Source organism: Plectropomus leopardus, chromosome 14 (genome assembly GCF_008729295.1).
Source record: "Plectropomus leopardus isolate mb chromosome 14, YSFRI_Pleo_2.0, whole genome shotgun sequence".
NCBI classification, from domain to species: domain Eukaryota; kingdom Metazoa; phylum Chordata; class Actinopteri; order Perciformes; family Serranidae; genus Plectropomus; species Plectropomus leopardus.
In genome coordinates, this window is record NC_056476.1 from 648097 (window position 1) to 720185 (window position 72089).

The following is a 72089-nucleotide window of genomic DNA, read 5'->3' on the forward strand; positions in this document are numbered from 1 at the left end:
GGCTGGTTTTGGTATGCGAGGCTGCTTGCAGCCCCCCCCCCCCCGGAGCCAGACCGGGAGGGGGGATGGAGCTTGTAGGCGAGTGTCTCTAGGGCGGGACTTTGACCGTAGGGCACCGAATAAGTAACATGCTGTCACCACCTAGTGGGTCCATGGCCCGCAAGGTCGGAATCAGGGCTGGGCAACCGGGCAGCATGAAGGGGAGGGTGCCCTGGGAGTGCTGACCTCTGGCATCATCGATTCCTCCTGAGGGGCTATATCCCGTGCATCCCGGGGGAGGATGTGAACATGGAATCCAAGTGGTCCATGTTCAGTACCTCCACTGTGGAAGCGGCTGCTAAAAGCTGTAGTCCGAAGGTTGCCGGTGCCTGTCTTTGCAAGCAGCCTCGCATACCAAAACAAATACTACTTTGTTTTAGGTACTGCGGGTAGACACCAGTGGGGTGCGGGAAGCTGTCAGGCGTCAGACAGCAACCTACACACCTGCTGGTGGAAAAACCCAACAGAGAGGTGTTTTCCTAGACTGCAGTGGTTGGCTTGAAAGGCTGCAGCTGAGGCAGTTGCCAAAGCAAAAACTCGGGTGTTTGGGAGGCCATGAAGGAGGAAAGTGTTGCTGGGGAGGGGACGTCTGGAGTGCTCTGCTCTGCCTGTCGTCCCCGTGACCCGGCCTTGAATAAAAGGCAGCAAATGGCACAGGTTATGCTCTAGGTTAGACTCTGTAGACTTTTACTACCTTTGTTTCATTTGATCTGCATTAAAATGCAGATATGTTTAGGGATTAGCTGAAATACCATCAGAGCGATGGATGGTAAACAGTGCCTAGACTTTTGAGACCATCTTTCTAGTTTCAGTTTGTAGTTGGAGCCGTATCGATCCGTCACGGCTCCAACGGTACGGGGACACTGGGTCCCCCCCCCGGAGCCAGACGGGGAGGGGGGTGGAGCTTGTAGGCGAGTGTCTCTAGGGCGGGACTTTGGCCGTAGGGCACCGAATAAGTAACATGCTGTCACCACCTAGTGGGTCCATGGCCCGCAAGGTCGGAATCAGGGCTGGGCAACCGGGCAGCATGAAGGGGAGGGTTCCCTGGGAGTGCTGACCTCTGGCATCATCGATTTCTCCTGAGGGGCTATATCCCGTGCATCCCGGGGGAGAATGTGATCATGGAATCCAAGTGGTCCATGTTCAGTACCTCCATTGTGGAAGCGGCTGCTAAAAGCTGTTAGTCCGAAGGTTGCCGGTGCCTGTCTTTGCAAGCAGCCTCGCATACCAAAACAAATACTTTGTTTTAGGTACTGCGGGTAGACACCAGTGGGGTGCGGGAAGCTGTCAGGCGTCAGACAGCAACCTACACACCTGCTGGTGGAAACCCAACAGAGAGGTGTTTTCCTAGACTGCAGCGGTTGGCCTGAAGGGCTGCAGCTGAGGCAGTCGCCAAAGCAAAAACTCGGGTGTTCGGGAGGCCACAAAGGAGGAAAGTGTTGCTGGGGAGAGGGACGTCTGGAATGCTCTGCTCTGCCTGTTGTCCCCATGACCTGGCCTTGAATAAAAGGCAGCAAATGGCACAGGTTAGGCTCTAGGGTAGAGTCTGTAGACTTTTACTACTATCAGAGCGACAGACGGTAAACAGTCAGACACCTGGTCCCCCCCCCCCCGGAGCCAGACCGGGAGGGGGATGGAGCTTGTAGGCGAGTGTCTCTAGGGCGGGACTTTGGCCGTAGGGCACCGAATAAGTAACATGCTGTCACCACCTAGTGGGTCCATGGCCCGCAAGGTCGGAATCAGGGCTGGGCAACCGGGCAGCATGAAGGGGAGGGTGCCCTGGGAGTGCTGACCTCTGGCATCATCGATTCCTCCTGAGGGGCTATATCCCGTGCATCCCGGGGGAGGATGTGAACATGGAATCCAAGTGGTCCATGTTCAGTACCTCCATTGTGGAAGCGGCTGCTAAAAGCTGTAGTCCGAAGGTTGCCGGTGCCTGTCTTTGCAAGCAGCCTCGCATACCAAAACAAATACTTTGTTTTAGGTACTGCGGGTAGACACCAGTGGGGTGCGGGAAGCTGTCAGGCGTCAGACAGCAACCTACACACCTGCTGGTGGAAACCCAACAGAGAGGTGTTTTCCTAGACTGCAGCGGTTGGCCTGAAGGGCTGCAGCTGAGGCAGTCGCCAAAGCAAAAACTCGGGTGTTCGGGAGGCCACAAAGGAGGAAAGTGTTGCTGGGGAGAGGGACGTCTGGAATGCTCTGCTCTGCCTGTTGTCCCCATGACCTGGCCTTGAATAAAAGGCAGCAAATGGCACAGGTTAGGCTCTAGGGTAGAGTCTGTAGACTTTTACTACTATCAGAGCGACAGACGGTAAACAGTCAGACACCTGGTCTCCCCCCCCCCCCGGGGCCAGACCGGGGGGGGGATGGAGCTTGTAGGCGAGTGTCTCTAGGGCGGGACTTTGGCCGTAGGGCACCGAATAAGTAACATGCTGTCACCACCTAGTGGGTCCATGGCCTGCAAGGTCGGAATCAGGGCTGGGCAACCGGGCAGCATGAAGGGGAGGGTGCCCTGGGTGTGCTGACCTCTGGCATCATCGATTCCTCCTGAGGGGCTATATCTCGTGCATCCCGGGGGAGGATGTGAACATGGAATCCAAGTGGTCCATGTTCAGTACCTCCATTGTGGAAGCGGCTGCTAAAAGCTGTAGTCCGAAGGTTGCCGGTGCCTGTCTTTGCAAGCAGCCTCGCATACCAAAACAAATACTTTGTTGTAGGTACTGCGGGTAGACACCAGTGGGGTGCGGGAAGCTGTCAGGCGTCAGACAGCAACCTACACACCTGCTGGTAGAAACCCAACAGAGAGGTGTTTTCCTAGACTGCAGTGGTTGGCCTGAAAGGCTGCAGCTGAGGCAGTCGCCAAAGCAAAAACTCAGGTGTTCGGGAGGCCATGAAGGAGGAAAGTGTTGCTGGGGAGAGGGACGTCTGGAGTGCTCTGCTCTGCCTGTCGTCCCCATGACCCGGCCTTGAATAAAAGGCAGTAAATGACACAGGTTACAGAAATTCATTTGTTTTAATGATGACTTTCTGTTTTTACTCGTGACAGACAATAAAGAATCAATCTATCAATCTATCTATCTATCCTCTAGGGGAGAGTCTCTAGACTTTTACTAGCTTTTGTTTCATTTGATCAGGATCTAATAAGACCATGATGACTCAGCCAGTTAGTGTTGAGAGTACCTCCCCCGGGACACAACATTTTTACATATTTACGACATCTATTGCACGTCTGTCCGTCCTGGAAGAGGGATCCCTCATCATCCTCTGCTGCTCTTCCTGAGGTTTCTTCCTTTTTCTTCCCCCGTTAAAGGGGTTCTTTTTGGGAGTTTTTCCTTAGGTGATGTGAGGGTCTAAGGGCAGAGGGATGTTGTATGCTGTAAAGCCCTCTGAGGCAAACCAGGTTTTGTCTTCATGAGCTGTAAAAATAAAATTGACTTGATTGCCCAGTAGGGACCGCAAACGCTCTCTATTTAGAGTGGAGAGTGTTCGGCTGCGGTCAAAAACTTCAAATAATCTTTCTTCTCCACAGAAAACATCACGAGGTCAAGGAAAGATGTGAGGGAGACTTCATCAGGACGTAGGAAAAGACGACTCCACCTGTCCTCGGGTCTGTGATGATGGGATGGCTGGTGTTATTGATGAGGGTCTGCTGTGATCAAACTACAATGTTCAGATGGACGACAAGACCACATCCTCACGGTACTGGCTTTTATGCAGAAGGTTGTTTTTTTTCTCGGCCGGCGATCAAAGGCCCTCTTGAAATTGCTAAAATGATTAGCGCAGAGCACCCCTATTAAAATTGAAGGAATGATAAGACAGCCCGCGCACCAACCCAAGGGCAGATTTATTTTCATAAAAAAATAAAATCTCCAAAATGTTTTCCTTAAACATTACCAAAAATGAACCCAAAAAAAGAAAAAAATTGCGTTTGCGTTAATTTAGGACTCATTTGGGCCAAGGAGCTGTCAACTGAGCTCCTGCAAAGACTCAAGGAGACATGAGGAGATCTCCACATCATAGAAACCGCCAATTAATGTTTTTGTTGCACAACCAACACGTGACATACCTGCACATCTCCAGACTGTAAGAGAGGACCACATTAGCTGATTTTCATATTCAAAGTAAAACTTACTTCGAAATGTTGTGTGGAGGTCTCATACCTACAGAACAGGAACTTTGCTTACCTGCCGATTTTGATGCCAAACTCACAAACACAAGCTGTGCTGTGTGTGTGTGTGTGTGTGTGTGTGTGTGTGTGTGTGTGTGTGTGTGTGTGTGTGTGTGTGTGTGTGTGTGTGTGTGTGTGTGTGTGTAGGGGTGCGACCTTTCGTAACCTCCTGCCAGCAGTGTGCTACACACTGAATGGAAAGACTCTTAGTACGGACTTGCATTTTGATATGCATCTCCTCTATCTGCACCTTAATTATCCTTCCTTTACACTGTTGTGTGCAGATGCTGTATTGTTTTGTAATCATGCAATTTGTGATTTTTTAATGGATAGACCTTTGATCATATTAGGGAACTTTCATACTTAGTTATATTTTGATGAAGTACTTTTATACCTTTACTCAAATAGCATCTTTAACAACCTTTAATTATATCAGTGTTTTGACACTGTAGTATTACACTTAATTATTTTCACACATATTTGTTGTTTGTTAAACGTGGTTAATACTGTTTTACTTAGTTAATGATCTGCCAAATAATTACTTGGTTTTCTCATAAGTGTTTGGTATCAATCAGCAGAGGAGAGTGTCATGGTTTCACGTATTGAAGATTTGAGGGTCTGTAGTGAACTTTATCAATACTTACGAAAAAATTAGATCTAGACAGTTAAAACAGTAGAAGTGATAGAAGGGAGGAGTGTATTTTTCCTGCTTTGACGGCCAAGCATGACACCCCTTTTTTCACAGTAGTTTTAACCCCTGTGAAGTCGAAGGACTTGGGTCTTTTGGGGTCTTTTGGCTCTTTTGGCTTTTCGGGTTTTGAGCCTTTGGACTTTTGGCTTTTGCCTGCTTGTGCTGCAGCCCTGCTGTTTATCTACCTTGAAAGAGATAACTTTGGAAACAGCCGTGCTACACATGTTCTAAATGACGATTTAGAACCAGAGGACTTTGACGAGAGAGACTGTGAGACAAAGAGAGACTTTGGGAATGCGGATCTGTCTGGTGCTGAGTCTCTTTTTGTTAATCATCTCATGCACTTTTGTTCTGATGGTGGCTCAGTCCTCTCCAGTCAGGTGCTCATGTTGGCAGTACAGTGCGGCGAGCTCTCCTCCGCAACGCAGGGTTTTCACTCAGGGACCATCAACAAATTGCTTTGACACAAGGTCAATGTTATTATTTTGACAACTTCCAGGTCATGTGACCAAGAGAATCAAAATCAGTGCTGGATCATACAACTACACTGGCTGGTCAGGACACATCTCTTTTCATATACTATATGAATATTTTTATGGAAAAAATAGCGTTTTTGATCAATGATTTTTCAGCCACTGAAGTTAAATCATCTGCGTGCCGTCACCTTTTACAGTGGCGGTTCTGGGGTTTGACGCTGCGACCGACAGCACGGAGAGGCGACAGTCTCAGAGATGATTAAATAAAGACTGTTTGGTAATTTATTCCAAAGTGTTACAGTGGAACATATGTTGTGAGAAAAGTGCCGTTTCTCCTGAGGAGGCCTTTTGTTACCGACTCGTTAATGCACTTTAAAAATAACAAGTGAGGATGAATGTGCACCAACAAACTGCCTGCATGTAAGAGTAAGACCTTTCTGTAGGGAATCAAATGAAGATTTCTGCCTTTAAAACTGAGTTTTGATCTTTTATGAGTAAAATATAATTTGGTCAGGTCAGAACATTTTCCCATATGGATGTTTCATATTATGAGACTTGATTTTTCTGCTCTTGATTAGTGAGATAATTGAACTACTCTGAACTCTAAATGTCTTTAAAATGATTTCATGTTACATTTCTGCAATTTTAGCATTATTCTTTCAGCTTCTGTATAACGGTGACATCCGTGCGTGCAGATTCACATGAAGAGTGTAAACACGTCAATATTAACACAACAGAGCAGTTTCCTACCGTCAGAGCGGCGCCATGTGAACCCAGAGGCTTCAAAGACAGTGTGAAATGTGCAGATCCTGTATGATTCATATACGTTTACATCCTGCTGTGTGTGCTGCACACTGCGATCCATCCTGCTGTGAATCATTTATTCATTTACAAACAACCACACAAATTTCATATCACATTAATAAACAAAACCCGGCAGCTCAAACAGGCGACAACACTGAGATAAAAGGCTGGATTTCAAAATAAAATGAACCTTTGTACGACTTCATGGCAAAATAAAAGACAAACTGCAGACTATATGTTTCCTGCTGGGATTAAAGAGATGTTGAATTGTGCTTTTTTATGTCTATAATGAATATTTAACATTTTCACTCAACAACAACATTAAAGAACAAACAGCAGCAGAGTGGAGGTGATGCTTTAATCAGCCGGTTCTCAGTGTTGGAGTGATTGTGTTGTGCTTAAGACGCAGACCTCCTACTGGAAACACACAAACACACACACACACACACACACACACACACACAGAGTCAGAGTAGAGCACACACACACACACACACACACACACACACACACACACTCAGAGCAGAGCACCTCTTGTTTAAAGACACATTTGAGGCAAACATGATGTAAAGTAATCAACTGGAGAAAAACAACATTTGTTTTCCATCAAAACAATTCACAAACACATGATTTATGAATTTGTTTTGAAAGTGTGTGTGTGTGTGTGTGCGTGTGAGAAAGACATGAAGGAAAAAAGTTATGAATACATATTGATTAAATATAAACTATTACAGCTCAAGGACAAAGATGAGCACTACTTTATGATATATTTGTAAATGCCACCGTTCAGTTTTACTTTTGTTTTGTTAGACTGAACCCCAAATTGCTCTTAATGCTGCATCAACATCATGAAGCTACTGAGTATTTATGGTATATCTGGTAGCCTTGGCCACCAGCATGTGAAAGTGTGCGTGATTGGGTGAATGAGACATGTAGTGTGAAAGCGCTTTGAGCGGTCGAAAAGATGTTGATATTTGATGACTTCGGAAAGAGAGCAGGCTGGATTATGAGCTGCTGTCCTGTGCCTGCTGCATGTCATTGCTGTAAGCCGCTCAGAGTCTGCTGCAGAGCAGCGGTCTGAGTTTGTGATTTTTACACTTAATGTTAGTACTAACGTTTACATTAAAGCATCTGGAAATGTGGCTTGAAATAGTAACAATGCACATATTATATCAAAGCTGAGTGTCTCATAAAGTCTGAGTGAAAATAAATGTTCCCAACTATCAGAAAACAGATGAAAACGGCTCTTTTCGATGATAGAAGCATTTCCGCAGACTGTGGGCGTGGCAGATCACGCTTTGATTGACGCCTCCTTGGATCCCACCTTTATCAACCCTCTCTCGTCTCCATGACGACAGCCATGGAGCAAAGTAGAGTCGGCGTGGTGCAGACACGTGATAAAAAATTAACTCCGCAAAACCAGAAAATAATACTAATGTTTATTATTTTGAAAAATTGCATTTTGTGCGCAGAGCGATACGAGTCTGTGTGATATTAAAGCGGGTTTTAAAGGTTAAATGTCCCACACAGACACAAACAAAACACACAGACATACACACACACACACACACACACACACACACACACACACACTCACATACAGTTTCCCTAAACAGACAGTGACGTCACCAGCAGCTACAAGGCTTCTTTAATTATTTTTCCTCTCTGACAAACAGTTTTAATTGGCTGTGTGTGTGTGTGTGTGTGTGTGTGTGTGTGTGTGTGTCACAGTAATCATTATCCACCTGGAATCAAGTTGCATCTGTCTGGCTGCAGCGTGCACGGCGTTGATTGATAACAGATTGAATATTTCTCTCAGTGACTGACAGTCTGATCACCTGTGAGTTCACTCTGAAAACATGATGTCACCCTGAGCTCCAGCATCAGCCCGCCCCTCCTCTAAGCTCATTGGTTGATTCTGATGCCCCTCAGAGCAGCTCTGGTCTTTAATGACCTGCTCACACACACCTGCCCTCCTCTCTGCTCTGCTGCAGCTCGGCGCTCCTCTTCTGTTTTCTTTGTCAGCCGACCGTTTTCTGAAATATTTTCTGATCAAAACTCACCTTTATCTCACCTGTTCTGTCTGAGTCTTCTGACTTTGTCTTCACCACAGTGATGATAAAACAGCCACGACTCTTATTCGTATACCAACAAACTTTTAACATTTTCTTTGTGAATTAACTTTTTTTGTGACTAAGCTCATTATAAATTACATTTGCTACTGTTTACCACAGAAATGTAATTTATATTTCATTTCTTTTTTTAACTTCTGCTTTTATGTCTTTGATACTGTTTATATTAAATAAATACATTATATATTTGAATTTACACACTAAAATCACAGAGACAATAGTTTAACAGTTTCATTTAGATTTACTCTGAGTGAAGTAGACTCTTCAGATGACAGAGGTCAAACAAATATTTGCTTTTCTTTCAAATGTCTTTTTATTCATTGACACTATTGAATAAAACAGTGACAAGAAATATTTGTTTCCCCAAACAACATTTACCTGGATCACATCTATCCCATCAAAACACAACCAAACAAACACACACACACACACACACAGAAAACAGATCCCAAATTATCTGAGAATAAACTAAAAATGAATAAATACATGTTTAATTTTTATTTATTTAATTTAATTTAATTTGTCTTTCCAGTGTTTAGGTGTTTTTGTGGTCCCTTTGTTTGTGTTTTATTTTATTGCTGTTTTCTTTTTTCTTCCCGTAAAGCACTTTATAATTTATAATTTTTAATTTATTGCAGATAAATAAAGTTTATGCGTCAGGCTGCCTTTGTGGCTGGAGAAACTCCTGCACATAATCTGGAGGAATAAAACGAATTAATCTATTATTGGTTTACAGATGAGAGTGTGCAACTTTATCATAAAATAGTATCATTAGATAGCAATTAACAGCTTTAGTGATTTAATTAATTTGAGAAGTTTTTCTGACGTTCTGAATTATTACGCTGACAATGTAAACGTAACTAAATTGCTGATGTTTTTGTGGTTCGTGGCAGTGAGGCTGATGTGACATATTAATATATTTGTTTCATATGATTATGAAAAAAAAACATGCGAGACACAAACAGGCAGTTAGAGGAGGGGGGGTGGGGGGTGGAGGGGCAGTAATTGGTGTGAGGCTGTTTGGGAGGCAGATTAGAGCAGAGTTAACGAGCTGAGCCTCCAGCACCAATTAACCAACAACCTGCAGACGTGGACAGAACAGAGCTGCTGCAATTAAACACACACACACACACACACACACACACACACACACACACACGGTTTAAGGAGGCCTGTCAGGAGGAGGGAGTTGTGTCTCAGCTGGTCAGATAACTTATGAAAATCAAAATCATTTAAAGTGTCTGAGAGTAAACGAGTAAAAGGAGGGTTCAGTGAGCTTTTTATTGCACAAAACCTAGATAGCAGATTAAGGCAGGATTTTCCAGGTATCCGGACTAAATTTTTAATAGCGTTTTTAATTCTACCCTCATGTGAACTATTGCAGTCTGTGGCGAAATGGCATCTTGAAACATTGTTTTTTTCACTAATGGAGCAGATCAATCTTTGTTAAAACAAACTGTCAGCATGTCTCTGCTGTCTACATGAAGTCTGCAGATTCTCAGAGTTTAGTCTTGAGTGAATTTTTGGCAGCAGTTTGAAATCTGCCTTTCCATGCACAGACCGCTGATATCCTGCCCCCTGCTGGTCGGCTCAGTCACAGTGTGAAGCTTCTGGTCTCTCTCTTGGAGCTCACTGGGATAGTGATTTGGTGTCTGAGGTTGTGAGTTCAATCAATCAATCAATCAATCAATCAATCAGTCAATCAGTCAATCAGTCTTTATTTGTATAGCACCTTTCATACAGATGAATTGTAACACAAAGTGTTTCATGTGATGCAGAATGCACATTGTAATGTGTAGTTGTTCATTGTCTTCCAATTTGTCTGATGTATGCGGCTAAAAATCTATAATTATTTATAATCTTACTGATTTCCAGTTTGTTTTAACTTGTGCATGCGGTTTTCATTTAAAACGTAATGTTTTTATAAGCTTTCTGTCTTTTGCTCTTGTGTTTACTTGACTGAAAATATCAGAATATATAGAAATGAATCTCTTTATTTTCATTTGTAAAAACAGCAGCTGGTCCTTTTTATTCTTCAGATCTAATCTGACATTTCAGATTTTGATTTGATTATCTGTCTGCTTCAGTGACCCTCCGACCTGAGGACGCTTTACAGCTCTAATTATCACTGCTGCTGTCTTACTCTGGATGAAGGTGTGTGTGTGTGTGTGTGTGTGTGTGTGTGTGTGTGTGTGTGTGTGTGTGTGTGTGTGTGTGTGTGTGTGTGTGTGTGTGTGTGTGTGTGTGTAGTAGGGAGTGTCCACAGAGAGCCATAATAACTGTTATCTGTCCCACAGGCCCTTATCATTACATACACACACACACACACACACACACACACACACATAGGTCAATTTACAGCTAGCAACTGTAGACTTGCTCGTGTCTCAGTGGACTCTATTACTGTGTGTGTTGGGCCGTGGACTGATTGCACGCACACACATGTGCACACATGTGCACACACACACACGCACACACACACACACACACACACACACACACACAGGACAACATGGGCATTGTGACCACAGAGGTGGATAGCGAGCGTGCAAACACACATGCACGCATGCTGGCAAGTAAGAAAACATGCAGAACCTCTTGCAAACATGCTGTAATATGCCAGCATAGTGTGTGTGTGTGTGTGCGTGTGCGTGTGTGTGTGTGTGTGTGCGTGGTGCAGAGGTGAGTAAACAATCATAAAACACACACATGTAAACCAGCACAATGAAAACACTGTCGCTGTTCTCTCTTCACTTTATAAACATGTTTTTATTCCCAAAACAGCGTGAGGAGTCGAGGCCGTCACTTTGCTCTCAGAGCTACACGGATTTAATCCCCAGTGTGTGATCTCATACATTTCAAAAATGCACATCGGAAAGTCTTAATTCAGTGTTTTTATTGGTTTAACCCTTAGGGACTGTTTGGCACATTTTATCCAGATTGTGTATTTTTGTTTAATCTGTGAATTTCCAGCTCAGCTCCTACAATATTAGTCTGCTCCCCAGCAAAGTCAACTGGGAAATGTTGAGTACCCCAAAGTTTTTTGTTATAAATGCATTGTATTAGAGATAGAACTATAGCACTTTTCTAGGTACTCAAAGACACTTTCTAATTCTTTTTTTTTTTTTTAATTTTTCTTTTTTATGGGTAGACTGGCAAATATAACTATGTGCAGCCTAATCCCACCACGTGCTTTTGTTTACATCACGGTAGGGGCATCCCAGAATGTCAGCAGCAGACAAAGAAGGATACGTCGGCCAGTAGGCCATTTTGACCAGAACAGCCCGACTAAAAACAGAAGTCTTTCCTTTGCGGTTTGAAAAAATCCGGGTTCATGTGATATATTTGCGAGAACGATCCTCGTGTACACGGATCCGAAAACAGTGTGCGCGTCAGGCTGGTAGTTGTCGGTGTAACTTTGTAATGACACAAAGAAAAACACTAAAACCATGTGTGAAATGCAGCTGGACGTCACCGTTCTCACAGGATTTGTGCGTTGTCAGTTTACACGGCGAGAGAAGAGGTGGCGTTTTCCAAAACATTTTAAAAATGTACATTTTCAGGCCCCCAAAATGATGTTTTAAACTAAGGCCAAACCCCAACAACAGTGCCACATTGATGCAAAAACTGTTCATTACTTCTAGAGCGCAACATGCAGACTGACAAAGCAGCGACAACTTGGGATGAGAATATTTTGGAAAGTTTTGAGGGAGTCCCGTATTCACTCGGTCGTCGATATCTGCTGCTTCCTGCCGAAGACTAAAAGGACTCAGTGCATGACGATGGAAGCAGTCGCTGTGTGGGCCGTCCAGCCTTACAAATACCTTAAAGTCTGTTCCCAGAACAATGTGGACTCAACAAAGAGGCAATTACAGAATGTAAATAATGTTGCTGACAAAATGCAGCCAAAGACAGAAAAACAGGATAATAGGGACCTAAATGTGCCATCTATCTGTCTGTCAGTACTCTGTCAGTACAGTTCTCCTACACTCCCTCTATTTTCTCTTATACTCCTTATTTTCCATTTCTCTACATGTTTTTATTTCATATTTCAGTATTTAGTTAAAATGCGTCCCCTCTCTCTCCGTCTGTCTTATTCTCCTGCTGGCTGAGAGTGTGTGGGCAGATTACAGCCTTTTCAATGAAACCCTCCTCTCAATAGGAAGGTACAGCTGTGAGAGGGTGTGTGTTATTGAGTGTTTGCACGTGTCTCACTGTGTGTGTGTGTGTGTGTGTCATGTGTGTCCTCTCCTGTGTGTTCTCTCCTGTGTGTGTGTGTGTGTGTGTGTGTGTGTGTGTGTGTGTAGAGGCCCATTAGTGAGCTCTTGATTGACAGACTCAAGGACGGCGTGTGCTGCAGCTCGGCTTCATTAGCACAGGTGTCGGAGTGTGCGTATGCGGGGAGGACGGTGTGTTTGTGTGTGCAAGGAGCATCAGAAATAACATATGATCATGTAACAGCGTCCTCTAGTGGCCACAGGAAATACTGCTTTTGTTTGTTGGCAGGAAACAGATCTTGGTGGACAAAAGAAGGATGAAAATCGATGCAGCAGGAACAGCGATTCAGTGATTTTTTTGTCCACATATTTGTATTTCTACAGAAAACCTGTATCCTGTAGAACTAATTCAAGATTACCAAATAACTGAAATATGATTATTTAGGGAATTAAGTATTTCTTTGAGTGTTTGGACAGCCCTTGGTGTTTTGGTGCTTATTTTGAATTCAAACACATGCTGCATTTTTATTCCTTCACACCAGCAACAGCAGTGGCTGGAGGCATTATGTTTTTGGGTAGTCCATCCATCAGAAATTTGACACAAACATCCACTCGAACTCAAAAATGAAATGATCAGAATTTTGTGGTCAAAGGTTACTTTGATCTTGCATCTGTCTCATTTTCGTGAATTCAATATCTAAAGAGCACCGTGAGGGACTTATCTGCTCAAATTTGGCACAAACGTCCACTAAAGGATGAACTGATTAGATTTTATTTGTTACAGGTCAAGGTCACTGTGACCTTGTGTCCCTCAAAAATGCCTTGAGGGGATTTCTTCAAATTTAGCACAAATGTCCACCTGAACTCAAGAATTAAAGGTTTAGAATGTGGTGGACAAAGGTCACTGTGACCTTGCGTCCATCTCATTCTTGTGAAAGTGATATCTCAGGAGCACCTTAAGGGGATGTCCCTTAAATTTGGCACAACTTTCCATATAAACTCAAGAATTAAACGTTTAGAATTTGATGGACAAAGCTTACACTAACCTTGCATTAGTTTCATTCTTGTGAAAGCAATATCTCAAGGACACCTTGAGGGAATTGCTTTAAATTTGGCACAAATGTCCACTTGGACGCCATGATGAAGTGATTACAATTTAGTGGTCATAGGTCAAGGTCACTGTGACCTTATGTCTGTCTCATTCTTGTGAAAGTGAAATCTCACGAACACCTTGAGGGAATTTCTTCTTTCTTCTTTGTGGCACGTCCAATTGGTTTCACTGTTAAACTGATTCAATTTAAAACATGTTTTTGGCCATAACTTAAGAATTATTATGCTAATTATGACAATATTTCACACAAATGTCTAATAGGATAAAATGATGAAGTGATGACATTTTATGTCCAAAATGTCAAAGGTCAACGTCACTCTAACATCATAATGTTTTCTCGCCATTACTCGATGTCATAACTTAATCTTAAAACTGTGCTTATTGTGGAGATCGTCTGTGTGTGAAGCGTCCATGTTTTAGAATTTGATGCTTCTTTGCAGCAAAATCCACATTTCTAGTTCTAGTTCAGTTCTAGTTTGGAGTGTAAGACCTGGACAGGTCCTCACAGAGCCATGACCTCAACCCCGTCCAACACCTGAACTGGAACTGGGATGAACTGGAACACCAACTGTGCGTCAGACCCGATCACAAACAGAGGTGTTTGATCTCAGTGATGCTCGAATCCCTGCAGCTGTTTCAACATCTTCTCAAGTACGGTTGCTATGTGTGGGTGTCTGCATACTTTTGGCCATGGAGCATAGTTTTGTTTTTATTTCTCTGGGTTTTGAGATATCGTGCTCCTCCCAGCTTCCTCACAATCATTGCAGAAATGTAAAATCCGAACCCCAGACGTTAAAAACTCCCCTTCAGGAACCTGTGCGTGACATCACAGACAGGTGACCTCTCAGGTGTGCTCTGTCCTCCAATAAACAGGCTGTGTTTTATATTAACAGCAACATATAATAAGCCAAACTCACGTGTACGTTCATATAAACATAATTAGTGAGGGCTTCAGGAGTTTGAGGCATCACAGAAAGAAAACAAAAGAGAATTTTAAAAAAGTGTTTGTGTGCACGCTGGGTGTCACGAGTTTCCAAACACACACACACACACACACACCGACGCACTCTAATTGTTTTCTTCTCTGTTGTGTGTTTTTGTTGGGTGTGTATTTTTAGCTGCCCTGTGAGAGAAGGTGTTCACAGCCGCTCCCAGCGGACTGCACACATACAGCTACTGAAGCCTTGTTAGAGCTTATAATGAGCCATAAAAGTGCTCAACTGTACCTAACATGCATGTGAATATCACCTGTCTGCACGCGCGCGCACACACACACACACACACACACACACACACACACACACACACACACACACACACACACACACACACACACACACACACACACACACACACACACACACCTCTCCCGCAGGAACAAATAAAGCCATATTGTCCCCGGTCTGATTGCTGTGATAATTAATGTAGCATACGAGCAGAAAAACACACTGAGACCAATTACACCCGAGAGAGTGAAAGAGTGAGGACGAGACAGAAAGAAGACAGGAGACAGGAGGGAGGACAGAGGGGTGGAAGAAGTACTACAGTTTATTTATTTTAGCAAAAGTAGTGATACCACAGTGTAGAAATACTCTACTAAAAGTTCAGCACTCAAGTTAAAATAATGATAATATGACAAAAATATAACTTTGTCTTAAAAAAGTATTGCCTTCAAAATATACTTAATACTAAAACAAGAAAGTTAAAAAAGTAAAAGTGCTCATTATGCAGAATAATATATTATTGTATAATAATTATATTAATGAATTCATGTGATCATCTCTTTCATGTAGCATATATTAATGTAAAATATGTTTTGCATTAATAATCCTAATCTGAAATGTAATTAATAAATCAAGTAAAGTACAAGTACCTAAATAATTTGACTTACATGAATACTTCACTCACCAAATGTCTATTCGTATACCGGTTACCTTTTTTATGATAAATTTGTGAAGTTGTTTTTGTCTCATGCCTCCGCGGTGAGCGAAGAATCAAAAAACATGAAAAAAATGAATAAAAGAGTAAAAGTAGTCCGTGTTGAACATAATCTCCCGTGCCGGCATGTGCATTTGTTGACGTCTCGGCGTCGGTTGCCGTGTGCTTTTGTCGCCTAAACGTAACCACGTTCAGCATCATCCCATCATGTCCTGATGCAGCGTCCTCACAGAAAATTAACAGCAGATGCAGAAGTTTACCTAAAGCGTAACGCGTCTCTGACGAAGCGGCAAAATGTGACGATGAGATGGGATGAGAACGCAGGTCATGCACGAGTTACTCATGATAACGTGGCGTTTGTGTGAATTTTTGGGTGTAGGAAAAGAAACAACATATTTGGAAAACAGTTTCAGATATTAACATTTCCTTTGCATTTCCTCCAAACTATAATTCCAGCAGGATTACCTGTCCAATTCTATACTTTTATTGCAGATTAATTCTATTGAAACACTTTATTATTTCTTTCCGTTTCATCAGTCAGTCCTTCAGTCATTAATTTAACAGATCCCTGAGAGAAAGAAGGGATCTCGCTCTCTCTCTTTCACACCATTGGTTACTTTAAGACTTTGGGAGTGACGTCCAGGTGTAATTAAAAGCAGCAGAGCCGCTTTCACCTCACAGCCTGGAAACATGTGGCAACTTGTTAATTTACCTCCTCCCCCGTCCTCCCCGTCCTCCCCGTCCTCCCCGTCCTCCCCCGCTCCTCAGAGTCCCTGTGGAGAGGAGACAGATGGGCTGGGAGGCACCTGAGGCAGCAGGAGGAGGAGGGAGGCAGGAGACCTTTTATTAAGACAAACTTCAGTTTCCACGCATGAACAGGTACAATATCACTTTATCTAGAGTAAACCAAATCAGTGCAGTTTGGTGAAGACATCATTTTGAAATGTTTGGGGAAATGGGACAATGAATTTCTGATATGATGCTGTTATTAGTTCATCTGAAACTAGTTGACAGTCAGACATCTCAACACTTGAAATTTTCAACACATTTTCACTCCAAACCTAATCAAGTGGACCTACTCGTCAAAATATGATGCACTGGGTATCCTCCAGGTGCACATAATGTTTGCATTTTTATTGAAAATAAATTATGATATTTTTAAACATTGTGGACTTGCATTCACAAGTATTTGTGGAACAATTGAGGATTAAAAGAAAATGTTGGTATAAAAAAATAGAAATCTTAAATATTGTCTTCCTCGTCTGGTTATAGTTATTTAATGTCTACAAGTTTCTTCAGGTCTAGTTTTCATTTGGTTTCAGGAATTTCTAAAATGGTAAAATGCTGATGTGCATAACTGCGTGTTATCTGCATAATATGGGAGGGAACGTTGTGTTTTTGCATGATGTGCATGAGAGGGAGCGTAAGAGGAGAGTAAAAGAAGTGGGGAAACAAAGGTAGAAGTGGATTAAAGTCTATAAAGTATTAAACAATAACTTTACACCTCCGCAAGCAACACCGCTGAAGAGGTCGCAGCAGCCGAACAGACGCCCCTGCGAGTCACCGGTAATCATACATGAAGAAATGTTACCGTTTTTAAAAACACTTACATTATGTGAATTAGTCTATTAAAATGTTCATTATCCGCCTCCTTGTACCATCACATCTTTACTGTGTGTCTCCCAGAGGTTAACACACAGGTTAAACACATTTCACTGAGCCTATTAACAACCACAGCGTTACCCAGAATCCCCTTCACCAGCTAAGCATTAGATATCACTCAGGTAGTTATTAACTTCAAGTTTAATTTGCCCTTTATTTAAAACAAGTCCAGTTTTTGATAAAAATACGACCCGTGACAGTTAAATGTTGGAGTAAACAACATTGCAGTTGACCTAATGCCATTTTTACTTGACAGAAAATTTGACATCTCACCGCAAACGGCAAAATTGGGATAATTGTATTTAACATGAGCGACAGAAAGTTACATGTAAACTTCCCTCTGTGATCTCCACTTTGAATGAAAAGAATAATTAGTGATAAAAGTGTTTTGTAAAAGTGTCTTTTTCTTGTGCTCCCTTCCATACAGTTGCTTAAGTGTCGAAAATGCAGCGGGTGTAGCACTCAGAGGTAAAAAAGTGTTAGAAGGCGATTTTTTTGCAGCTTTGAGACATCGGGCTACGTTGGTTTAGCCGCTTTTGGATTAGCGTTGATGAATTTGGCGCTTTGGCTGCTGTCCGTGGTGCTGATCACGGGCTGGTTTGCAGGATGCGAAGACGCCCTTCAGTTCATGTTTTGATGCGCGCCACGCAGCTGGTGATGGTTGGCGCTACTGTGATGTCAGCACGAGCGCATGTTGGGATTGTCCTGCGAGTGGTCGAATGTTTAGGCAATAAAAGCACATGAGAGCCAACGCCGGGCGTCAACAAAAGCACATGCTGGCAACGATGGTTCGGTGAAGGCGGCAGACGGTGAGGTGTAGAAAAAACCAACACATTCAGACGGTAAACAAACACCGCATTTCCAAATGAAACTCTGGGGTTTGTTGGATTCATCCACCCCCTGCTCCCTGCAGTGGTGTACTATAAAGCGAGATCCGTGCCTCAGCGAGGTCTGTTGAGTCTAAAGCCGGCGTTTCCTGTACTGTAGGTGGCTGTTTTTTAACCTGGCTGGATCACCATGGTAACTTCTGTGGCAAACGCAACCGGGTCAGAGCAGGTTATGTTCTGAGTTTCAGCTTAAAATCAGCTGAAAAGCGTCTTTCACAGCTTCTCTGAGGAGCGTCTCTCTGTAATCAGAAAAACATTAATAATACACCTCATACGACTTATTGAGCGTAAAGTTACATAAATGCCTCCTAACGAAGTTGTGCATGTACAGTATCGCTGTATGCATCGCAAAGCTTTATTTTCCCCACAGGAGCCTGCAGTTTATCAGTGATGCAGAAAATCTGAGACAGAATATTTTTTACTTTATTCATGTGTTTGTGGCTCTCAGCAAACTACTGACTGTGTCTGTGGTGTTTTCTGCTCAGTCAGTGGCTCTAAAAGAAGTTTCTATAAAACCACCAATCACATTATACATGAACAGGTCGTTGTGTTTTTAATCAGAATGATGTTAATTTCACAGTAAATGTGATATAATTCCCTCAGATCATATCCTGTTACCACTTTTTATGTTTATTGCAGATATTATTTAATCTGTAAAATTCACTTTACTTTGATTTGTCCAAAACTAAAGTGATTTATACGTCTCCTTCATTATGTGACAGTGTCGCACTTAAATACAGTTTTGATGATAATATTTAAATCTGCTGCATTAAGTTTAACGCTGCAGAGCTGCAGAACGAGCAGCTGTTAGTTAGAAACAACAGAGCGATATAACAGCCTTGTGCATTCACCATACGCCATTTTCGGTCAGTTCTTGCCTTGCATGAAGCAGCAGTGTTACTTTGTGCTGTTTAATATTCGTCAAAGGCGGAAGTAGGTGGCACGCGATCCATTATTTATTTTTTATAAGTGTCAAATGACGCGTTCAGCTCAGTTACAAACTGGGACTTATTTATTGATCTAAAAGTATTCAGTTGTGGTTGTTGTGTTGTTTGTATTGGTGGTTATTGCTGATGTTGTTATTTGTGTCCCAGTTATTTTTTTTGTGTTTGTGTTTTTATATGTTTGTTGTTTATGCTTTTTTTTGTTTAATTGTCTTCAAATTCTTATTGTTTGTTGTTATTTTTTGGCAGGAAATAAGGGAAGTGAGCTGTTAAAGCTCCCAATCCCAATTACCAAGAATTTTTCTTTAACCTTTTGAAACCTTAAATTGGTTTGATTTCTTTTAAAAACTCGGGGAGGAGGCAACACACAACTTAAGTTGGCTAATAAAAAATGAGTAAAAGAAAATTTCCTGAAAAAAGCAAACAAAAGAAAAACCTACCTAAAGAAAGACCTAAAAATGTGCTGAAAAAAAATTTATGTTTTATATTTAGTTTTTTTTTCTGCTGTAAAATAATATTAAATCTAAAATGATTATTTTCTGGGCATTTTCCCCCTTTTTGGATATTTTTTTTAATGATCCTCCCTTCTTCTAGTTAGTCATTGTCTTTTTCCCCTCTGTTTTTGAGGTTTCGGAGGGTTAACTGCATCAAATACACGAGCAATACGGAAAACCCTCACTGCTTTGTGTTTGTCTGAAGTGTGTTTTTGTTTGTTTAGGCGAAGGTGTACGTGAACGCTGCATGTTGGGGATTTTTCGTGTTTATTGACATAAACTGTATATCTATTTACACGTGTGTACTCACTTTTTTAATTGACACGCAACATGAAGCGATGATTCACCAACCTTGAGTGTATGTGTGTGTGTGAATGAGTGTGTTAGCTAAACTGTCAAAACCCGCTCTAATATTCTCTGACCTCCACACACACACATGCACACGCACACGCACACACAGACACACTCATCCTTTCAGCTTTGTTAACAGGAGTGTGCGTATCCTTTCTCTTGTTACCGTGACAACAGCACTGTGTGTGCATGCTTGTAGAACATGTAAAAGCGTCGTGATTTTTTTAAATGTCTTACATGTGTGACTTTTAGTCACTAACGGTGAGTAGAGGCTCACTTCTCATACTTGAATTGAGACTTTTTTTCTGAAAAGCTAAAACATATTTTTCTATTTTTCATATTTTTGGATTAACCCCTTAAATCCCTTTTCTTGCATTCACAAGTATTTAAAGAAAAAGTTTGGCTCCATCAAAAGCATCGAGACAAAGTTCAAAAGAAACACATAACGAAGGCAGATTTAAATGCAAGTAAAGACTTAATAAAAGAGCAAGAGAATACAAAATAAAAGCGAGCTAAAAATCTAATAAAAGGCAGCGGCCAAGAAAAATCTTCAGCCTTGATTTAAAAGAGCAGAGTTGCAGGGAAAGAACAGGAACATATCTGAACAAATAAAGGTGAAGAAGAACGTTCAGCTCAGTTTAGTTCATCTTTATTTTCAGACTCAGAGTCCATCAGGTCAACATACAACACGGACAATGTACGATACAGACATCTGGACTGTTACGCCCACGAGGAAAAATAGATGTTTAGACGGAAGTCAAGTGTTTCTGTTAGCTGTAGACCAAATGAATCGTGCAAAGAAAAAATATTGCATAGGTGGATATTTACTGTATGCCTACAGACAGTTTATCCAGCATAAGGCGTGGGTGACATATTGAATATAATCGATGTATCACAGCTTGTTCCATGAGAGATAAAACTAGTATATCCTTAATATTGAGTATAAATTGTCTCGTCTTTATTTCGGGTCACCGGCACGAGACTTGGTTCGGTGTCTTGGCTCTCTCATAGCACTCTCTCTTTCTTAGACACACACACATAAAGCAGGGCTTTTGCAGAGCTCCAGACTGTGACTGTTTAGTCACATTTTGTGACCATGGAGCACTACTGCGATCTGCAATACTATACATATCCGAAGTGGAGATCTGTTAGTTTGTTTCCAGCTTACAGAGAATAAATCATCATGTTTAACGTTTAACAGTCTAACTTAATGAGTGGTGGTAGTGTGAGCAGGTGAGATGTGTGTTTTTTTAATCTGCAGAGCTCCGATCGGGACTATTTAGTCACATTTTGCAACCACGGCGCAGCAGATATTTGCAGTCTCTGTACTGCAGAGCTGTTAGTTTGTTTCCAGCTCGCAGTGGATGAATCCTCACAGCTAAAGGCAGTAAAAGTGTAAATGTCTGCTAACATCCAACACTTGACCTTAAGCTTCAAGTCCACAGCAAAAACATCGCCTGTGCTTTTGTCCTTCAAAACAAAAGCACAGTGGGTTCCGCTTCAATTTATTTAATTATAACAATACTTTAACTTTACAATGACGACAGTTTTAACTTCATTATAACAGTATTTTACTCAACTTTAATGTAAGCACAGTTAATTTAACTTCATTTTATGGCATGTAGTCAATTTCCTTTTTTAAATTATATGTTAGTAGTTTATAGTAGTTTAGAGGAGATTTAAAAAAATGTAGATATACATTGTGTATCAAGATATAACCTACGAATATTGCAATCTTATTCTTCAGTCATATCGGCCAGCGTGTAGTATTTGTGTAGACGGTGACAGTAATCCGATCTAAATGCTGACAGATGTGAAGTTTGATTGTGTTTTAACTCAAAAAACTATAACTAAAACTTGTGCAGATTAGTTTTTTGTTTTCATTGTATTTTGATTCATGCTTTACAGTGTGTGTGTGTGTGTGTGTGTGTGTGTGTGTGTGTGTGTGCGTGTTGGAGTTGTTGAATCTCTCTCTGTGTCAGTAGTTATTATAAATACACTGACATGTTGGCTGGTTAATTAAGGTGTATAATTCTTGTTGTTCAGTGCCGTCACATAAAGAGAGATGATAATAGACTGTGTGTGTGTGTGTGTGTTTGTGTGTGTGTGTGTGTATGTGTGTGTGTGTGTTGGATAATAATTGGATGAAGGTTGGTGCTGTGTAATAATTGGACGTCTGAACTACAAACACGGTGACAGCAGCAGCAGCCTGCAGGCTTCGTCGTCATGTTTGTTGTAAACGTAAAGGGAACAAACAGCAGCGATGTTTACTCCGACTGACTGTAAACACACTAAATAAACCCGAGAGGAGGACGAGCACATCACACACTGTTTCCCTCCTCTGTGTGTGTCTCGGCCACCACGTCTCCGCCTGTCTGCTGCACCACACACCAGAAATCACACAGCACGTCCTCCTGCTGCAACACTGATGTAGTGCATGTTCTGCAAGAACACGCCCGTAAATATGTCATAATATTACCCCGAAGCATGCATCCATACATGTACACACGAGTATTGGGTACTGTAAAAATATATCAGATGAAAATAGGCTGCATATATAAATGTATAAATGTATGTGTTTACAAACATTAGTCCGTCTTTTTATTATTTCTACAAGAAACAAAAACTATTATTATTCCAAAAACAAACAATAAATAAATGTTCTTGATATATTTAAATTCATAAATATGTATTCTGTTCCAAAATATTCATTATTGTCAATGTAGAGCTTTACTTTTTGAACTTAATGTTAATATTATATTTCTATTTATAGAACTATCAACTATCATTGTACAAAATCAATTATGTGTCAACATTAATGATACAATAATAATTAATAATCAAATAAACGGTGCACAGTAGGAAAGCAAATAAGAAGAATAATGAGTGCATGTACATTTAAGAATCCTTTTATATATTTTGTTTTTTATTTCTGTATGAAATCTTCCAATTTTGCAGCAGTATCAGTAATTATAAATGTTTACTAAATATAATTGCATAGATGGTTTTATTTGGCTCAAAACAAACAAACGCAATATGTTGAAATGTTTTATTTCACATAATTTGACCTTTGTTTTTAAGGCTTAATTTATATAGTGTTTATTTAATCTATTCTTCAGTTTTATATATAATAATATTTATAATGTAGTTATTTTTATATAATATATCCTTCAAATTCATGCATGTAATTTGACCTGAATATTTACAGTCTTCATGCCGTGGTTCATTCTCTGTTCTCTGCTGCCATCTACAGGCTGCTGCTGCTACTGCACACACACACACACACACACACACACACACACACACACACACACACACACACACACACACACACACACACACACACACACACACACACTGTGTTACTGCCTTTTGAGGCTGACCCTTTGTTATAATCTAAAACTCTCCCACAGAATCAACATTTGATTTTTTCACCTGAAACTGTCGTTTCTCTGCAGAAAACAAAAACAGTCTGTGACGACGCTGTGCTCAAACTTATTCCTCCCGTGTTCTGATTTTTTTCAACACAGTGAACAAAATAAATGACTAAAAATGACTAATTAAATGTAAAATAAACATTAAAAAAAACTTTAAATAAAAACACATATTTGTATTTAGTTAAATATTTGTCTTCATTTCAGCTATCTTCCTTCATTTTTTATTTTAAAGGATTATTTTTGGATCTCTTCAAATTTTGAGATTTCTGCCTTAAATGCAATAGGGATCAATGTTTTAATTGTGCCACTCTGATGACAAATTTCACAGACATTCAACATCAGGATCTCTCCTTAGAAACAGAAACACAGATTATTTTCTCTGTAAAAGCAAACATTAAAAACACTCAGAGGTCGTCTGATTGTCCCGAGCGTTGCTTCAGAAACTCTCTGAGCTCGTGTTGTTCATATGATTTAACCCTTTATCGTCATTGCATCAAAAATACAAATAAAAAAAATTATCAGGAGAGCTGCAGATGCACCTGATGAACGCTGCGACGGTCGGTCAGAAAAGTTACTCCACATTTAACAAACAAGAAACACGCAAGAAACAAACAGTTTCATGAATTCTCTTTTTTCCTGCTACATCGGCGTGTCTGCTGTGTAGATCATCTCTTCACCTTAAAGAAAAAATCAAGACAAAAGATTAAATTTATAATTTATATATTTTCCCTTTTTGCATAACGGTTAAGTGTCGGCTCAGACATCTTTGCCTCCGCTGATTCAATTCAGTCGTGACAAAACTGGGTGTTTTTTAACAACACATCGAGACATTTCCAGCTGTTTTTGTGGCAAAAAAAAAAAAATGAAACCAGTGGTTCTTATAAAAAAAGTGTAGTTGTGTCTCCACATTGAGTCTCATAGCTCCATCAGAGAGGGATTCCCCCTTTAAGCTGCTCAGATATTTCCACTGAAGAAAAAGTACAAGTAGAAGAGAAATAGTAACAGTACTGCTTCAGAGAGAGGTGCTGACATGATGTTTGATTTAAAAACTGTGTGTGTGTGTGTGTGTGTGTGTGTGTGTGTGTGTGTGTGTGTGTGTGTGTGTGTGTGTGTGTGTGTGTGACTGTGTGGTTTTGACTCTCTGGTTTTGACTCTGTCTGGTCTGCAGATTGATTTGAACTCACGCCCATGTGGAAATATTCTTTACCATCACTGAACACGTCAGGCAGCCAATCAAACCGTGACAGCATTAATCCCGCCGTCTATACGTCGGGCGTCTTGGGTATGATGTCAGCAGGGAGATGGCGTGTTTATTGAAGCTGTTCCCTCCACATTAATGCCAAAGCTTGACAACATTAGCAGCCCTGTCAGCCTCCAACACGCTTATTACTCCACAGAAACAATTTATTTTTTCTGCAAAATAATCACCTTAGCATGTTCTTTTCTTTATTTCAGCTGTTTTTAGTTTCAGTTCATGTTTTCGTGAGATTCACCGTGTTCTCTTCCCCCTCCCTGACAAGCTTTTGTTGCAGAAGTGTGGTTTCCACCTGCCACTAAGTGTGTCATCCATATGATTATGCACCTTATTCTATACGGTCAGAGGTGGGAATTGAACTGGCGTCTCTGGGAGGGGGCGGAGGGCGCCTCTCCTACAATCATTTATTGAAAAAAAAGGAACTTTGTCTCCCTTTCTGTTGCAGCTCTGATTAAAGGCACCATCACTGTGTCATACCTATGATTATGTCTGCTGTCACCGAGTGTGTGTGTGTGTGTGTGTGTGTGTGTGTGTGTGTGTGTGTGTGTGTGTGTGTGTGTGTGTGTGTGTGTGTGTGTGAGACAGGTCAGTGAATACCAGAGGGAACCTGCTCAGTAATGTGACTAATAATATTGTGCATCAGAGTGCAGTGAAGCTTGACAACAGTAATAATAGCTTCATCAGCCTGCAGACAAATTAGCTGTGGCAGCCCTCTGCAGGCTCATCGCTTCACGCAGAAAAACCTCGTATGTCCACATGAGAATCAAAAAAAATATCAAACTTTAAGCACCAGGACATCACACTCACACAAAGAGAAAGTAACATAATATGTGTGATATGTGTCTGTCTGAAAGCACTCAGGTTTAAGTTGTTGTTCCCGTATTTAAATACCTGCCAATCAATCAGTCAGTCAATCAGTCAATAAGGGATCAATGTTGTAAATTAGACACATGAGCTCCCCTGAAAGACTAAGAGGAGCTCTAAAATATCCTCACTTTTCGCGCCACTTCTTTCAGTTTTATTTAGGTTCCTAAAATAAATACCAAACCAACAGTAAAGCATTTGCCATCATGCATGTTTCATACTTAACAATTTCAGATTTTTTTGTGTCTAATAAACATAAAGCAGCCTCGGTCGGATCAGTTTAAAAAAGTTTTTAAAAAACAGAGACCTGTCTGCTGTACGATAACATTTTTATTATTTTTCTGCATAAAATGATTAAATAAAAAATACTGCAAACAGCCATTCAATGGCTCTTTTATTTATTCTTGGGGTTTTATTTGTGCATATGTACATATTTTGTGTGTGTATATATGTATATATATATATTAAAGTGTTGTAATTATGAACACGTGTTTTTAAGTTGATTACCAGTAAAAAAAGCTAAATTGGTCCGACAATTTTTTCCACATCATTTAAAAGCAATTTTAAAGTGTTTTTTCTGCTATAATTATCAGCACAGTTGATTCCTCATAAAATTATGTTATTGCAACTTATTTTTTCACCTTATTTAAAAGGAATTTTCTGGTCTGCGGTTAATTATCTGCACATACAAAGTTTCTCCCTGATGATGAGATCTTCCTCCACACTGCCCTCTGTGACCTCTGACCTTTTCCCTCTCACCACTTTATTAAGAAGCTGTCATGTCGTGGTGACGACCGCTCGCCGCCTCCCGCCACACCATCAACAGTTCGTTATTACCCAGCAGCCCCAGAGTCGCTCCCTGTGACAGTTAACGTGTTGAGATCCACATGTGGACATCAGGGACGGAGGAGGTTAACGGGCTGACGGGTGAATCCAGCGTTCACATACGGAGACGTGATCACAGACAGAGACAAAGAGCTGACCGAACAATGGACATCAGTTTGGAGGATGTGGCCAAAAGTATGTGGACACTAACATTATTATAGCTATGTGTGAGTGTGTAATCCTATTAAGGCACAAAAGTAGTTACGGAAGAAGTATTCAAATCTTCTACTGCAGTAAACTTTCAGGACATTGTGAAAATACTCCACTACAGGTAAAAGTCTGATTCCAAATTTTACTTAAGCATTTATCGGTAAAATGAACTTTAACCCTGTTCAGACACCTTATACAAGCACTAAAACTATCGAAACCTGAGAAAATTTGTTTGGTTTCTTTTTAAATTTGGTGAAAAGGCAGCAGCTTAGAAAGAGATGCATCAGAAACTGCAAGATTCCGAAAAGGTGACAAGAAAATGACCTGAAAATTAATTGTTTTTGTAAAAGAGAAAGAAATAAAGTTGTTTTTTTTAAGGGGAAATGTAAAAAATAAAAAAATAAATATATATATTTGTTTAATTATTATTCAAAATTATGTTACACAAATATGTATATGTGTGTGTGTATTAGCATTTTTCAGGTAATTTTTGTTTTTATTATTTTATTTAATATTTTCCTTATTTTTTTGTGTGTTAATTTTCAGGTTACTTACTGGATTCGTCTGCTCTGCTTCCTGCCTGCCTGACGTCAACTCCGCTGCCCCTCTCTGGAGCCCCTGCTGTAAGTGTTTCTGCAACTTACCTGATACATTCACCTGCCAGTCCGCTCCACATTCACAATTTCCCCACCCGAACTCTGAACTATCCCCTGTGAACGTGAGCTTACCCAAGTCTCTCTACGAGCTCTGCTCCGCCCCAGAACTGATAACTGTCCCGACTTCCCTGCAGCCTGATTATACTCACCTATGCTCCATTCAATGTGCCAAAAGATTAAATAAAGGTCATTACCAACTACTCACCTGCTCTGTTATGCTGCAGTTGGGTCCTACCACACCCCGTTACAGGTCTGAGGACAGAGGGATGTCGTATGCTGTAAAGTCCTCTGAGGCAAACTGTGATTTGTTATAATGGGCTTTATAAATACAATTGACTTGATTTGACCGAAAACATTAAATTTACTGTTTAATCACTAATTTTCTCGCTCCTGCCTCAGTGTTTGTGTGCCATCGGTTCTGGTAAATTATAATAATATCTTCACGATACACCGCTGGACGGCGTCAGGTTGAAACGCTGCCGGTGAAGACGTAACATGAGGAGGGTCCATATGGGGCGGGCAGGAGGGGGAGTGGATGAGTCCAACAAACCCTGGACTCTCATGTGGGAGTCAGGAGTTTGCTTCCTGTCTGAATGGGGTCTGTTCTACACCGTACCGTGTACTCGTTCCCCTAATCCTAACCAGCGGTGCCAGCAAGTGCATTTGATATCCTGCTGTTGGTTGCCGTGTGTTTGTTGTTCAAACCACACGCAGCGTCAACCCACCACGTGCTTATGTTCACATCACAGAAAAACATAACGAAAACATAACGTTGAGACACCGAAGTCCACTTCAAAGTGGCAGCATGTGACGGCTTTGAATGAGCATGTGTCGGAAAGGCAGAGGATTGTTCTTCCTGCTGCAGCTGAAGAAATTCAACCTGCCAAAGACAATGATGGTGCACTTCTACACCGCCATCATCGAGTCCATCCTCACCTCCTCCATCACTGCGTGGTACGCTGCAGCCAGCGTATCATCTGCGTTGTAGAGAGGGTGACTGGCTGCCACCTGCCATCTCTCCACGACCTGAACACCTGCAGGGCCCTGAGGCGTGCAGGCAGAATTGTGGCTGACCCCTCTCACCCTGGACAGGGACTTTCGAGACCCTCCCCGTCTGGGAAGAGGCTGCGGTCCATCAGGACCAAAACCTCACGACTCAAACAGTTTCTTCCCCTCTGCTGTCACCATCATGGACAATACTGCGGCCCTCCCCCACCGCCCACATGACACCGGCTCTAATCCAGCCCCAGAGTCTGAAAACATTACCTTTGTGTTAAGCTAAATCAGTTTTCACGCGTTACATTAATGCACGCTGGACTGGATTTCTGTACACTGCACACTTCAGGTCAACTTAATTATTTAAACTTAAGATATTTGCTCTGTAACTATACTTCTGAGAACTGTACAGTCCCTCCATTGCACCTGTTGTACATACATTTGTGTCCTTTATATTCTATTTTGTCATTTTAGATATTTAAATTGCTTCTATATTTTTTATCTTATGTCCTATTTAAATTCACTATTTTTAATCACAAAGAAGAAAAAGTACAACAATGACAATCTACAAAACATGGCTCGCTATATGTGAATGAAGGAAGAGACCGAGATCTTAACTCTGATATGAGATCACGAAATTACGATGATATTCGATCAGCTTTATTCAGAGGCTGCAATAAAAATAAGCCTGCCGATGTTTTGGACATCCATTGGCGTGCTCCTTAAAATGTGATCACAAGAGGAAAGTCGCTTAATATCACTCAGTGGAAACGCAGTCATCGCGCAATTTTTTCGAAATTTCTAAAATATCGCTTAAGTTTTGTGCAAATCTGTAACAGAAGCCGAGCTATGTAGGCGAAGAAGTTCTCTGCAAAGCGACAACATGTGACGACTTGAGTTGAGAACGTGTTGGATTTACAGATGTTTTAATTTCACGTTTTGCCGCCACAAACATTGGCTTGGAAGCAAAGCGCGCTTCTTGGGGGTCTGGTTCGTTCTTTCACTTCATGATCAAAATGTGACAGGATGAATGTTCTGTTATGGCACGGCGTTTCAGCTTTTCTAACTTGCATAAGTCATTTATACATAATAGCGAGTACAAAAGTTTATTTTTGCAGCTGAATCTGCTTTTATTTACGGATTGTAAGTTACTAAATTAAAGCTCATTTTTTCATGTGCAACATTTGATAATTCTGGGTACAAACGTTTCTCCTGCTGCTTAAATCGACACAAATGTTGACACATTGAGAGTCCATGAATGGATGAATGCCGTCTATTAAAACCTTTTATTTTTGGTGTTTTTAAAGGAGGAATAATGCAGCTGTGATATTTTTAAAAAGTTCCTGCCGTCTGTTTGAGGCAGAGATTCCTGTTTTGAACGGAAAAAAATGTGTCGGTAACAGTAAAAAGAGACAAAAAGCCCCCAAATAAATACCAATGGATGGAGAGACGGATGAATGGATGGAGAGATGGATGGATGGGTGGATGGATGGATGCAGCTTGACTTGCCACCGCGCCCCGCTCTGAACCCTCTTTTGTACCAAATTAGGGAGAGCATGAAAAGACAGAAAGAGAGAAAGTGGCTGCTCTCTCCTTCTGCTTCTTGTTGTGCGCTTTAATTTCCCCCAGCGCCGGTGCTTCAGCCGAAATCTAATTTGAGTGAAAAATGGCAATCCAGCTGTTCGGTTGACAGAGCCCAACCAAAACATGGTTTTCTTTCAGCGCAAAAACATGCGGCGGCCATCTTCATCTGCACATCAATGGCTGCTGAGCGGAGGCTGAGCGCCGCGTAGGGTAGTAATTACAGCATTTTTTGCAAGGCGTGCACGTGCATGTGTGTGTGTGTGTTGTATTTTTAGTGTGTGTGTGTGTGTGTGTGTGTTGCAGTCGAGGTAATTTGCAGCTCTGCTCCTCCTCTCTGCTCTCTATGACGAGTGAACGAATACAGAAAGAATGAAGGTATTGAGGCTGCAATGATTGCGATGAGAGGGAGTGGAAATTATTTGGTTGCCTCTCTCTCTCTCTCTCTCCCTCTCTCCCTCTCTCCCTCTCTCCCTCTCGCTCTCTCTCTCTCTCGCCCCTCGTTTGCTTTGTGTCGTCAGGCAGGATGAGATGAACTGGGAGTTAAATACCCCCCCACCTCCTCCCTCCCAAATCTATTATGCAAACAGAAGTGGTTAATTGTCCACATATTTGCATGCAGCGGGTAAATGAATTATACAAGGGCCTCGTCGCTTAGCAACTGCCCGGGGTGAGAGAGAGAGAGGAGGTGAGGGGGTGAGGGGGTGAGGTTTGCGATTGGAGGGTCTGGGGTGACATCAAGGTGTCACGCTCAGAGGACAAAAGGTGCGATCTCATTTTAAGAAGCAGAGGAAGAAGACGTCGCAGTTTCCCCGAAATGTCTGTCGCAGCTGAAGATTGACACTCGAGCTGCCGGCTGATCAGAAGTAAAAAGAGGAAACAAGCTGGTTTTCTGAGTAAATATCAACAACAACAAAAATGATGTGTGACATCTTGGATGCAGATTCTCTATTTTAAACTCCACAGCGCTTTCTCGTCTTTTAGGAGCAGATTTCAAACTTTCCTCTTTGACAAAGCTTATAGTTAGGGCTGGCTCAGGCCTGCTTGGTCCAGCCCCTAGTTAGGCTGACAGGTTTGGTCTGCCGGGGGACTTTCCATGATACACTGAGCTCCTTTCTCGTTCTCTCACTCTCTTCATCTGTAAACACGCACGTCCTTTTACTGCAGAACATGTTTACAATTATGTTACAGAATTTATTTTTTTTTAAGTCATTTTCTTGTTTTGTTTTTCTTTTGTTTGTTTAGTTTTTACTTTACTTTATTTTTATTTATTTATTTCATTTTTCTTTATTTTCCATGGTGGACTGCAGCATAAGCTGCAGGATGCCGCTGCTGAAAAAGGTTTCGTATGAAAGGTTAAAAGATGATATTTTATGCCTCTACACAAACGGCTAAAAGGGCTCAGACGTCTTTCACGCACATTTATTCCTCTGAAACCCAAGAAAGTTGGTTTGATTTTTTCCAAAACTCAGAAAAAAAAAATTATGAGACACTTTGCAAAAAAAAGTCCTGCAAACTGAAAAAAAGAATAAGGACACAAAATGATCTAAATGATTAGATATGACCAAAAACCAAGGAAAAATGCCAAGAAAACTATATTTATATTCCTCTTAACTGCATGTTTAAAATTATATTACAGATTTTTTTCTTATTATTTTCATCTGTTTAATTTTTTTTTTTTTTTGCTCATTTTCAGGTCATTTTTTTGTCTTTTATTCCCATGTTTTTCACAAGTTGTTCAGGTCTCAAAGGCCGAACAATCCGAAAGAAATTGTTTATTTGACTGGTCAGCTTCCAGTCTGCATTGGTGTCGCTGCTGAAAAAGGTTTCATATCATTTATTCCTCTATTTATTTATTTAACCTTTATTTAACCAGGTTGGTCCCACTGAGATCATGAATCAGACAGTCAGACGGCGATGAACACAAAATCACAGACAGCGACACAAAAGGACAAAATACATTTCACAAGCACTAAAATAAGCATTAAAAGAGAACTATCAGTGAGAAACAGGTTTAAAGGTTAAAAGGTTGAAAGTTGATATTTTCTGCTTCCACACAAACAGCTGACAGGTACGAAGCCGCTGTTTCTCAGGAAGTCTTGGCGTCTCCGTCTGAATGTGCAGATGAGCGGCTCAAACTGTGTCTCTGCAGGTCTGCCAGCTTTATGAGCCTCATCACCGTTAATGCCGTCAGTCTTCTCCTGCCTCTAATTGGCTCTGCACCCCAATTAGCTCCGGCTGTTAGCACCTGCAGCTCCCCCGAAAGATTAACGGCGCCGAGTTTTAAGACCCGACAATTAATCATTATTAGGGAGGAGTGACGCCAGGCATTGTGGGACTTTAGTTTGAGGTGTAAAATTTTTTTATTTTTTTGTCATTGTCGGGAGCGTTTCAGGTGTCAAACAGTGTTGAAATGTGAGTCATTTAGCAGTGTGAAATATGAATTATGGAGAAAGAGTTGTAATCATTTCGCTGGTGACAAAAAGGCACTTAGTGATAAATTTGACAGAGAATCAGCAGCCGTGTGAACGGCGCTGCAGCGGTTTGAGAGGTGAACGCAGCTGATCCTCTCACAGCTTTTACAGTCGCTCTGGACAGACTGACTGATTAACCTCGCACAATCAAAGCCGTAAAACATCAAATTCTCAAGGTTTTCTTCAGCATTTTTATGTAGCAGTTGAAAAGTTTGTTGTAATTGACCCTTTAAGCAAAACAGCTTGATTTTTTCTTTTTTTCAAAAGCTTGGGATGGAGGCAACAAACAGCTTAACAAGACAAGGCCCAAAAATTTGCCAGAAATCAGTAAAAAGTTACAATAAAATTATTTTACTTATTTATTTATTATTTGATAGTTTTTTGGTAATCTATCATAAAGTGTCCTACATTGCCTGACTTCACTTTAAAAAAATATTGTAAAAGTGTTTGTTTATGCATGATTGTGGTCTGTGTGATAGACTTGTATGATTCCCCTCCAGGTGTGATGGCGGATGATGTGTCACCAAAGCTGCAGACCACCATCACCATTACATAACCAAACATTAACCAGAGTGTTGCTGAAATGTAAAGTTTCAAAGTATCAACTAATAGTGTGCTAATGTGTGGAAGTGTGGGGAAATACATATAAAACAATCACACATCCAATCTTTATCTTTCAAAAAAAGACGAAAGAATTGTAACAAAATCACTAACAGAGAATCAGCAAAGCAAAAAAACACGTAAATTCAAAGAGTTCAAATCAGAACAAAACAAAAGCAAAAAAAATCATCTACTACCTGATAATATCAATTAAAGTTGTTTCAAATGAAAAAAAAACAGGATTTGAGAGGAATTTGTTTTGTTTTTTTCAGGAAGCAAGTATAAAATACTTACATTTGTCTACTGAATATGTCCGATGGGCATTCTGGTTGTTTTTCTTGCTCATGTTTCATTTCTCTTATGTTTTTTTTTTTATGACATGTTCAAAATAAAGATCTAACTCCAAATGTAACAGAAATGGATAATGCCGACAGTCACATTTTTCTCAGAAAAATAGTGAAACGCAGCATCACGGCGTGTTTCTGTTGGTTATATTTTGTGTGCCGTGTTCTGGTGAACATGATGTCGCGTCGGCAAACATTTTGCTTTTTTTTGCACGAGTCTCTGATTCATCTGAATGATTTATAAAGTGGTGGAGACGAGCGAGCATCAGAGAGGTCAGCTTAGCCTCCCTTCAGTGGCTTCACACACACACGCATGCACGCACACGCACGCACACGCACACACACACACACACACACACACACACACACACACACACACACACGCGTGTGTGTAAGTCATGCTCAGACAGACATGAACACACATGTTAGAGAGAGTTGTAGCTGTATAAACAGTGAACGCTGCATCACATCTCATTTTGTTCTCTCAGGAGGAAACTTCCTGTTGTAGCTTTGAAAAAAATAATTCACAATCACAAGAAAACACTTTTTGATATAAATTATATTTCCATAATTTTATGGCCACGCTGCTCCTTTAACTCAATGTTTTCAAGCAGCTCATTTCATAGTATATATATAATATAAATATATAGATATCTCATACAGATGTGATTTGTTTGTTCTGACTTACATATTTTAAAAGCTATAAAAAAACATAATGACTTTATATAATGGGTATCTTAACCCTTTGAATACTGGGAAAATTGGGGAAAAAAGCAATGATCCACCCGGCAAGAAATCCATTTCCCACAGATTTCAAGAAATTAGTAGAAAAAATAACAATAAAATGAACTGAGAAATAAAAAACAGTGTAGGAGAGGTATTAGAAAATGATCAAAACCTATATTATATATAATATATTATTTAGAATTATTTCAATTTTATATATTTAAAATTATGTTACAAAAAATGTAAACTTTACTTCTTTTATTTTCAGTACTTTTAGGGTTTACTTTTTCTTTTATTTAGCCTATTTTCAGGTCATTTTCTTGTAACTCTTTTACTCATTTCTTGCCAATTTTGGGCCGTGTTTTGTTATATTGCTTAATAATTGCTTTCCATGTTTTTGAAAGAAATTACACCAAGTTGCTTTTAAATGGTTAACCAATAAAATAAATAAATAGATAAATAAACACTTTTATTATCATTATTATTATTATTATTATTATTTTGTATCATTGTTTTATATGATTCTGCAAAATAACTAAAGTTATAAAATAAATGTAGTGCAGTAAAAAGTGAGATATTTATCTCTAAAATGTTGCTGAATGGAAGTAAAAATAGATTCCAGAAAAGTACAAGTACCTTGTTGGACAGTTTAGGGAACAACAATAACAAAAATGACATAAAGAAGGTTATAATATGTTGCAGTGAGCCTGAACTAATGATCATGACATTACACATTTATGTTTATCACTTAGTTAAAAAAAGAAAAAGAAAAATATCTGCCCTTCTTGGCAGTAAGAATAAAACTGCATATTTGACATTATCAGCATAAACATATGTAGTTTTGATTTAGAGAAATCAGTGAAACAAAAGATCGCGTGCTTTTCTGTTAAAGTTTTGTTGTTCTTTTAAATGACATTTAACCTCTCGGCTCCCGAGTGTGTTTGTTTTCCGGCTGATTGGCTCTGATCGGAAACACCTTCTGCTCCTCGCGTCCTTCCTCCTGATTGGCTGAAGCTGTTTCACCTGCAGACTATTTAACTCTCCACCGTGACGCAGTCTGTAAGTTTGATTCACAGAAATCTCGAGCTGAAACATCCACGCTTTCACACTCGCTGCTTTTTTTAAGTAACATAAAATGATGTCTGTGTTTGGACTCAGCACCTGATGCAGCGGGTAAACGTCCTCTGCTAATATCATTTCCGTGTGTCTTTATTCTGTTACCATTTAACCCTTAGAAATCCAACGAATTTCCGTAGGTTTCATTCAAAAACATGAGGAAAATGCAACAAGCAAATTAACCAGACATGACCCAAAAATCTAAGAGAAATTAGTTTAAAAAGTTACCAAAAAATAAGCGCACAAGTAAATAAGAATAATAAAAAAAAAACATTATAAAATGGCCAAAAAAGTGCAGAAAATTTTAAGAAAAATCATTTTAAATACTGTTTTTGTGAGATAATTTTAAATATAAAAATTTGGGCTGTCAAGTGATAAAAAAAAAAAAAAAAGATCTAATTAATTAAATGCTCTGTGATTAATGCATCTAATTTTATCATACACATCAATTTTTGCTGTGAAAGAAATATTTCAGAAATCTTAATCAAGTTAAAAATGTAAACTTTTAAATGTATTAAGCCACCCGGTGTTACACATCGTATGAGCTGTGAAAGCTAAAAAACTGTTTCCATTTCAGTTTTGTGAAATATGGCTTTTTTTCACCTGAAATACCACCTCATGTGAGCATGTAAACTTTTTGCGATAAATAGGAGTTTTTTCGAAACTGACCTGTTTCCATTAGGCGGATTCTGCATTCACAATTTCGATTTTTTGACATTTGGAACGATTAATTTTTCACCATTCTTTCCCCATGCTATAGTACGACTTTTAGGGCTGTTTCTTCCAAATTCTATATGATAATGTTCTTCAAAATGCTGTACTGACTTTTTTTGACATTTGGAGCGATGAATCTGTCGACAGTTTTTCCACATGCTTTAGTTTGGCATTTTGCAACATGCTGTAGACTTTTTTTCACCATTTTAAATGTTGACTTTTTGGATCGTTCTTTTGAGATTCTACACTACAAACCTCTTCAAAATGCCAATAGATAGATGGGGGAAGTTTTATTATCAAAATAATAAATTTAAAAAATGCTGTACATAAGTTTTTATCGGCATCTGGAATGATGACTTTTTTGACCGTTTTTAAGCGAGCAGGCACCCGCCAAAATTTCTTCTGAAATTTTCTAGTTTTATTTATTAATCTTTTTATTTAAATTTTCACTTAATTTGATCAAATAAAAAATGCTGCTGAGAACATTTGCTAAAAGCATTTAAACAAAGTTTTTGTTGCAAATATTCCAAATTATAAATATTGACAGGAAGATTTTCATTAAAAAAATGTTGGTTATTGGTCTCATTAACGACTAATAATCGATATCAGCCCTCATGTTTGCCTGAACATTTGTTACATCATGAGTGCTCGACTTTACACACACACACGCACACACACACACACACACACACACACACACACACACACACACACACACACAGTTAACTGAAACATTTCCTGTTTCAGTGTTGAACAACAAGCTGCTGCAGAGTCGACACACAGAGAGACTTTCTCTTTTCTGCCTCCTTCACCCAGAACGTCAAACAACATCTCCATCACTGAGGTGTGTGTGTGTGTGTGTGTGTGTGTGTGTGTGTGTGTGTGTGTGTGTGTGTGTGTGTGTGTGTGTGTGTGTGTGTGTGTGTGTGTGTGTGTGTGTGTGTGTGTTGGCTGCATACATGAACGGTATGAAATGAAACCCCAGCAGGAAAATCTGACCCAGAAAACAGGTTGTATTATTGTCATTATTATGATCACATGAGAACATGAGTATTTTTTTCTAAGAGACAGGATGTTTTTATTTTCATGTGATGCAAATTTAAACCCAAAAAAAAAAAAAAAAAGTTATAAACAGCTCGTGTGACGTAAAAATGTCAGATTTGTGTCTCTTAGTGATGATCTCAAGGCTGTTAAGGAGCCTGTAATCATTCCACATCTTCATCAGATAGATAGATAGATAGATAGATAGATAGATAGATAGATAGATAGATCGTCTCATCAGCTGCTGACACAACCAAAAGCCTCACACCATGTGCTGCTGGCTGAGTTGCATTGTGGGTAATGTAGGCGCCTCATTTAAGAGGAATGTGTGGAATGATAAAATACGATATCCGTGTTTCGGCTCCATCGATTCTGATCATGAGTCCAGTAATTAAGAGGAGAGTTCACACGATGGGTGGGCTAACACCGTGAGACTGACCACACACACACGCACACACACGCACGCACACACACACACACACGGTCATGTGACAGTGTGTTAATCCATCTGTGTTGTTTTTCTCTCGGCAGTTGAACCAGCCGTGACCTCTGACCTTTGACCCGCTTACACTGTTTCGGCAGGTTAAACACTGGTGAGTAAAGTCTGTACTGTAGTCTGTGTGTGTGTGTGTGTGTGTGTGTGTGTGTGTGTGTGTGTGTGTGTGTGAGTGAGAGTGTAGCTACACTAACTACACACTTTTTGTACAAACAAACACTGTGATCCCCTCAGGCTTTAATTCAATCTGTAAACTCTGAATGTTTGTGTGTCAGCAAACGCACACACACACACACACACACACACACACACACATGCACACTCACACTCACACACACACTCACACACACACACGCACACTCACACACACACACACACACACACACACACACACACACACACACACACACACACACACACACACACACACACACACACACACACACACACACACACACACACACACACACACACACACACACACACACACACACTCACACACACACTCACACACACACACACACACACACACACACACACACACACACACACACACACACACACACACACACACCACACACACCCCACCTTTCCTTTCTAATTTTGTTTCCATCCACCTTTTTCTTCATCTCTTATTCACACACTCCTTCACACACACACCTCACCTCCTCTTCACACCTCACTTTCACTCGTTTACACACCTCCTTTCCTCACACACACACCTCCCTCACGCACACCCCCCTGTTTCCTTTTAACCCCTTTTCTTTCCATCTCTACCTTTTTCAACTCTTTTCTTCCTTCTCTCCTCCCCCACTTACTTACATCTTCTCCTCCTTCCTCAATCTTCCTTCTTTCCTTTCCTCCTCCCTTCCTTTATCCACCCCTTTTCTTTCCTTCCTTATCCTCTTACACCTCCTTTTCTTCACCTTTCCCATCTTTTCTTCCACTTTTTTCTCACATTTAATTCTCCTACATCTTCTCCTATCTTTCCTCACTCCTCAATCTCTCCTTACTATTATCTTCCTTTCATCTTTTTCTCTTCTCTCACCTTGTTCACTCTTTCCTTTTCTCCTTCTTTTCTTCCTCCTCCTTTCTCTACATTTAATTTCCTCCTCTTCTCCTCTTTCCTTCCTCACATCTCCTTCTTTCCTTCCCTTTCCCACTCTTTTCCCTTTTTTTCTCTCCTCCGTCTTCCTTCTCTCCTTTTCATGCCACCTCTCTCCCTCTTTCCTCCCTCTATCTCGTCTCCCCATCCTCACCTCCTTTTTATCTCCTTTCCTCCTCCCTTTCTTCCTTTCTCCTCCTATCACGCCTCCCTCCTCCCTCTCTCGTTACCCCTTTTTTCTTTCATTTCTCATCCACTCTTCCTCCCTCTTCTTTTCTGTCTCCCTTTCTTTCTCCCCATCTTTCCTTTCCTCACTCCCCCCTTTATTCCTCCCTGTAGTCCTCTTTCTCCCCCTTCTCCCTTCATTCCTCCTTTCACTATTCCTTCATCTTTGTCTCCTCCTCTTCCCATCTCTCCTCTCCCTCCTCTTCCCTCACCACTCCTCTCTTCATTCCTCCCCCTCTCTCCCCTATGTTTTCTCTCATTCCTCCTTCCTTTTCTGTCCTCCTTTCCTTTTTCTCCCCCCTGTGTCTCTCCCTCCTCTTCATGGCCTCTCTGTCCTCCCCCCCTCTCTCTCCCTCCCCTCCCTCTCCTCCTCCTCCCCCCTCTGTCTCTCCCGCAGCGTTGCGTGCTAGCTGCTCTGGTCTCGGTGCGGCTCGCTGCTCTGACGTTAACTCGCTGTGACATGTTACACTGAAACTACTTTATGGAATCAATATTAAATTCACAGCCTGTGACACTGAGGGCTAAACACACTGTGTGTGTGTGTGTGTGTGTGTGTGTGTGTGTGTGTGTGTGTGTGTGTAGCTGGGTCACGGGTCATTCACGTGTGTGTCTGTGAGTGTGAGAGTGTGTGTGTTTTTATGTGTAGAAAAGAAAATGCCTGCGTGGTCGTGTGTGTGTGTGTGTGTTCATGTCTTTCTATACTTCTGAGGACAAAATGAAAGGAAGCATTAAAACTAAATAATAATGATACAAATAAATCCTATAAAAATTAGGAAAATTTAATATGGAAAGTGTTAATAGTTTTTTTTCTTTACCCAGCCAATTTATTAGGCTTACTTGAACTCTGTAGTATTTTTCTTTTATTTTGTCATAAATTACTGATTATTTTTATCATTTTTTTATTTTTTTACTATTTTTTTACGTATTTTTTTTAAAATAGAAATGATTTTAAAAAAGAACAGGGAAGTTTTTGGCAATATCAAGTTTTGCAACAACAACTTCAATATTTTGGTGCTCTTATTATTATTATTTTGAAGTGATGATATTAAATTGATTTTATCAGATTCAAACATCAACAAGTGGGTTTTACGTGCATGGAACCTTTTTTTCTTATTTTATGCCTTACAATTATAATTTTGAAGTGATGATAAAATATATATAAAAAAAAACAACAATATTTAGTGATTTATCATGTGTATCATTAAGGTATTATTATTATTATATTATTATTTGGTTTATATTTATATATATATATACATATATATTTAGTGATTTATTTATGTATAACATTTTGTGTATTTTAGTGTATATATAGTATTAATATTTTTTTTTATTTTTTTATCTTATTTTATTTTTGTAACATTTTGTCCTTTTTTAGCACTCTTATCTTATCTTATCTTATCTTATCTTATCTTATCTTATCTTATCTTATCTTATTATCTTATCTTATCTTATCTTATCTTATCTTATCTTATCTTATCTTATCTTATCTTTATCTTATCTTATCTTATCTTATCTTATCTTATCTTATCTTATCTTATCTTATCTTATCTTATCACTGCTTCCCACTTTGCCGGCTGGTGCAGTCACTGGTTTGGTGGTTTCTCACTTGTAAACCTCCTCAGTGACACTGTTGTGCAAATCAAGGATTTTACTTTTTAATCATGTTTATTATTCTAAGAAACGTGTCCTAAAAAAACCTGCAGCAGCTGACTGTAAAAACATCTAAATTAAAATAAAAATAAAGGTCATCATTCAGTCAGGATTTACACACAAATGTCCTCGCAAGTCTAGTGATATGTGTGAGTGTGTCAGCAGACCGGCCTGTTCATTCACTCGTGTGTGTGTGTGTGTGTGAGTATAAAATGAGAGTGTATGTGTGTGTGTGTGTGTGTGTGTGTAAAGAAGGAATGTGAGTGTGTGTATAGATGTTCATTCAAGTGTGTGAGAGAGCGAGAAGCCCTGAGTGTGTGTGTGTGTGTGTGTGTGTGTGTGTGTGTGTGTGTGTGTGTGTGTGTGTGTGTGTGTGTGTGTGTGTGCTCGCGTGTGTGCTCGTGTGTGTGTGTGTGTGTGTGTGTGTGTGTGTGTGTGCGTGTGCGCGCGTGCGTGCGTGCATGCGTGTGTGTGTGTGTGTGTGTGTGTGGTGTCCTGGGGGTGAATTAGAGCAGAGGCAGTCATGTTTGATAGCAAGGTCTCGACATCGATGAAAACACTCTAAAACGGCACGCAAACTCTGAGCGAAAGAAAAAAAACAGCCAGGAGGAAGGAGGGAGGAAGGGAGGAGGGGAGGATAAGATTGAAGTGAAGGAAAGGCGATGAGGAAGGAGAGGAGATAGTGAAGAACGGATGAGGTAGAAAATAAAAGGAGAGAGGAAAAGGAAAGGATAGAAAAAACAAGAGGAGAGGGTATGAGGGGGAAGAAATGAAGATTTAGAAAAATGTAGAAGAGAAGAGAAAACAGGAATAGGGGGAGAGAAGGAGGGAGGAATAAGGGGGAGGGTGGATAATAACCAACAATGTGTCACACCAGCTCTCAGCCCATTGGTCCCTACTGAAGACATAAATCTTTAAAAACACCAGCAATATTTTAATTTTTTTAAGGCTCAGTAGGAGGAAATAGTGATTTTAACAGGGACTATTTTCAGCAGTGGATTAATCTGCATTTGGTGCTCAGCCTCAGACTGAACCTGCTTCTCTTAACCAATTTGAAATCTGAGAAAATTAGCTTGATTTCTTTTTTAAAAAAATGAGGCCAAAAATAGCATAAAATTGAAAGAAAAACTTACTTGAAAATTAGCAAAAAAGTAAAAACAATTCAAGAAATTTACCTGAAAAATTACGACACCAAAGGAAGTAAAAAAAAACAAAACAAGAAAATTACCTAAAAATTAGCACAAAACAAAGAAAGTAAAAGAATGCCAAGGAAATGACCTGAAAATTAGACAAAAAAAGAAAGGTTAAAAAGCCAAAAAATTAGAAAACAAGGAAAAAAAAAAAAGAAAACTACCTTAAAATCTGCAAGACCCAAAAAAGAAAGTAAACTGAAAAAAGCTGAGGAAATAACCTGACATTTTGAACAAAAAAGAGCCAAAAAAGCCAAGAAATTAGCAGAAAAAATAGCAGAAAAAAGGGAAAACATAAATAAATGAAAGCCAATGAAATTACCAGAAATTTTCAAAATTAAACAGGAAGTTTAAAACAAAAAAGCCAAGAAAATTACCTTAAAAAGTGCATAAAAACAAGGAGAGTTTAAAGAAAAAAGTAAACAAAAAAGACTTTAAAAAACAGCTTAAGAAATAATACTAACTCTGTGACATGATTTTAAATATCTAATTATAATAATTATATGTGGGTGAATGGACATTTTCTCCAAGGTTTTTAAAAAATAAATAATAGTTTTCTGAATCTACTTATTTCTTGCAGTTTGCAGTAAATACTTAAATAACGCATCTTAATCTCGCACAAGAAAACTAATGTCGATTCAGATTTCAAAGGGTTAACTGATAACGGCCAGTTGGTGAATTAATATTTATTGTTATGTACTCGTAGTGAAGCCACTCTGCAGCCAGCGGCTCCGTCATTAACTCATGCTGCTGGGAAATTAGCATTAATAACAGCACAAATCAAATATTCATCATGACGCAATTAATAAATAAATAAAAAAAAAAACTCACTCATGAATATTGATGCTTCATTAGTCCACTGTTTTTTTAAACGTGTGTATCTCCATATGTGTGTATATGTGCCTTTTTTCATATGTACTGTGTTTTGTGTCATGTATAATTCATATCAGACTTCCTGCAGCCAATAAAAAGCCCTTCGTGCTTTGACCTTTGACCCACAAAAAGACAGAAAGAGAGCGCGAGCTTTGGTTTACAGATGCTCAAACTACGTCACAGCTATAATGTTAAAGGTTAAAAATATTTTATTATGTATTTTACAGAGAATTAAATGAAATAATTCAAGCTGGTGTTTCCTGCTGCCAATACAAAATTGTATGCTACATAAGAGAAAACCACAAATATGTCAAAAAATGGTCCGTGGTTCACGGTAAAATGTACAGAGCATTCTGTCGTGGAGAAAATCTGATATTTAGATGTTGCCGTGAGCAACAGCCGATACGTTTATCGGACCTACTTTTCGTTGAACAACAGTTGGTGAGATTACTGAAAATATTTCTTGTTTAGCAACAATTTGTGAGATTATTGTAACTATTTCTTGTCGAACAACATTTGATGAGATAATTGGAACTTTTTTCTATTTGACCAACAGTCGGTGAAATAAAAGGGATATTTTCTTGTCGAGCAACAGTCGGAACTTTTTTCTGTCCAACAACAGTTTACGTTTGTTGGAAATATTTCTTGTTTGAACAACAGTCTGCACGATCACTGGATCTATATATCTTGTCGAACAGCAGTCGGTGTCTTATTTACGGCTCGAGCACCAACCGCCGGTCAAAAAGGCACAAAAAAGCCTCTTGGACCCATCCCCCAAACCCAACAGGGGTTGGCCATTTCGAATTTTGTGCTGATGTTTTGCGATTTCGGGCCTCGTACTTTTGTGAATTTGTCTTACAGGATTAATCCGATCAACTTTAAACTGGGTGTGTCCACTCTCAACCCCTTGGTGAGGAAAAGTTACCAAAGGTCCGCATAAAACTTTTACGGTGATCCCGTGGCGCAGCATACAATTTTGATGTCTCACCATAAAACAGGAAATTGTTGTAACTTTGGTGTACATTGTACAATTTGCCTGAAACTTCATAGGTTTGATAAGAGTCCCGCCCTGAACACACCTGTATGATATCTAATATTCACCAGTCGTAATAGTCGTAATAGTGCCACCTACTGGTCAGAGCAAGTAGGCCTTGAGGGACAATTATTATTGGATTTATATGATATTTACATGGTTTGGTCTACAAATTATGTACACAGAGATGACTTGGAATTTGTGTCCTCTCCACTGCCACCTAATTGCCACTGGAAGTACTACACGATGTGAAATAGCTCACTCCAAGGTCCAACCTCTCTGACCGCTTTAGTTGGTGTCCCATCAGTACCCCGACACACGTGGGGGGTGCAAGGGCCCTTTCATCGCTGCTTGCAGCTTTAATTTTATTATGATATCACATGTCCAACAGCCCGCTCCAGCGTGCGGACATATCCGACAGCCCGCCCGCTCCAGCGTGCGGACATATCCGACAGCCCGCTCCAGTGTGGAAATGTCTGACAGTCTGCTCCAGCGCGCGGATATGTGCAACAGCCCGCTCCAGCGAGCTGACTTGTCCGATAGTCCCCTCCAGAGTGGACACATCCGACAGTCCGCTCCAGCACGGACATGTCCAACACCCCGCTCCGGCGCCTAAATGTGCGACAGCCTGCTCCAGCGCGTGGACATGTCCAACAACCCGCCCCCAAGCCTGTAAATGTCCGACAGCCTGCTCCAGTGAGCGGACATGTCCAACGACCAGCTCCAGCGTGGACATGTCCAACGACCAGCTCCAGCGCGTGGACATGTCCAACAGCTCGCTCTGAGTGGAGCAGTTTTACAAACTGTCTCGCTCCTGCGAGGTTTTCCAACAAAACACCTGTCATGCCACGGAGGTGGCTATTAATAACGCCCATACCACTGATTCATCACATGTACCTGTGAGCCAGGCATCACCAACTAGTGAACCGTGGTCCGGATCCGGACCAAAACTTTGTGCTATCCGGACCTTTGGCCAAGTTGTAATAAAATGTAAGAATGAGAACAATATTTTCTTCCACATGATGATAAGTGACTAATTCAACCAGCAACACACACAAATACACACTGTAATACACACACAAATACGCACAGCAATACACACACACACTCAACGGCAGAGGTGTGACCACAGCAGTGTGTGTGTGTGTGTGTGCGCGCGTGCGTGTGTTTCTGCCTCAGTGAGCTGCAGCTGAAGGATGATGTTTGCACCGAAAGCCTGACAACAACAACAACAACTCTGAAAAACACACACACACACACACACACACACACACACACACACACACACACACACACACAGACTTTGTTTTACATAGATTTTTTTCACAGTCACATTAAGTATTGATCTCTGATTGGCTGGTTTGTTGGTTTCTCAGCTGTAGTTTTAATTGACAGTTTAACCACTTTTTTTTTTCAAAAAACAGCGCAGTCGGTTCATCGTTTTGAAAAAAAAATTTAATTAATAATCCAAAGTCAGCACAACACAAACTGCAGGAGTGGAGTTTGGAAGTGTGTGTGTGTGTGTGTGTCTGTGTGTGTGTGTGTGTGTGTGTTTATCAGACAGAGAGGCTCTAATGAAAGAAACTATAGAGCTGCATTATGGGAAATGTAGGATCTTGGACGTTAATGCTTGGTTGCACCAACCAGGATTAATTTAATCTAAGATTAGCTTTTACCAGAGTTCAGTTAAACTGGGTTTTAAAATGAGTAAATCCAGATTTAAAATTAGGCAGAGCTCTGGTGCACAACAAAAATTAATTTCAGTTTCATAAAGCAAAGTTTATTTATTCAAACAGGATTTAATGACCTGATGGAGGTCTGTGAAACAAACGATCTTTGTTTAACCCTTATAACCCCATAATAAGAAATTGCCCAAAAATTTCCAAAAAATATAATAAAAATAAAATTAATTGAGAAAATAAGCAGAATAAAAAAGAAAGCAATTTTTAAAAAAGAAAGAAAGAAAAATCAAGAAATATGTAGAAGAAATATGCTATTTCCACTTGTTCCACTGTCACAATCAGTGTTGCTGCTTATCATTGACATATCCCACACTGTCATCATAAAAAATAAAAACAAAAATCTTCTTTGCATGTAGTAGAAATAATTTGTTTTTTGTGTCTTTTTCCATCTAAAAACATAGTGGGATCATGACAAAAACCTGGCATTTAAAGGGTAAAAATTCTGGAAATTAATGAATATTTAAAATGTATTATTAGGACTTATTTGGTTAAAAAAAATTTTACTAGATGAAAGTAGAAAATCACATTAAAGTATATATATATATATATTTTTTTTTTTACAGCCTGATTCTGAAAAGCACATTTTGCGTGCAGAGCGGTGTGAGTGTGAGTGTTTGACACTGCACAAAAAATAATAATCTATAAAAATCAATGTTGCTGCTAATCATTGACATATCCCAGGCTGTGGTAATAATGATTTAAAAAATCTACGTAGCATTTATTATTTTGAAGTAATTACATTTTTGTGGGTTTTTTTCCATCCAAAAACATGGTGGCATCATGACAAAAACCTGGCATGTAAAGGGTTACAAATCTAAAAAAAGTATGAATATTTTATATTTATGATTAGGGCTGATTTTGGTTTAAATAAAATAACCGATTGACAGTAGAAAATGATATTAGTTTATAATATTTTTTAAATCTTAATTCTGGCATTTTGTGCGCAGAGCAATACGAGTGTGTGTGTGTGTGATATTAAAGCAGGCCCTAAAGGGTTAATATTGGTTTTAGTTTCAGCTTCAGAACCTGAATATCTGCTCGTGCTGAGGGAGCACATAATCAGATTCACACACACTAAAGAGTAAAAATTGAAGGTCTAAACGCCCGGCTGAACCTCCGTCCTCCTCTCAGTTAGAAGTGCACTTGTGCAATGCATTATGGGATGACACATTGTGATGTCATCGATGGGACGCAGCTTCAGAGTCCCGCTCTGTTGTTCTAAACATCGACTCTGGCTGCTAAAATAGAGAGATTTGGGGATTTGGGGCAGCTGCTCACACACACACACACACACACACACACACACACACACACACACACACACACACACACTCACAGAAAGAGACAGCAGCCATTGAAACCTTGACATTGTGGCGCCAAAAGAGACTAAATGTTTTTTCTGTCCTGCTGAGACATTATTCCATTTATACCACTGACACTGACACACGACACACACACACACACACACACACACACACACACACACACACACACACACTCACACTCGGTCATTAATGACACAGAGGTCTGAGCTGAGAGCTGAAGAGTGACAGACAGCTCGTTAAGATCGTCATCATGCTGAGGCCTGGACCTTGTTAGTGCAACACACACACACTGACACACACACACGTACACACACTCACTAACAAAACACACTCACACACTTACAAAACACACTCAGAGTGTTTTTTTCAGACATGCTGGATTGAGGCCCCGGGCTTTGTTACTGAGCCTGAATAGAGGACCCCGAGCGTGCGTGCGTGCGTGCGTGCGTGCGTGCGTGTGTGTGTGTGTGTGTGTGTGTGTGTGTGTGTGTGTGTGTTGTGTTTGTGTTTGTGCAGTGCACAAAAATGTTCCTTTTTTTTGTCAAATTCCAGTTTTAAGAAATAAAAGAATTTGATTCTAAATAAACCAAAGACAAGGAATTAAACGTCACTATTTACCCTCATTATTTTATATTTATATATATATATATATATATATATATATATATATATATATATATTTTATATTTATAGAGTCTCTACAAACAACACATTCCCCAAAACGACCCCCGATACTGAAAACATACAGTACATAAATATATACAAATATGCAAAACCTTCCCAAAAAACAGAAACCATCATTCAGAAAGAAAGTGACAAAACTCCCTTAAATTATCCCTTCATTTTAAGAAATGCATTAGTTTATGAGGATCTCCACAGGCTAACTGACATCAGCTGATCCTCGCATGTTTTTACAAACATCGAATTATATCCAAAAAAAAAAGTCAGTCAAATCTTTGACATTTTAATCTAAAATTAGCAAGCAAAACTTTACATTTATATGTTCTCTTTGTTTATATACAGTTAATTAAATGCTTTTTTAAATTGTTTTCTTGAACGTTACTTCATACAGTTAATTTAGGTAAATGTTTTTTTTAATGTTTTCTTGAAAGCGGCTGGATTTTATTTTTTTAATGTAAGGAGGTCGGCTTTGGATGATTAGGCGCCCTTAAGGGAGATCACATAAAAACTTACAGATGGTATGTCATCAGCACATATATGTACACGTGTGTGTCTGTGTGTGCACACGGGGTGCATGCATGCGTGTGTGTGCATGAGAAACACACTCTTTATAAAACTTTGTATGAATGAAATATGTCATTCTTATGCTTATAAATATAAAAATATTTTTTATTTGAGAATGAAATGTGATGAAATGTGTTGTAGATATTTTTATATCATATTTTTTTTGTTGTTGTTTGTGTTGCATTTATTTTCTTTACTGGAAAGCTAAATGGCACGATAATGTGCTTTTATAATCTAAAACGTATGAATTTATTTATTTATTTTGTTTAAAAAATGTTGATGTAGTTGTTTATTAATTAATTTATGTCTTTTACATTATTTTATTTATTTTTTGCAGTGTAGTTGTATGTATTCATATATTTTTAATTTATAATAAACAATATTTATGTTTGTTAGTTATAGAGTGCATTTCTATGTAGAGATTTATTAAGGCTCTTAAAAGATAAATAAGAATTAAGTGACAGCCTTTGATTTGTGAAGGACAATTTAGTGATTAAAATTTTTACAACATGTATGAATGAATTAATAATAATGTAAACTTTAATTAACTTTCTTAAGATTATTATTGGTTATTTTTCTCAAATGAATCGGTAACTTGTCACAGTTAGACAGTAAGTAAGAAAGAAAGAAAGAAAGATATAAAATATAAAATAAAATAAAATGAATTAATTAAAAAGAAGATAACAAAATAAGGACTGAATTCAGTACACAAGTTAATATATCAGAAAATAATTCTGACATTTGTGCCTAAAATTATAAATCAATGATCAGATTTAACTTTCAGTCAAATGATAAAAGAAATCAAATTTTTATCTAACTGTTTATAAATATATATAATAATAATAAATTAATAAATAATAAAATATAACGGTGTGTGAGAGAGAGAGTTCATACACATATATTATTTGTTCTCACAATCTGATCTCACACTCACACACTCACACACACACACACACACACACACACACACACACACACACACACACACACACACACACACACAAAGGTCCTCTCTCTCTCTCTTTAATTGGATTGAGACATCAGGAGGTGTCAATCAAACGTCTTTACAAACCGACAATCTCTTCAAAAAGCCATTATATACACCAACGGACCCCGGGGGCCGGTACACACACACACCACACACACACACACACACACACACACACACACACGGTGAGAAAGCAAAGGAAGGTAATAATTAGTTGTTGGTGGTTTGATGGGTGCTCCTGACACCTGGAGGCCACAAGAAAATGTTCTCACAGCTCACAGCCTCTGTGTGTGTGTGTGTGTGTGTGTGTGTGTGTGTGTGCGTGTGTGTGTGTGTGCGTGCGTGTGTGTGTGTGTGTGTGTGAGAGAGACACCCCACCACGTCCCGTCTCACTACCCAGAAGCCTCCTCTGACCTCAAGTCAACATAGAGAATAACGGTTGGTTTCCTGCTCTGCCGGGGAACTGAATCCATAACCCTGATCAGCTGTGTGTGTGTGTGTGTGTGTGTGTGTGTGTGTGTGTGTGTGTGTGTGTTGTGTGTGTGCGTGCGTGTGTGTGTGTAAAGTCAGATGTAGCGACCGGTAAATGATCAGCAGCATTTTTAACTTCTGTTTTGGGACATTTTTCATTCATTTATTTAACAAGCAGAACAACAACAAAACAAAAGCAGACTGTGCAGGAGAGACTGTGATCGGTTTGGTGATCAATAATCAAACACAGTAAATCATATTGATCTTTGTCTCCTCAACATGTGAATAACGGGGACATTCCTGCTCGCCACAGTAACCTCATGGCCTTTCTTCTGACGCCACCTTCAGGACAAACTTTAACATTTAAAGGTTCAACAGCGGAGAAGAAAAGTACTCAGATCTTTTACTTCAGTACAAGTACTTTGTTCACACTGTAAAGTACAAGTAAAAATCCTGCATTAAAAATGTGATGTAATTATCAGTGCATAAATATAGTCAGAAAAATGTATTAAAAGTGTTTTAAGTAAAAGAAGTCCATCAGAAAGATGTCCCCTCTGAGAGACTAGAAAAATGTTATTAACCCTTTGAAACTTGAGCAAACTGGCTTTATTTCTTTCAAAAACACGGGGAGAGAATGATTAGTGTCTTACCAAGAAAAGTCCAAAGAAAATGGCAAAGAATTAATAAAAAAGAAAACAAATTACCCAAAAACAAGAGAAAAAAACCCACAACAATTTAATAAAGTGCTAAGATTTTGTTTCTGTAATATAATTAAATTATAAGAGTTATAAATATAGTTGCTTGGACATTTTTCCCCAGTTTTCGGATGAAGTCAAATAACAACCCCTGTAATTTTCAGGTCATTGCCTTCTGATATGAATATATAAATATATAGATTGCTATGTTTAAAAACTTACTTAATGAGGAGGAGTATAAGTATAGCACAAATGCAAATATTCAATTTCAGTAAAAAATACCTCAGATTTGTAAGTTCTTAACCCTTTGAAACTTGAGCAAATTGGCTTGATTTCTTTAAAAAAAAATATATATATATATATGGAAAGAAGGCAATGAGCAACTTAACAAGGAATGGCCAAAAAATCAATCAAAAATTAGTCCCAAAAAATTACCTGAAAAAAAGAAAAAAAAAAGTTCTTAAAGATGCACTGAATATATTTGTTTTTCTTACATAAATAAAAATATATGATTCTAATTATATAACTATATATAAAATATATATGATTCTAATAACTATATAACTATATATATATATATATATATAATAATATATATATATATATATATATATATATATGATTCTAATAACTATATAATTATCAATGTATTTTTTTTTTATAATACCCCCCCCCCCAGCTAATTGTCAGGTCATTTTCTCGTCATTTTATCCTTTTTTTAATTTTACAAAATTTACCAAGTTCATTAAGTGTTTCATGTTTTCAAAATAAATCGTCCTAATTTCTCAGAGCTTTAAATGCTTGTAAAAGGCGGCTGAACTTCTTGAGTAAATGCACTTTGATTCCTTTGCTGCAGAATCCCATCAGACGTCCCGCTGAGCTCAGACCTGCAGTGACTCTGCTTCGAGCCCGCGTGCGTTCCCTAAATGTAACCGACCTGATACAGAGAGCGTTTCCTGTTCAGTCATGCGGACAGTCTGCAGCCCGATACTGACACCGTCATATTTAACTCAGAGCCCAACTTCCTGTCAGCCCGGAGCGACGCTAAGCGTGTTGAAACCAAACATGCCGCCTTAAATCACACATCGCCGCCGCTGCAGCTGCTGCGGCTGCTGCTGGAGGAAAAGTGCAGCAGCTGCAGGCGTGTTTCCTCACACGCTGTCAGACAGCATCTGCTCAGCGACTCTGCTGCAGCAGCAACAGTAGCTGCGTTTCATCACAGATTTGTGCAAAACTAAAGCGATATTTTCAAAATTTTGATAAAACACAGCTGTGAGATGAGTGATATTGTGCGACTTTTCTCTCGTAATAATTTTCCAAGAAGCACATCGATCGACTTTCAAAACATTAGCAGGTTTATTTCTGTTGCAGCCGGAAATAAAGTCGATCTAATATCGCCGTAATTTCTTTGTCTGGTGTCAGAGTGAAGAAGATCTCGGTCTCTTCCTCCGTCCTCACACACCGAGTCACGTTTTGTAGAATGTCATGTGACTTTGTGGACTTTTTTTCTTCTTATTTGGGTTTAATGGCGGTTGGCGTCCATAAAGTCGTATCACAGTCACTCGCTGTCACGCATCATACGAGCTGTAAAAGCAGAAAAAGTGTTTCCGTTGCAGTTTTGTGACAAAGAAATTATGGTGATATTAGATCGACTTTATTGAGCAGCTGCAATAGAAATAAACCTGCCGATGTTTTGGACATCCATCGACGTGCTTTTTGATTTAAGAGGAAAGTCGCATAATATCATTCAGTCAGTGGAAACGCAGTCGTGTCACAACTGTGTTTTATCAAAATATCAAAAAAAGTTCTGCACAAATCTGTAATGAAAAGCCACTTACTGAGAAAAACAGTGTCTTTGACATGTGCAACCACTGACCAAGCCGACATATATCGCTTAAATTTGTTCGTCTACATCAATTAACGTCTGTGTGTGTGTTATCATAAAACACACATGAAATCTTCCATGTGAATAAACACATAAACACACAGAAGGTCTCCATCATTTAGACCCCTCCACCTCGTCCCTTTTTCAGCGGCGTATATAGATTCGACCTTTTGTCGCTTTTTATTTTCTTTGCCCGGATTAGCATGTAAGAGAGACGCCAGAGATAAAGAGAGAGTGAGAGGAAGAGCGAAGGAGAGAAAAGACAGAAAGAGGAGAGAGGAGAGGAGGCGACACAGAGAAACAAAAGTCCAGCTGTGAGATGAACGTGGGATGAACGGAGGGAGAATGAAACGGATCTCATCCTCAGTGGAGAGAAACTTCCAGAGCGAAGCCCGGCTTATTACCATGTAAATCACACACACATCACGTCGTCTAAAAACACACGCATGTACAGAACGACACACACACACACACACACACACACACACACACACACACACACACACACACACACACACACACACACACACACACACACACACACACACACACACACATTCAGCATGATGTTGCACAAACACAAACCCGCAGCGACACACGCTCTTTTCACTGCGTCTGATTGGGTGTTTTTTGAATGAAGTTGGCTCCTGCCTGGTATTTTGATGAAGTTGGTTATTTATTGGGTGATGAAATTAAGTTAATTGCTTATTGGTATTTTAATTAGTTTCTTTCTCCATGGGTGTTTGAGTGATTTTTTGGAGTATTTATTGGTATTTTAATGAAGTATTATTTGGCTGCAGACTCAGTGGGAGAGCAGCTGAACAGGCATACACACAGCAGGTGGCTAAAACACACACACACACACACACACACACACACACACACACACACACACGGAAATACATACAGGCTCAGCAGCACACACACATGTACAGATGACGACATGTTAACACACAAACAAACACAGATGCAAATATACATACATATATCTCATCATAAACACGTCGACAAACTGCTTTGCAATATAAACTTATTTTTAAATGTCAGTGATCGTTTTCATCAAACCGGAGGAAACGCGTCTAAATGACGGAGACCTTCTACATGTTTATGTGTTTATTCACATGGAGGACTTTAGGATTGTAATCTATTACACTGAGAGAAGTTACCTGAGGTGGACAAACAAACTGACGACACAATAAAACGACCTTTTCTCATCCTGAGGGCGCCAAATATGTGAGCTTGGTCCGTGGTTGCACATGGCACCTCTTTCAAAGATACTTTTTATTCACATTTCCAGACAGAAAAAACTTCTTTTTTTTTTTATTCCTGTCATATCGCTGCATGCTGTGATATTTTATACCAAGTATTAAAGTATATTTTAATTTCAATTTGTGCATTTTAAGGGTTAATGGAAACCCGCCTATTGCTGCATTTACAGCCAGAATCATGCCACACAAAGAGGTAGTTGTTTCTTTTACTTAATTATTTAATGTCACATGACATACTAAAGTACATTTCCTGTGAACACATGAAGTTTATTTTGAAAGGACACTGTAGCATGTTATAAGTGAAAATTGACGCGTCATCTCTGAGCATCCGAAACTGACATTTTAGTGATAACTGGATCGTCATCGTTTGAAGCACAAGTCAAAATGATAATGCTTATTATCACATTAAATGATTTAACATCTGCTTTAATGTATCTTATCTGAAATGTAACAGTTTTATTTGTGGGGAATGATTCGTGTTACGTTTCGACCGAACCTTTTCCCAGACAGGAACGTTACACAAAACAAAATACAAGACATATTTTTCTTTTGGCAACATCAGCAGCACGGTCTCTGTATCATGTTTAAGGTTGTTATAAAAGCAACCGTTATTATAATTATTATTACTATTGTTATTATTATTTTTATTTTGATGGTAGTATTACAGTTAACCCCTCCCTTACCCCCTTATCTATGTATTCTATCTTTTTAGTTATACATTAACTAAAATATAGGCACATGCTTACACACACACACACACACACACACAAACACACACACACACACAAACACACACACACACACTGAACAGCATCCCTTATCCTTGTGAAATTTTGGTTAACTGACCTGTTTTCCACTGTTTTTATTTCATGTTGTTGTTGTTGTCATGTTGTTGTTGTTGTTGTTGTTGTTGTTGTTGTTGTTGTCATGTTGTTGTTGTTGTTGGTGTTGTTGGTGTTGTTGTTGTCATGTTGTTGGTGTTGTTGTTGTTGTTGTTGTTGTTGTTGTTGTCATGTTGTTGTTGTTGTTGTTGTTGTTGTCATGTTGTTGTTGGTGTTGTTGTTGTTGGTGTTGTTGTTGTCATGTTGTTGTGTTGTTGTTGTTGGTGTTGTTGTTGTCATGTTGTTGGTGTTGTTGGTGTTGTTGTTGTTGTCATGTTGTTGGTGTTGTTGTTGTTTGTGTTGTGTGTTGTTGTTTGTTGTTGTTGTTGTTGGTGTTGTTGTTGTTGTTGTTGTTGTTGGTGTTGTTGTTGTTGTTGTCATGTTGTTGTGTGTTGTTGTTGTTTGTGTTGTTGGTGTTGTTTGTGTGTGTGTGTTGTTGTTGTTGTTGTTGTTGTTGTCATGTTGTTGGTGTTGTTGTTGTTGTCATGTGTTGTTGGTGTTGTTGTTGTCATGTTGTTGGTGTTGTTGTTGTTTGTGTTGTTGGTGTTGTTTGTGTTGTTGTTGTTGGTGTTGTTGTTGTCATGTTGTTGTTGTTGTTGTCATGTTGTTGGTGTTGTTGTTGTTTGTGTTGTTGGTGTTGTTTGTGTTGTTGTTGTTGTTGTTGTTGTTGTCATGTTGGTGTTTATTGGTTTTGTCAGTTTTCTGTCTTTTGTCGTGCAAAATAAAAAATAAATAAAGCAAACATTATTTTTCAGATTTGTTTTTGCAGGAAAATGTTTTTTATCTGTTGTATTTTGCTTCAGGTCAAAGTGATGATAGAGGGATAAAGAAAAGAAAAGGATACAAGAAAGATGGAGGGACAAAACAACGGAATAAAGACGAAGACGGAGAAGACAAAAGCGTGAAACCAAACCAGGTGAGAGCAGAAATAAGAGACAAAAGGGACCAGAAAAGGGAGCGGGATAACAAAAAGAGAAAGAAGGATGGAGATGCAGAAGAAATGAAAAGAAGGATAGTAAAGAAGAAAGAAAAGAAGAAAAGAAAGAAATGAAGTGCAGATCAATGGAGGGAAGAGAGGCCTAAGGTCATAAAGAAAAGATGGAAAGAATGATGGAGGGATGAAAGAGATGGAAGAGACTGAGCTGCAAACTGTTGGGAAATATCTCACACACACACACACACACACACACACACACACACACACAGTCTCTGATATATTCCCCAGTGTCAGAGGAACATTGAAAGTGTGAGGAAATAACAAGGGACCGACTCATTTAATTTGACTCCATGTACTGTGTGTGTGTGCGTGCGTGTGTGTGTGTGTGTGTGTGCGTATGTGCGTGCATGTGTGTGCGTGCGTGTGTGTGCGTGTGTGTGTGTGTGTGTGTGTGCGTATGTGCGTGCGTGTGTGTGTGTGTGTGTGTGTGCGTGTGCAGGTGGGTTCCAGCGGATCACAGCTCGCCGACATGGGCTGATAATCGTGTCCCGACACTTCCTCCTTGGACGGGGAGACAGGGAGACGGAGGTGGCGGGAGATAATGAAGCTCAGCCGTCTCCTGTGTTTGCAGCGGGGGCCAACAGGTGGAGCCCACACTCTGACAGCAGCGGGGTTACCTGCAGGTCCACAGCAGGGACGGAGGAGGACAACACAAAGGTACGTGTCCCGACATTGTTTGGTTTACTTCAGGGGTGCTCAGCTTGATTTGCTTTGGGGGCCACTTTTGCAAAATGACAAAAGGTCAGGGGCCAGTCACAGGGCCCCATATATGTTTCTAGGATTTTAGGATATTTAAAAAATTTTAGGACATTTTGTTAGATTTTAGGATGTTTCTGTAATTTTCAGACTTTTTTGTGGAATGTTTCTAGGAATTTTGGACATTTCTAGGTTTTAGGGACATTTTTTAGATATTTTTAGGATGTTTCAAGGACATTCATAAAATTTCTACTTTTTTTTTTTTTGCTTTAGGGCATTTCTAGAATTTTAGGACATTTTTTCTAAAAGATTTTATGATGTTATGCTTTTTTTTTTTTTTTAGATTTTAGGATGTTTCCAGGACTTCAGGACATTTCTTGAATTTTAGGACATTTTTAGATTTTAAATTGTTTCCAGGATTTTTAGGGCATTTCTCAGGAACATTTCTAGGATTTCAGGACAATTGTAGGATTTTAGGACAATTCTGGAGTTTTCTCGAGTTTTCTGAAATTTCCAGGATTTTAAGACATTTCTAGGTTTTAGGACATTTTTTGGAGGCGTTCAGGGATTTTGGGACATTTTGCCAGTGGAGGGCCAGATGTCATGTCAAAACACTGCTGGTGACGACGTGGGAAAGATGGATGGATCCAACCAACCTGCGACTTTCATGCAGAAGTCCAGCGTTTGCTGAATGTGATGTTTTTTCTCCACCTCACCGTGCGTCTCCAGTGTGTGCGTGTGTTGACGTCCTGGCGTTGGTTGCCGTGTGCTGATGATTATCAGTGTTGTATTTTCAGGACATTGCCCTGCCGCCAAGGAGGGAAAAGATAATAACAATTTATTGCAGGTCAAAGCTTCTTTAGGTGGTTCTGAGTTGTGTCTTTTCTGATTTAAAAAAAAATTACAATTGTACTTTTTATGATTTTTATAATGAACTTGATAAAGCCGAGCCATAACAGTCGTATAAGACATTAGAAGTGAACATTTTGCAGAAAAATTCATAAAACACGTTTCTGACCAGGCTTGTTTGCTGTTGCAGTAAATTTGGTTAATTCGCCCAAAGTTTCACAATAATATGTCACATTTAGAAACACTGGTTAGGATTTTTTATTATATTTTCTGAATAATTGGAGTTTTTTGCAGTTAAAATATATTATAAGTAATCTTTGCTATATCTTTAATGGATCGTTGCGGGTGCCTTTATTTCGTGGAGCGAACCCTCCGCGGTGTCTCTGAACCTCTCGCTGTCAGAGTGTGCTGCGTCTCAGCGGGGCTCCGGAAAACGTCTCTGTGACAGACAGACTGACAGATCCATCTATGTGAGAATGTAGAATAATCTAACCTGTATGGACGGAGTCATCACACGCGCTCCATAGGAAACAGGGACGATGTGTCAGCAGGAATGTAGATAAGGAGGTTATGTGCGAGGACCAATTTATTTTTCGTGGCAGGGTGGGAAGACCTCAGAGACGTGTTTCACATGTCCGCATGACAGCAGAAGTCTCAATAATGGAATCCTCTCAAACTGTGTTTATATCCAGAGACACTCGGGTCCAGTAAGGCGACATGTGGGCCGATCTGGAGGCTGCCGGGATAATGAACCATCAGCCGCGCTGCATTTGCGCGCCGTGTTTACTTCTGCGAGCGCAGAGCCGAGCTTGTTTTCCACGTTTCAGCGTGCAGAGGAGCACGCCGCAGACAGGAAGTAGGTGTTGGTGCATCAAACAAACATGGCAGCTGTCGAGTTTTCAGGCTTCCTCCATGAATCTTTAGCAGAAAGTCACAAACAGAGCGTCTGCTGTGATACAACAGTGACTCCTCCGCTGTGTGCACGAGGCAAAACAGCAAAGCATGATGGGAGACAATCCTGCAGAGTGAGACGTGGTGTTTAAGTTTTATTTCCGCTTCGCTAACTTTAATAAAATGCCAATTTTCTGAGGGTTCAGAGGGTTTTAAGGACATTTTGCTGATAAAGTGAGTATTTTCACTGTGTACTATCGGTACTTTTACTGCAGTAAAGGATTTAAAAACTTCCTCCAATGCAGAAGAAAACCAAATATAGATATGATTTTATGTCCAAAACAAACTGCACCCGTGATGACACGTTTAAAGTCTCCTGTGGGGACGTTTCACTTTCGGTTGTGCTGTTTTTGAGAAAATGCTGATTCGCTCGGAGTCATCTTTAATTATCACCACGTGCTCACAGCAGCAGCCGGTGCTCCGAGTTTTTTGCCCTCGGTTTGGCCTCTCAGGGTCTCTACGGGCCGTCCTGCCCTCTGATTGGTGGAGCTCATTAGGGACGAGATGATGTGCAGAAATTAGCGTGACCTTTTTCTCGCATGTTCTCAGGGAGTTTTCATCTATATTTTAATTTGGAGGTGACAGTGTGTACCAAAAGTAAACCTACACTGTTGGATATGTGCTTCAAATCCGACGCAGTTTTGCAGCAGACTCTACTAGACCTGATTAGAATTTTTATTTTATTTTATTTTATTTTGCACAGTAAAAAAATAACAGCAACAACAAAATAGTTGCAGATTGTGCAGGTGAGATACAGAAAACCCCCAAAGACGTACGAGACAATCTCAAAACAAAAACAAGCACTGAATCCTACAATATCACAAATAAGAACAAGCAGACCTGGGATCAGTAAAGTACCATTAAAACGCCTACGTGAACTAGCAAAAAACAAAACAAAAGAAAAATAATTTTTTTTTTAAAAATGTTAAATCTATCATAGACGTGAACGGCTCTGACCGAGCAGCGATGTGTGACGCGTTAAACATGCATCATATACTAAAAATAAACTTCATGCATGAACGGATTATGAGACAATGGACACAAAAATACAGACTTTAGAACTGTTTAGGGTTTTTTTTTGTTCATTGTGCGTCTCTTTGTATTCGTTATGCTGTTCTCTGTGGATTTGTGTCTCCAAGTGGTTGTTTTGAGTGTCTTTGAGGTTTTTTTTCTCTTTTCGTAATGTTTGTGAGTCTCTTTGTGTGTCTCTTTGCAGTGGTTTTACATCTTTTGTGGTCATTTTGTGTCTCTTTGTGGTCCCTTTTTTGTGTCTTTGTGAGTCTCTTTGTGCCTCTGCAGCAGTTTTTCATCTCCTCGTGGTCATTTTGAGTCTCTCTGTGGTCATTTTGTGCCTGTTTGTTGTTGTGTTTACCCCTTTTGTAGTCTTTATGAGTCATTTTTTGTCTCTTAGTGGTCATTTTTAGTCTCCTCTAGGTTGTTTTTTCCACTTTATGTAGTCTTTGTGATTATCTTTGCGGCAGTTTTGCATCTCTTTGTAGCCTTTTTGCATCTCTTTTGATCATTTTGGGTCTTTTTGAAGTTTGTTTTCCACCTTTTTGTAATCTTTGAGTCTCTTTGTGTCTCTTTGCAACAGTTTTGCATCTCTGTGTGATCATTCTGAGTCTCTTCGAGCTCAGTATGTGCCTCTTTGAGGGACATATTGCAGTTGAAGGCCCCCCTGACATGTTGGCCCCGGGGCCCGTGCCCGGTGAGCCCGTTCTATAATCCATCCATGACTTTGTGCACATGTTTGCTGTTGCATTAATATTTCTGCAGAGGAAAACAGTCGCTTGTCGCTCTAAAGAGACTCTCTGAGCCTCCCTCACCGTCTGCAGGCCTCCGTCTGATCTGACCACGGTATGTTTTTGTGTCTGAGCTCTGAATCCTCCTCCTCGTCTCTCCTCACACACACACAAAGTCTAACAGTGACACATCCAACCCCGTCGCCTTCCAGCAGCAGCGCCACATAATTATCCCTCCGCACCAAAAGTCTGTTTTTTCTTTTCTTGCACGAAATTGCTGCGTATCGCTGAAAATCCATTCAGAGCTTCAAACAAAGAGGAGAAAAAGCAACTGTGGCTGCAGCCTGGATTCCTGCACACACACACGCACACACACACACTGTCCATTGTCAAAGCCTCCATTATCAAAGCCAACAGAGTGTGTTTTCTTTCTCCTGTGTGTGTTTTGTGGTGGCGGCACCCAGTGGGAGAGCCCGCCTGCTGGCAGGGGGACAGATGGGTGTAATTTTGTTATTTTTACCTCCTCCAGGAATCGGCTGCCAGCTCGGGGGAAATTAGCATCACACCTGTGTGTAATTGGCTAAATTAGCTTGTCGAGCTGCAGAGCTGAGACAGAGGTGGTCGGTAAGGTGTGTGTGTGTGTGTGTGTGTGTGTGTGTGTGTGTGTGTGTGTGTGTGTGTGTGTGTGTGTGTGTGTGTGTGTGTGGTGTGTGTGTGTGTGTGTGTGGGAGGCAGGTAAAATCAGAGAGGAGTTGTTTAGTGTGAGTCGGAGAAGAAGAGGCTGTCAGGGGAGCGAGATGTCACACCTGGAATGGAAAATGTCACCTAGCAGCTCCACACACACACACACACACACACACACACACACACACACACAGTCACACAACAAAAAGACACGTTAAAGGACAAACTTCAGGAAAAAGACACAAAACAAACAGCACACACAGACAGACAAACAAAAACAGAGGAAGACATAAACACACAAACAGAGCACAGAGGCAGAGGAAGCTCAGTACATACATTTACACACACACACACACACACACACACGGCCTCAGTGATGGAGATGTTGTTTGACGTTCTGGGTGAAGGAGGCAGAAAAGAGAAAGTCTCTCTGTGTGTCGACTCTGCAGCAGCTTGTTGTTCAACACTGAAACAGGAAATGTTTCAGTTAACTGTGTGTGTGTGTGTGTGTGTGTGCGTGCGTGCGTGCGTGCGTGCGTGCGCGTGTGTGTGAGTGTGTGTGTGTGTGTGTGCGTGTGTGTGTGTGTGTGTGTGTGTGTGTGAGTGTGTGTGTGTGTGTGTGTGAGAGTGTGTGTGTGTGTGTGTGAGATCAGATTGTGAGAACAAATAATATATGTGTATGAACTCTCTCTCACACACACCGTTATATTTTATTATTTATTAATTTATTATTATTATATATATTTATAAACAGTTAGATAAAATTTTGATTTCATTTATCATTTGACTGAAAGTTAAATCTGATCATTGATTTATAATTTTAGGCACAAATGTCAGAATTATTTTCTGATATATTAACTTGTGTACTTGTGTGTGTGTGTGTAAATATTCTTGGCATTTTGTAAAGAACACATTTTGGTGATTTTTTTACTTAAATTTTATTTTATTTAATTGTTAATTTTAGAAATTTTTATTAACATTTTTTGACATTTTTTCAGTATTTTTTAAAAACTTTTTTAATTAAATTTTTATAATTTTATTTATTTTTTCTTTTTTTTCACAGAGTCACTGTGAATTGATGCATTTAAGAAGACGGAGGCGACTCTGTTCTGCTACGTGTGACTGACGGGCATCAAAAATGCTTAAAAAGGAAAGATGCTTTCAGTGCGGATCAGTCAGAAGGATGACGGCAGAAATAATTCGGCCTGATAACGTTTTTGCCCAGGTTTGATTAGACTGGACACCGAAACTCACAGTTCAAGAAAATATCAATAAATAATAGAATATATGAATGTATAACATAAATTAACACGTGGATCAAAGGGAAGGGAATCTATCATAATTTATCTAAAGTATTATCTATTATTTATTCATTTATTTATTTATTTTAATTTCGGTCCCGAAATGTCACACGTGTGGAGATAAATGTTCATGGGAGCATTATTTTAGTGTGCGGACTTTATTTGTATTTTTATTTTCGTTCCATCCAGCAGTTAGTCTTTACTGCTTCTGGATGTACGCGCTGCCAGAGCTTTTTTTTTTTTTTTTTTCTAAAGGAAATCGACACCAGCGCGCGGTTTGATCTGTTTATTGATCCGATCAGTTTCAGGCTCATCACACTCACATGTAGAGAAACTCAGTCAGAGGTCAAAAACCAGTTCAAGCTGTTTGTTTGACCTGCTGACATCTGCAGCCTCTCTGCCCTCGAGCAAGGCAGCAGCCGACTGAGCATTCATCACAAACATGTTTTTATTTTAAATCTCTCACAGTTTCTGAAAAGCTGGACGGAGCATTTTGGGCTCGTTTCCCTGTAAAGCAAGTGTTAATGTTGCAGATGTCAAAATATGCACGTGCTAGAAATTGATCCCAAAGTGATGCCCCCTTCTCTCACTGATTTATTTGAATATTTTTTCATATTTTACTACAAAAATATTAAAAACTGAATGATATAAAAACAGAATTTCTTTTTTTTTTTTTTTTTTACTTTTAATACTTTATTCACCAGTACTTAACAAAAAACAATACAAAACATAGCAAGAGAGAACAGTAAGACAACTGTGCAATAATCAGCAAGTAAAACTCAAACATTAAACATGATTTCTGTTGCAGAAATATGGTGTTTTCTTTCCTTTTTCTGTTTAATATCCTATTAATCATCTCGAGACCTCTCAGATTTATCATACGACCCTTAGAAGGGTTCTGACCCTCAGGTTGGGAAACACTGAATTACATGATTAGAGGTGTTGAGCGTTGGGAGCTGAGGCAGGTTTCATTAAAATACATAAAAAGGAAATAAGACAAGATATAAAATAAATATAAACCAAATTTAACAAGAGAATGATGATTTTAATAACATCAAAATCAAATAAAATTTAATAAAAAAACTGATTAAACAGTTGCAAAAAAATTACAGTGCAGCACAAGAGATGCTTGAATATCCCTAAATTAAATTTTCTAAAATGCAAACTAACTTTTAAACATCGACATAAAAGAACAAAGAGGAAGAAGAAGCAGACAGAAAACACTTCAAACGTTCACTTGCTCGTGATAATTTCATAATTTTGTCCAATCAGGTCTGTGATGAGTTTTAACATAATTTTATGATAAACTCCTGAAGATCTCCTAATAGATCAAACTCTGTGGTGCTGATTAAAATTCACAGTTTGACATTTTATGTAAAATAATTGATCTTTTATTCCATCTTTGACTTCATGGTCGTGGCCTTCAGATAATCCGTATCTCGGAGAGCAGGAGCTGTGTCGGGGTCTCTAATCTGTTGGCTCCACCGAGTGTTGCTTTGTTGTCACAGCAGCAGTTTGCAGCTTCGCATGTCGGCTGCAGAAAGTAAAAACAGCAGGAGTGAGTCCGCCTTTAGCTGCTATTGATTCAACAACCCTCATTAATCAATCAGCAATCTGGGAGTTTAATCAATCAGCCAGCGACAAGGTGTTTCATTTGCCATTTCTCAAGAGAGCAAGATGAGTTCAATAAAAATGTATTTTATCTGAAATTTGTATATAGTGCTGGAAAAGAAAAATATTCACGATGGTTTTGCATGAGAATCTGATATTGGGAGAAATTTATAAAAAATATATACAATCTGGAATCTGGAAAATACAAATCTGGGGATAAAGAGCTTTATTTTAGTAAATAAGACCGACTTATTTTATTCTATATTATTTAATTTTTAACATCTATTGAAATAATAAAAGGCATAAAATGAAATATGTATATGACCTGCAGACTTTCTATATTTCTAATGAATCTTGAAAAAATGTAAAACCCTTGAAGACATGTTTAAAGAAATATTTGGTTGCAATGGATGATGATTTTTAATTTATTAAATTCACAAAGTTGACTTTGTTTTATTTGATTTTTTTTCCTTTTACATTCTCTTTCATGTATACTTTTTTATTTTATTTTACAGAGTATTTTTATTTATAGAATAAATGAAAAAGAATATATGTATATATTTTTTTTTTAAATATGTGGTTATCAGTGGAAGATTTTTATTTTATTGTATTTTATTTATTTATTTATTTTTTTTATTTTTTAGGCCTGTCCACCCTCCTCGCAGTAGATGGCGGAAGTGGTTCCCTTCGATGTTCGCCCACTTCCGTTTCACCAAACTAAAGAAGAAGACGAAGCGGAAGCAGCCCGGTAGCTTCTTGCTAACTCGTTAGCACCTCATGTTTCTGAGCTGGAACTTTGTCTGAAAGTCAAAATGAACAAACTGAATAAATCTCAGGAGTTTGACTCGTATGAGATCGAGGAGCCGAGCGATGAGGAGAGAGCAGAGAGCAGGTAGGAAAATAACAAAAGTTAAAAAACGCTGTAGCGTTAGCACCTTAAGGCTAACGAGCCGCTGCTAGCTGAATGCTAACATGTAAACAAACCGGTTCAGACTGAAAAACAAGATCAAATGTTTCTCCGCGCAAGTCTTTTTTTTTATTAAAGTAATAAGTACACATATAATATAAAATGTGAAAATGACGGCCGTTAGTTTTAATTCTACCGTTGATGAAGAGATAGAAACATGATGTTTATGCAGACATTTAATCAGTGTTAGTATTATTTTCTGTCAGACATTGAACTGACAAATATACTGCAGAACAGCATCACAGACTGGAGGACCTATTCTGCTGAAACTCACAGAGGTCCAGGTACTAAAATGTCCTCACAGCAAAGGTCCGAGCCTCAAACCTAAAATCAATATCAACATTAACTGAACATTTTACTTTGATTATGATTAATGAACGATTATTTTGCCTTTTGCTTTTTTTGGGCGAGTTTGGAGTCTTTTGGCCTCATAGTTCACTGACTCAGTGTCATGTGACCATGGTGTGTTGGAGTGTAATAAACATATGATTTATTATTATTTTATTAAACTTTCCAGCATTAATAAAAAATGAAAAACTCCATCTTAAACAAACTTCAGTAAAATTGAAGCACATTGTGCTGATAATAGGCCGACCTCTCCTGACTGCAGGACTCTGACTTCAGCTTCCTTCTGTCAAACTTCTGTGCTATTAATCATTTTACTCAGGAATTAAAAACTTTTGAGTCGGCCTACTTCTCCTATAGCTGCCAACAGCCTGCCGACATTCACAGTTAGAGAAAGGCTGAAAATAAGCTCATGTGCTTGTGGCCCCGGGCCCCCAAAACATTACATCTGCCCCTGGTAATAATAATGAGAGCTCAGTGCGAGCGGCCGGATGAGACACGGAGCGATGCGTCCTGCTGTTTCTAAATAATTCATCCAAAGTCTGATTAAAGCTGAAACTAACACAAATCACAGAAGCTGCAGTAAAAAACGGAACAAATCTCCAACTTTCTTTATCTATCTTTTTTTATCTCTTTTTCACAAATAATATTAACTTTAGCATTAACAACAGAAACAATCAATAATAGTCTTCCCAACATGAATATTACTCAGAAAGTTAATAATTAAATAGATTAAATTTGCTGCAATAAAAATGGCTGAGCTGAGATGAATACTTTATTATATTGATGATAATTATGTCCTCTGGGGACATAATTTGTGGTTGAAAAATGATCATAAATAGCAAGATATCACAATATGTGATGGCAATACTCAGCACATTTAAAACTGCGGTGAATAATGAACTGACTAATCAAAGGAACAGCAAAGAGTCAGTTTGTTGAAAAACGGCTAAAACAAATTGACCATCTCTCTTCGTGAGGAGGGGTGCTGAGAATTGAGGCTAGATTTGTATTTTCTTTAACTGGACCTTAAACTTCTGTCTCGCTGTGTCTCAGTTCAGAGGACGAGCTGGACGTGCTGCTGAACGGGACGCCGCAGCAGAAGAAGAAGTTGATCAGAGAGTATCTGACGGGGGAGAGCGAGTCGTCCAGCGGCGATGAGTTCGAGAAGGAGATGGAGGCGGAGCTCAGCTCCACCATCAAGACCATGGAGGGAACCTGGGGACCAGCAGCAGGTAACAGCGACCTGTGGGGTCCGTGAAAAAGAAGAACGTTTGTATGTTAATCTATTAAAGTGAAGCAGAGAGTTCTGTCTTAACCCACTGAGCCTGCTCTGTGAGGCAAAACCTTGTTGTGGAAGCATTCCTGATATTAGTGCGTTTATTCTCCAGCAGGAACCTCAGGAGGCGGCGGCGGTCTAGAACGTCCTAACTGTCTGACGTATGATGAGGTTTATTTTGACTCGGACTCAGATGGGGAGGACACACCAAGTAAGCGTGAATATTTCCCAACATCAGTTTTCCTCCTTTCTGCAACATGTAAACATGTCACGACCATGAACCGTGACCTCTGACCTCATTAACATGAATTTAAAACCGGGCCGCTTTTCTTAACCCTCAGGGACTGTTAGACACATTTTACATGCTCTAATTCTGCGATAATTGTGTGTGTGTTGATGCATGTGTCCTAAATGTAGTCCAGATTGTGTATCTGAGTGTAATCAGTGAATTTGTGCAATATCTTACTGTTGTTGTTGGGGTGTGGGCGTGTATGTGTGTGTGTGTGTGTGTGTGTGTGTGTGTGTGTGTACTTGGGCGTGTGCGTAGGGAGTGGGGTGGGGTATGAATGTGATTTTCGTGCGGGGAGTGGGGAAGGATGGGATTGATTTTAATCTGTAAAGCACTTTGTGTTACTTTTTTGTATGAAAAGCACTTTATTAATAAAGTTTGATTTGATTTGATTTGATTTGCAGCTCAGCTCCAACAATAAGTCTAAAATACACTGTGGAAACTAAATAGTTACATTCAGACTGTTCAGGTCCAAAAATGCTCCATTGAAACCCATTCAAACTGACATTTTTGATCCCACAGCCATCAGAGCAGAAAAACAGGACTTGTATTATTTCTGGGTGTCATTCTGGGCTTTTGACTCTGAATTTGTCATTTTGACTATTTTCCACCTGATGAGGTCATTTTGACCATATTTGGCATCTGGAGGAAATACATGCTATTTCCACTAGGTGACCTGTCACAGTCAATGTAGCTGCTGATCACTGACATATCCCAGACTGTCAGCAGCTACACTCACACACTGACATATCCCAGACTGTCAGCAGCTACACTCACACACTGACATATCCCAGACTGTCAGCAGCTACACTCACACACTGACATATCCCAGACTGTCAGCAGCTAAAAACAAATCCACTCAGCATGTAGTTTATTGAAAAAAATATAGTTTTTTCAATCTAAAATCATAATGGCATCCTCACAACAACCTGACATTTAAAGGGTTGAAGTTCTGAAAATTAATGAATATTTGAAATTTATGATTTGAACTGATGTTGTTTAAAAATAAAGTCAATTAAGGTAGAAAATAATATTAATTTATAATATTTTTTAAAGCTTGATTCTGAAAAGCACATTTTGTGTGCAGAGCAAACACACTGCTATTGTGTGTGATATTAAAGCGGGCCCTAAAGGGTTAATTCTTCTGCAGGCAACTCCGCCAGCCGGAGGCGGAAACAGCGGGTCATACCGACCAATGACGAGCTGCTGTACGACCCCGACGAGGACGACAGGGACCAGGCCTGGGTGGACGCCAGGAGACAGTAAGACGCCCTGATTTTATTAACCATTTGTTTCTCCAGGCCAGATTTTTGTCACTCAGCCTGATGTCTCGCTCTGTGCAGTTATAACAGCAGGAAGCGACCAGCTGCAGGGTCTCGGTCGCAGCCTCGTGGGTCTCGGGGTTTACCGAACAGCGACGCCGTCCTCAACTGTCCCGCCTGCATGACCACGCTGTGCCTGGACTGTCAGAGGTGAGACTCCACAGCAAGCAGAGGCGGAGTTTGTTTGTTAGCACTGAAGCATCTTTGAAACCTGGAGCGACATCACTTTTCTTGTACTGCTTTCAGACGCCTTTGACGAGTATTTAACCTTTGACCCCTGAGCACATTGGTGCGATGTCTTTCAGAAACATGGGAAAAAAGGCAGTAAGCAATTTGGTGAGAAATATTCCACAAACTGCAAGAAATTAGTGGATTTAAAAAATAATTTTTAAAAAGCTAGGGAAAAGCTATATTTATAATTATCATAATTACATATTTAAAATTATGTTATGTAATTATTGTATGTTATAAAGCACTTTTTGTAGGTTATTATTATTATTATCATCATCATTATTATTTGGCAAGGCAGCTTTATTTGTATAGCTCATTTTGTACAACAGGGCAATTTAAACAAATCAAATTCAATTCAAATAAAAATCACCATTAAAAAAGCAAAAGTGCAGACAAGAGGTTAAAAATAAAAATAATATTTGAGGAAAGTTTCTTATACTTTTTACTAATTTGGACATTTTTGTCTCATTTCTACTTTTATTGCTCATTGCTGTCTTTCCATTTTTCGAAAGAAATCAAGAAGATTTGCTCAAATTTCAAAGGGTTAATTGTTTCATCTCTTAATTATTGGGAGTTTGGAGATGACTCTTCTCACCAGAACTAATCAAAACAGTCCAATACTCGATCATCAACTTGGATTAATAATTTGAAGTTAATAACCGGTCAAACATTTTCTTATTTCAGCCTCTCCGCTCCTGTTTGATATCATTGTAATCTGAATATTTTGGGGTTTCGGAATAATTATTTAAACAAGACAACTGAAGTCACTTAAATTATAGATTAAACACTAAATTTACAAAAAAGAATCAGCAGATGATAAAAACTGTCCGTTGCTGCCCTGAAATGATTTTCGTTGATGTTAATTCTGCAGTCGTGTAAAAACTCGTTGGCTGATTTCATCCTCGTCGTTTCATCGTAAATCAGAGTGACAGAAGTTTGTTTGTTGTTTCCTCTCAGGCATGAAAAGTACCGAACGCAGTACCGAGCGATGTTCGTCATGAACTGCGCCGTGAAGAGAGACGAGGTGCTGCGCTACAAAACCCAGACGGAGGCGAAACAGAGGAGGAGGAAGAGGAGGCGGGGACAGAGGACGGGCACGGAAGTGGACGAGACGCCGGACCCGGCGCCGGCGGGGATGGACGCCGACGAGATTTACCATCCGGTTCAGTGCACCGAGTGCTCCACCGAGGTGGCCGTGTTCGATAAAGACGAGGTGTACCACTTCTTCAACATCCTGGCCAGCCACTGCTGAGACGAGCCGAGACAGACACGCAGACGATTTCTTATTATTTCATCCAGTTTGTCTGAGATGTTTCATGTTTCAGCTCGCAGCAGCTTTTCAGAAGAAGAAGAAGAAGAAGAAGAAGAAGAAGAAGCAGCAGCGCGATGATGATGTCTGACTGAGAGGGAAGAATCACTCTGCAGTCGCTCCGAGTGGATCCAGAATCAGCTCAAAAACACTCCAAAACGAAAATGTAGGTGGTCAAAAAAAATCAGGACAGACGTGAAAAATGTCAGGAGGACGTTGTCCATCTGACATTTTTAATCCCTTTGAATCTTGGACAGTCCTTTCAAATTCCCGAGAAGAAGGCAATGAGTGACTTCAGAAGAAATAACCAAAATTAGCAAGAAATTAGTAAAAAGTACAAGAAAATAACAAGCAAAAAAAGGGGGAAAGTAAAAAAAAAAAGTGCCAAAAAAATTATCAAAGTAATTTCAAATGGATAATTATGTTGATCAGAAATATAATTTTCTATACAAAATATTTTTCTAAATTTAATAATTTCTTGCAATATGTGAGACATTTCTTGTCAAGTTGCTCATTGCCTCTTTTTTTTTTGCTGGAGGTTTAAGGTTTAAATACTCACGTTAGGTGTCTGAACGCAGCACAAGAAAACTCATGCAGATCCAGGTTACAAAGGGTTAAAAGCTCCCAAACTCTGGAGTGAGACCAAAAATCTGCTTGTTGCAGCTGTGACGGTCAGTACAGTAAATTTTAAAGCTGATACTCATAATTGAAAATCACAAAAGCTGGAGAGCTGTATTTTGTTATCGGTTGATCCCTTTTTTTTTTGACCTGCATACATTTCGAATAAAACTTCCTGGTTACACTTTACCCAAAACCCCCTATTTTGCATTCGTACGTTGTATGTAAATATTGATTAGATGGCTTATAAGCAGCTATAAACTGGTATTCATGCTCTTCCAAAAGTTGCGGCTGCTGTATGAGCAAACACTGACTGACTACAGTAAAACACAGCTGTGATATTAATATTAAACATGTTTTATGAGGGACATTATCACTTTTTACCATACTGTACATTAATAAACTATTAAAAGTGTCTTCATATCTGCTTATAAATACATTGTTAGGTGTTATTTGTAAATTGCTGATGAATGCTAAATGGGGGATTAACGTAGTTGTGACCAAGAAACGTGAGAGCAACATTTTACACGTGTAAATAAACTTGTAAGAGCTTTCTGTTGAACAAACTATGTATTCTTGTTATTTATATGCTGACATATACAGTACTGTGCTTATGCCAATACCAACATAGCATGAAAACAGTAACATCAAGCATTTTTTTGGTATAGCTCTCATGACAATCATAGGGATCATAGGTTTTCCTCCTTATAGTGTCGGGATGCACGATATTGGATTTCTTTAGCCACTATTGTAGTGATCATCAATAGGGCTTAACTGATATTGGTTTTTCAGAGCCAATAACAATTATTAGTTCTTAATGAGACCAATAACCAGTATTTGGAACTGATGTGCATTCACACTAAAAATGAAAAATGTGTATGAAACCTGTAAAAAACAAACAAAAAAAAAAGGAATTATAGCCAAATAATAACATTCTGACCAGTTCAAGGGTTCCATAAAAAAGACAAATAATATTTTTGTAAGACAAAAATGGACTTGATAGTAAAATTAAAAAAAATAATAATACAGGTCTTAAAATGTGAAAAAAAAGAAAGAAAAGACGGAACACAGTCCCCAATTTTATAAATCTAGTTTAATAAAAATAAAACATATTTCACTCTGAATAATAAAGTGTTCTCACACTCAGTTGGTACATTATACAAAATGGTACAAAGGCAGCATAAAAGCAGCAGTGTATGTAAAACAAATTATAACAAAATAATTACATTCTGACCAGTTCAAGGGTTCAATTATAAAAAAGACAATAATTTATAGTAAGCTCTGGAAGTGTGAAAACAGAAACTAAATGACAGGTGGATCTTAGTCACTAATTTTATAAAACTATTTTAATAAAAAATAAAGTGTTCCCACACTCAGTCGGTACATTATTTTGAAATCAGGATGTTGGAACTCCCTGATTGCGTCAGAGCCGAACGGCCGAACCGCGAGCTGTGATTGGCTTAAAAATGAGCACCTCATTATTTTACGTCTTACGTCACCAGCCAATATTCTACTACGATTCACGCACGACAGAAAAAAACAGAAGAAAGGAAAATAAGTTGGCGTAGTTGAAGTTGGAGCCATGGCCCTGGGTGACTGTTGGAAGCAGTTGTCGTGGTTTTACTACCAGTACCTCCTGGTGACGGCGCTGTACATGCTGGAGCCGTGGGAGCGGACCGTCTTCAGTATCCTTTACCGACTCTAACTACTTCACGGCGAGCTAACGAGCTAACGTTAGCCCCGGGGACGTCAGCGCGGCTAACCCAGCTTCTCGCTCTGATACGTAACACTAACTAATGTATAAAAATGTTTAAATTGTGTTGTGATCAACATTTAGGAAGTTATATAAAATTCGGCATATAAAAATGCAATTTACCCGACGTTCATTGTTTTCGTTGAAACGGAAATCAATCAAAAGTGATCGCCCGTCGCTACCATGCTTGAAGACAGGGTGTATTTTTTGACAAATCTGCATGAATATTTCATTTTTTAAATATGCCGAATTTAGAGACAACCCCTAGACATTATGAAAACATGTTACATTTTCTTTCACACGGTGCGTATATTTACCTACAAGTGAATAATCTTTAAATACATAGAATTTTAAAGGGAGTCTTGCGTGATTAACTAATCTTCATTCTGTATGCTAATTTGTTTTGCAGAAGAAAAAAAGCACATTTTTAAAAAGCAAATCCTTCATATTTGAACGCCGAATTAAAGACTGCCCATTGATATGTTAAAAGGTGTCTCAAAAATTGCTATATTACTCTCGCATGTTTGCTTGTGAGTCAAAATGCGTTTAAGTAGTAAAATTGTCAACGGAATTCGGTATTCGGGCATTTGCCCGGATACGTTAACACTCACTTTTGTAATGAAGAAACATATTTAAATTGTGTTGTGAATATCAGTTAAAGCTTTTTAAAAATGTCAAGCGCTTTATGACAAATTCGGCTTTAGGACTTTATAATTTCGGGGTCCCTCACAGTTTTCATTGAAACAGAAATGAATCAAAAGTGAGCGTCAGTATCTGACATATTGATTACAAATCAGAATCTTAACAAAACTGATTGATGTTTTTATTTTTTAATAATGCCGAATTAAGCAACCACCCCTGTAATTGTTTTTAAAAACGTGTTTAATTTTGTTCCATGCGATATGTGCATTTCCCTTTAGATGAAGAATCTTTAAATACATATCATTTTAAACGGCGGTATTGACTCTTAAAAGAGTTGAAAAACTAATATGAAGAACATCAGTTCCTCTATATTTGTGTGCCGAATTAAAGACTCTTCATCAGTGGGTCAGAGACGGCTTTTAACTGTGTGCTACTTTCCTCGTGAGGAAAGACGCGTTAAAGAGGTAGATTTTTTAATGGAGTTTGGCATGTGGGGACTTAAAGAAGTCGAGGCTAAGCTAACTGCAGCCGTTTAATCATGTGACATATTACAGTGAATACAGTAGCCTGTAGCATCTGCTTAACCCTTTGAAACCCGGAGTTACATCGCTTTTCTTGTGCTGCTTTCAGACGCTTTTCACACTTATTTAACCCTTTAAAATGAAGCACATA

At 39.4% G+C, this 72089-nt stretch overlaps 1 protein-coding gene and 2 long non-coding RNA genes across 4 annotated transcripts; all 3 read left to right on the plus strand.

Annotated features, from left to right (window-relative positions):
* The first annotated feature begins 26424 nt into the window (after positions 1-26424).
* On the plus strand, positions 26425-55087 carry LOC121954134. The gene is made up of 4 exons (XR_006106541.1): positions 26425-26493; positions 27055-27131; positions 37288-37349; positions 54635-55087. It is a non-coding gene; the product is annotated as an uncharacterized LOC121954134 (long non-coding RNA).
* An 8256-nt stretch (positions 55088-63343) lies between these two features.
* LOC121954132 (e2f-associated phosphoprotein) lies at positions 63344-68440 on the plus strand. 2 transcript variants are annotated; one of them, XM_042501470.1, is made up of 6 exons: positions 63344-63554; positions 65031-65209; positions 65369-65464; positions 66693-66804; positions 66886-67014; positions 68053-68440. In XM_042501470.1, the coding sequence occupies exons 1-6, from the start codon at positions 63475-63477 to the stop codon at positions 68345-68347; spliced, it is 891 nt and encodes a 296-aa protein (XP_042357404.1). In that variant the 5' UTR covers positions 63344-63474; the 3' UTR covers positions 68348-68440. The 2 variants fall into 2 exon arrangements, with proteins under 2 accessions (XP_042357404.1, XP_042357403.1); XM_042501469.1 differs by having other exon boundaries at positions 63345-63554; positions 65366-65464.
* Positions 68441-68454: 14 nt separating this feature from the next.
* On the plus strand, positions 68455-69588 carry LOC121954135. Its single transcript, XR_006106542.1, has 2 exons — positions 68455-68910; positions 68989-69588. It is a non-coding gene; the product is annotated as an uncharacterized LOC121954135 (long non-coding RNA).
* The last annotated feature ends 2501 nt before the right edge of the window (positions 69589-72089 follow it).

What these genes read in the sequence shown, in the direction of transcription:
- LOC121954132 (XM_042501469.1), top strand. Translation starts at nt 63,475, where the DNA reads ATGAACAAACTGAATAAATCTCAGGAGTTTGACTCGTATGAGATCGAG. An exon ending in AGATGGGGAGGACACACCAA is followed by an intron (nt 65,465 to 66,692) that starts GTAAGCGTGAAT and finishes ATTCTTCTGCAG; the next exon opens with GCAACTCCGCCAGCCGGAGG. An exon ending in TGGGTGGACGCCAGGAGACA is followed by an intron (nt 66,805 to 66,885) that starts GTAAGACGCCCT and finishes CGCTCTGTGCAG; the next exon opens with TTATAACAGCAGGAAGCGAC.